This window comes from Callospermophilus lateralis, chromosome 16 (assembly GCF_048772815.1).
Source record: "Callospermophilus lateralis isolate mCalLat2 chromosome 16, mCalLat2.hap1, whole genome shotgun sequence".
Taxonomy (NCBI): Eukaryota; Metazoa; Chordata; class Mammalia; order Rodentia; family Sciuridae; genus Callospermophilus; species Callospermophilus lateralis.
In genome coordinates, this window is record NC_135320.1 from 50710968 (window position 1) to 50783056 (window position 72089).

General features: G+C 34.0%; 1 protein-coding gene across 1 annotated transcript; it reads left to right on the forward strand.

The window, feature by feature from the left end:
* The first annotated feature begins 4925 nt into the window (after positions 1 to 4925).
* Positions 4926 to 44610, forward strand: Tmem67 (transmembrane protein 67). Its single transcript, XM_076835941.1, has 28 exons — positions 4926 to 5145; positions 6601 to 6689; positions 8123 to 8216; positions 10378 to 10477; positions 12160 to 12229; positions 12326 to 12400; positions 18098 to 18160; positions 19559 to 19713; positions 19833 to 19941; positions 20601 to 20687; positions 21023 to 21088; positions 22976 to 23132; positions 23741 to 23864; positions 25399 to 25504; positions 26544 to 26600; positions 27757 to 27855; positions 29786 to 29884; positions 30113 to 30199; positions 31273 to 31372; positions 31465 to 31604; positions 34209 to 34349; positions 37352 to 37432; positions 38310 to 38426; positions 39535 to 39651; positions 39757 to 39861; positions 40434 to 40536; positions 43381 to 43523; positions 44425 to 44610. The coding sequence occupies exons 1-28, from the start codon at positions 4926 to 4928 to the stop codon at positions 44503 to 44505; spliced, it is 2985 nt and encodes a 994-aa protein (XP_076692056.1). The 3' UTR covers positions 44506 to 44610.
* The last annotated feature ends 27479 nt before the right edge of the window (positions 44611 to 72089 follow it).

The following is a 72089-nucleotide window of genomic DNA, read 5'->3' on the forward strand; positions in this document are numbered from 1 at the left end:
GTTATATTGTTAGAACACAGAGCACTGTTTAAGCAGCCTCTAAAACTAAACTGACAGAATTCCAACTTTGATCTTACAAATTCTGAGCTATTTAGGTAAGTTTTTAATCTCTAATTTTTGCCTCCATTTAATCATCTATAGAAAAGAGATAATAACAATATATTTCATAAAGTTATTGAGTAGATTAATTTTGATATTGCAGGTAAGGCACGGCTCAGTGCCTGTCTAATACTAGGTATACTATAAGCATGAGCTATCCTCTTTGAACCCCTCCTTTTACTTTATTTAGTACACTTCTTTCTAAGCTGTCATTAAAGTATATTCAGCTAGTCTCTTCCATTTTTCACAAATAACTCATTTTCATATCTTCACTGGGTAATATTAGGCATGTCTACAATCCTGATAAATGAAGATAGTTTTACTTCCTGCTCAAGTGGTTGTTAAGAAGACTGAAATGATGCATGAAGAAGTTTAGGACAATACACAGAATAGTGAACATATTTGTTTTCTCAATTAAGGAGAGAGAGAATGTCTCTGATCTAGCTCCTTTTCTTCTCTTAAATTTGAATTTTGATATCTGGTATGTAAAAGTCACACTGCAATTAAGAGAGAAGAGTCAAAAGAATGGCAGGGATGACTATCTGACATTATTGAGCAAACATCAGCAGCCAGATTTCTGTTTGTTTTTGATTATGCTATTATGAACTGCCTTAACTACCTGGTCTTCAGTTATTTGCAAAAACAAATCTCCAATTATATACTTTCTCAAATTTATGCTTAACAGTTATACCTAACAATCTTTTCTGTTGTCCTTGTGGGTAGTTTACATAGATAAACCTACAGTACTGATAGTTATCACAAATTTAACTGTGTTTGTCTATTTCAAGTTCTACGCAGAGAACTTCTTACTTGACTACTCTCTAGATCTTTTGTTAGGTATAGTGTCCAAAGGTCATAGACAATTATAATTCCACTGTATGTGGGCTACAATGGCAACATCATCTCATTACATAAAGATAAAGCATGAGAATATGCCAAAATGTGTCTAAATATATACTACACAGGAGTTACTTAAAACACCACAAAGATGACAATTTTTGAAGTTATCCAGATAAAGATAAATTCTACTTTCTTCACTTCCCCACACTTAACTTTTTTGATACTCCATTTCTATTTTTCCAAAATAGAGATAGTACTTTCTCAAGAGATTGTTATGAGTTGGCAACTTAGTGAGACCCTATCTCAAAATTAAAAAAAAAATTAATTAAGGACTGATGTAACTCAGTGGTAAAGTGTCCCTAGATTTGATCCCCAATAATGAAAAACAGGGTTCTTATGAAGAGTTAAGATTAGGACTGGGGTTGTGGCTAAGTGATAGAGCACTCGCCTAGCACACGTGATGCACTGGGTTCAATCCTCAGCACCACATAAAAATGAAATAAAGATATTGTGTATCCACTTACAACTAAAAAAAATTTAAGAAAGAGTTAAGACTAATGTTGTTAGGTGCCTCTCACAGTGCAGAGTGTGGGGCACAAAGAAACCCATCATGAATGGAAACTCTTTTTATTACTTTAATTACACAGCAGGCAAGAACTACATATTATTGCCCTAATCCCCTCCATAGAACATATAACCATATGTACTTTATCAAGGAAGACTAGAATTAAAACTCATCCAAAGGAAACATATGCAGGTTAATTCCAACTCTTCGATCATACCTTTTCTTAGTCTTCCATTAGTATCTATATGTTCACAAATTTCTTAAAATATGTATTCAGATAAGTGATTTCCAGTTTAAATGTCTACTGAAGTAACAGTAATTACTCAAAAACATTTAGAATTTCTCTTTATTTTTTTAAAATAAAATAAAAACTTTTATTGATAGGACACACAACCATAAAATTTGAATACCTAAACAATAAACTACTACATTAAAGAAATTTTAAAAGAGATAATAGTACCCAACCACATTACTAAGAGTGTATTTTCACAGGAAAAGTATTGCAGAATGAATATACTAGAATGGAGGGACTTACTGGAAAGTTCCTTATCAAGATATCTTTTAAAAATATTTTTAACATTCCACCTTAAATAATTACATTAGATCATTGTTTTAGTTAAGCTGACATGTGTGGTACTTAAAATTTTAGTGTGTCTCTTTTGCATAAATCTATTTTCAGAGCAAATATTCTGAGGATTTTGTTTTTTATTAACACTTCTGTAAAAGTTGCAATATCTGGTGCAGAGGCACCTGCCTGCAATCCCAGAGACTAGGGAACCTAAGGCAGGAGGATTTCAAGTTTGAGGCTAGTCTCAGCAATTTAGCAAAGTCCTGTCTCAAAATTTAAAAGTAAAAATGGACAGGAAAATGAAATTATGGCATTTGGTAGTAAATGGATGAAACTGGAGACTATCATTTTAAAGGAAAAGCTGAGATTTTACAAAAGGAATTTTTTCTTTTCTTTTTTTTTTTTTTTTTTTTTTGATGGTGCTAGGGATTGAATCCAGGCTTTGTACATATGAGGTGAGCACTCTACCAACTGAGCTACATCCCCAGCACAAAAGGAATGATTTTATAAGACAACATTGGTCACCAAAATATTCCTTTACCAACTTTATCACTTAGAGTATTTGTCCTCCATTCAACTTCTACTCCCCATATGGTCATGTCTACTTGAAATTCTCATATTAGGCTCACCAAGGCCAACACGATGAGATCCTGTGAAATGTAACAAGCACAGTGAAAGGAGAACCAGTGTTAGGAACTCCTCAGGTACAAAAATGAATAAGATTTGGTCCCAGCTCCTAAGCAACCTACAGTCATAAAAGGGAACTTAACAGTTATATAACCAACCACCAACTCCGTACTTCCACATGTAATGTAGTAAGTATCTTAAAAGAAATACAATGAAAATCAAATAGTGTTCCTTAGATGTGTAAGCTCATTTTAAAAGCAAATTTGGCCAAAATAAAATGCTAATTGCTAACTTATTGAGACTCACTACCCACCAGGTACTGTAATTTACATGCATTATCTTATTTAAATATTTAATCCTTAAAATAACCCAATGAGGTTGTTTATATCGCACTATTTGAAAGAGGAAACTGAGGAAAGCAGGTAGAGACATTTGAGGAACCAAAGATGTTCCTTTGCCAATGAAGAACAGAATTTGGAGGGTGGAGAAGAGGCAGGGAGAATAAGTTCCCACACAGTATTTGTCTGTGTTGTCCAGTATGGCAGCCTGAGCCACAGTGGGGCTACTGAGTACATGGAATGTGGCTGGTCTTAATGGAGATGTGCCAGCATAGGCCTGAAGGATCCATACCCAGGAGAGAAATTGTACAGAAGCCTGGAGGTCCAAAGAGACTGATGGTGCAGATGAAATCTGAAGAGAGGGCCAAACCTTGTAGAGCAGTCCTGTAGCCCCAGCAAGTCCAGAACTTGAGGCAGAAGGATCACATCTTGAAGGCCAGCCTCATCAACTTAATGAGACCCTCTACTTAAGTCCTCCCCTTAATTAGGCACACTTAAAGTCCCCGCAGGCAACTTCAGACTTCCACTTATCCTCGCTCTGCAAGGGCCTTAAAGAGCTTTTTGGGAGGTCTCCTGTAGGGACACTTTCCCAACAGCACCAGCTACCTGGCACCTAGAATTTCTCTTTAAGGAACTTCTTTCAGAACATAAATTTCTTGTGTCATAGATAATAGTGATTGGATAAACGCTGGTCTTTTGAGCAAGGACTAATGGGTAACTAATGGTTACAGTTATGGAACTTCCTTAGATGCATTTTCCACATGCACTAAGACTATATACTATATATACACTCCTTAATAGAGACAACTCATTCTTACAAAAAGTGCACTTTTTCGAAAAAGCAAAAAGTTACCTGATAAATAGGTGCCTTAAAAATATATCAGGTGACTCTACTGGGGAGAAAGAAAGAGAGAGACAAAATACAACAATCTTACAAAATAAAATAAAACAGAAGTTAGATTTAAATGTTAAGAAGTAAGTTTTTCCTAAAGGCCTGTAAACTGGCTATGAAGGCAATTGCAAAATATTTGGGAGCTAACAGTCTCCAAGGATGTTTATTTATTCACTTATTTATTAGATCAGGGATTGAACCCAAGGTTGTGCTTAGCCACTGAGCCACATCCCAAGGCATTCATTCACTCATTCATTCATTTAATTTAAAATTTTAACATAGGATCTCGCCAAGTTGCTGAGTCTGGCTTTGACTTGCAATCCTCCTGCCTCAGCCTCCTTAGCAGCTGGGATTAGAGGCATAGGCCACTGCACCTAGCCAACTAGGAAATATTTAGAAAGAAAGTTGTTTTCCCCCAATTTTGAGCCATAGTAAACCTCCAAAATTGCATATTTTAAATCAGTGGAGGTTGGGGGTTCTTTGTTTCTCAGAGCTAAGGATTGAACTAACAGGATCTCACACATGCTAGGCACTCCACCACTGACCTACACCCCTAGTCCTCAGTGAGAATTTTTGAAAATTACTATAATACACACCATGTCTCCTTTATCGTGAAAATTACATAGACTGGATAAACTCTGACGTACATATCATTTAAGAGTTTCATGAAACAGTACTTACTTTATGTTATACAACAGGATGTATTCTTTGCTTAGGTATTCTGTTTCCCCAACCAGAACATTGACTTTCACGTCTCTCTAAAGTATCGCGTGGCGGAGTCTGAAATGCGCGTTTTAAATAGCCTCCTGACTCTGTGGACAGTCCTCCTCTAATCCGTCTTTTCTTGGACCAGCCACCTACCCGCGGTTTTGGTAACTTAGCAACCAAACCGCGCAGAGTGAGAGTTCCAGAACCTGGGATGTCCAATCAGCTCAGCGGAATCGCCGCAGAGGCTTATGGGGTGTTGGAGACTGCGCCGTCGCTGGCGTCGGTGCCATGGAGACGCGCGGAGGCGCTTGGGTGGTGATGGCGGGCTGGTGCGTCTTCTCGGGAGCTGTGACTGCTTTCCTCCTGTGGGTCCTTCCTCGAGTCTCCCAGGCCCAGGGCTACTTCTTGCCTTTCCGGCAGCCGGAAACGTGCGACCATAACCAATACTTCGATATCTCGGCACTCACCTGTGTCTCGTGCGGGGACAACCAGAAGCGGGATGCCCAAGGTAAGAGGGTTTCGGGAGGACCCAGGCAAAAGTAACACTCCTGCCTTGGTGCTGTCCCCGGTCCCCGAACTTTTTGTCTGTAGGAGGAATGTTTCAGAAAACTGAGCTGCCGACTCTGGAGGAAAAGGTTACATTGGAGGAATGCAGTTTGCACAGTAATGAGATTGGGGATCCCTGAGTCCAGGGAACCGTCGCCAGTAATTCTCGGCTTCAGTTCCCTACCCCTTTGGATCAGACAGGGGCTTTTACAGCAGCACCTAGAAAGCGTGTGCTGAAGGTAGAAAAGAAACCGTAGAAAAGTAGTTGAGGTGAAGAGGTGCCGGTGACCGGAAAGATTAGGAAGTGTCAACTTGGATAGATACCCCTTTTATCTCGCTTCTCAAACCGCAGAAATTTAGAGATCCGTCTTTTTATTTTACACATAAGGAGATTGAAGCCCAGAAGAGATTGTGACATCTTTTGTGTGACCTAAACTTGAGAATTGGGAGAACGCATGTCTATACCCCCAGTATCGAACTATAAATTTCCAAAACATCGTTTTGTCTTCATTTTACCCCCAAATGCATCATTTGGACCTAGTTCCCACTCCAGCTTCTTGAAATATGTTGTCCTCTATTAAAAATAGAATTAAAGTGTTTTCAATTTCAGTTTCATTACCAGCGGTGTTAACTTTCTGCCATCTTCAGATTTGATGTATCCTTATTTAAGTCATCGAACAGGATAGATCAGGCTATTCAGGCAAGGAAATAAGCGTGAGAAAGCATTCGGGCTTTAAAATGTAAGGTATTAGTTTCATAATTATAAATACAGATAATGTATGTGTTGTACCACATAGACTCCTATTGGTGATTATTTCACATAATGACTCCTTAGAGAATGCTAAACTTCTGTATCCAACAAGTTGGATAGTAATAATGACATTTATTGTCTTTCCAGAGGAAACTTATCTGAGTGAAGGTAATTTTCTCAATAAGGTTTTGGCAAATTAAATTTAAATTCAATGAATGTATGTATGTGATTTAGTGACATAGAAATGTAACATTTCTTATAGCAGATAGTTTTAATAGTTCAACAGTTTAATAGTTATGCTTGCAATTAAAATATTAGGAATACAATGCCAGCTATGTGTCAGACTCTTTTACAACTCTTACATATAACTAATTGAATACTCATACTAACCCTAAGAGATTGGTACTGTTATTTTCTCCATTTTATTGAAGAAGGCAAGGCACAGAGAGAGGTTCAGTAACTTGCTGAATGCCATATAGCTAAGTAGGAGAACTGAGATTGGAACCTGGGAGCATGTTTCTAAATTTGATCTCAAACAGTACTAGCTCAAGACTCTTGCTGTTAACCACTGTACAGTACTGATTACTCAAGATCTTAAGAATTATTGAGTTTTCCTATTCCTGGGGTTGTATTTTCTAAGGACAAAATTGGCTCTTTTTGTTTTAGGAACTTCATGTGTGTGTCTGCCAGGATTTCAGATGATCTCTAGTAATGGAGGACCTGACATTCTTTGTAAAAAGTGCCCAGACAATATGGTATGGAGAACTTAAAAAGTAATAAATGTCTTCATTTTTAAAACTCCAATATAATGTTTAATATTCCCCCACAAACTTTAAAATTATTAAGCTATCTTTATTTTTACTAGAGTAAATTTGGGGAGATCAATGAAATTTTATGCAAATTTAGAAAAGACAGAAATGCACTTCTTCACTTTTTAAATTTGTATTTTTATTTTTCCTCTTAGAGTAACTCAGTAATAAAAATAGATGGATAATACATATATCAAGCATTTTGGGATATATATATCCTTTGGTACAGATTGAGTTCAGTGTCTTAGACCTACTGGGTCAACAGTTTTATATGATGATTGATGTTTGTAATGATAACTAAGATGTAAAAAAAATTATATAATACCAATTATATCAAAAATAGTTAACAAGGCCCTGGATTCAATCCCCAGCACCACACACACACAAAAAAATAAATAAATAAATAGCTAAATAATGTCTTGAATTTTTGTTAGCTTGGTATATAGGATAATTCTCAATAAGCAGAAATACGTTTTCCCATTATTTTAGATATTATGAGTCTCTGTGACAGTTCTGATTTTTATAGTACTGTTTTTTCACATGGTCATATTTAAAAAATTAAATCTGATAATGTGATATTAAGTTACCAGTTATTCTAATTAAACTATTTATTACCATTAAATTTACCATTTTGATATTTATTTTTAGTCCTGAGTTACTGATGATAAAAAGCTGATAACAAAAAATTATACCAGAGCAGATTTATTTTTCAGTGACATTAGTTAAGCTATTGTAATTTTTAAATACTCCTATATAAATGCATTGTCAACTATAGGAACATTTATTGATAAATCCACTTTTTCATCCAAACTTTAAAGTAATTTGTGGCATTAAGTTACTTTTAGCATTGTTCTCTATTAATTTAGGGTACATCAGTGTTTATAATTACTGATGTTTATTATATAACCTATCTTATATTAATATAAATTAATTATATTAATATGTATTATATGTTTTTCCTAAACCATACAATAAGCCCAGTTTTTATATAATTATTGATGGGTAAAAGTAAGTATTGTCATAAACCAATTTTAGCAATTTATGTGTCTTATATACCATTAAAAGTCACCCATTGTGAATCATAACTTATATGTTTATGGCATCTCTACCCCTTTTTATATTTTATTTTGAGACAGGGTCTTGCTAAGTTTCTTAGATCCTTGCTAAGTTGCTGAGGCTGGCTTTGAATTAGCCATCTTCCTGCCTTGGCCTTCCAAGCCCCTAGAATTATAGGCATGTGCTACCATGCTCAGCTTTTCAAGGGAATTTTTAATTGGATCATATTCGTATGATTCAATTACATATTGTTGTAACTGAACTTATATGATTAAGAAGAAAGTTAATTTAAAAGGAGTTTTTTGTTTATTTGTTTAATTTAGAAGGGTGTTACTGAAGATGGTTGGGACTGCATTTCTTGCCCTAGTGGCTTAACTGCAGAAGGAAAATGCCACTGTCCCACTGGCCATATTTTAGGTAAGAATTAACTTCTTTATAAAACACTAGTGATAAATTTTTATTTGTGTTTATTTTATAAATGATGTCAGATAACTTAATGATTACTTAATAGTATTTTTAAAATTTATTTTGTGCAAAAAAATTTTAATATATTTTTATTTGTTCTTATTAGTTATACATGACAATAGAATGCATTTTGACACATCATACATAAATGGAGAATAAGTTATTATTCGTCTGGTTGCAAATGATGTAGAGTTACACAGGTCATTTAATCATATATGCACATAGAGTAGTAATGTCTGATTCATTCTACCATCATTCTTACCCCTATGCCCTGCTTTTCCTTCACTCCCCTCTGTCTAGTCCAAAATACCTCTATTCTCCACCCCTCCCCTTATTATGAATTAGCATCTGCATATCAGAGAAAATATTCAGCCTTTCATTCTTTTGGATTGGCTTATTTTGCTTAGGATAATATTCTCCAGTTCTATCATTTACTGCAAATGCCATAATTTCTATTTCTTCTTTAAAGAATATTACAAGGATATTATAAAGAATATCAAAATATTTCATTGTGTATATATACCCAGTTTCTTTATTCATTCATCTGTTGAAGGACATCTAGGTTGTTTTCATAGCTTAGCTATCGTGAATTGAGCTGCTATAAACATTGATGTGGCTGTGTCATTGTAGTATGCTGATTTTAAGTCTTTTGGATATAAACTGAGGAGTGGGATAGCTGGTCAAATGGTGGTTCCATTCCGAGTTTTCTTAAGAATCTCCATACTGCTTTGCACAGTGGTTGCATATAGTCCCACTGGCAATATGAGTGTACCTTTCCTCTACATCCTAACCAACATTTATTGTTGCTTGTATTCTTAATGATTGCCATTCGGACTGGAGTGAGATGGAATCTCAGTGTAGTTTTGATTTGCATTTCTTTAGTTTTTCATGCAAAATTTAATGGTGCCTTAGATATCAGCAGGCATTGAGAAGAAAATATAAGGCCCTGCCTGATTTTTAAAAAGATTCTTACTAATGTAGGATTAGATGAATACTTCCTTAGTATAATTTTCTGAATGCTGCTGAAGGATACAAAAGCAGGCTTTAATAAATGAAAAATACTTTTATCATTTTTGAATGGAAAGATTAAACATTAGAAAGATGTTAGCTTTCCCATCAACCTATGTATTTAAGAAAATACTAATAAATTCTACCCAGATTTATTTGTTTGGAGAATATATAAACTGATTCTAAAGTTTATCAGGACAAATATATAAAAAGCCAAGAAAATTCTGAAGGAAAAAAGAAGCTATCCCATCTGATGTTATGCATATTTTATGGCTGTTGTATGTATGGCTGGCATGTGAGGACAAGGACTGATTGATCAAACTTAAAATGGAACTAAAATAGATCCAATCAGGGCAGGTTGAAGTGGAACATGCTTATAATCCTAGCATCTCAGGAGGCTGAAGCAGGAGAACTGCAAGTCTGGGGCCAGACTTGGCAACATAGCAAGATTCTGTCAAAGAGTTGGGAATGTAGCTCAGTAGTAAAGTGCCTCTGGGTTCTGTCTCTAGTATTGGGGTGGGTGGGGTGAGGGAAAATAGATCTAATTCATATGGAAATTTGACATGTAAAAAAGTGATATTTTGTATCATTGAGGAAAAGACTGATTAATAAATGATACTGAGACAAATTCCAAGTTAAATAATGAGAAGGTACAAGCTAGGTGTGGGGCACATGCCTGTAAATCTCAGTGACTTGAGAGATTGAGGCAGGAGAATCCCAAGTTTGAGGCCAGCCTCAGCAACTAAGTTAAGGCCCTAAGTAACTATGTGAGATCCTGTCTCAAAAATAAAAAATGAAAAGGACCTGGAATATAGCTCAGTGGTAAAGTGTTTCTGGGTTCAATCCTTCATACCAAAAAAACAAAGAGAAGGTATTGAGTGTCAGCCATATTTGTAAGCAAGTTAATCACTAGACAACTGAAATATTTAAAAATCTTACGTAACTAAAATATTTTGATAATAGTGAAGAAATATTATCAAAAGCTCTCCAAGTTATAGAAACTACAATTTTAAATGGGTTTTATTAACTATTTTCTAAGTATTAAAGAAGCTTATCTGTTCATTATGAGTTAGTTATATCTTAATTTTTCTTCTAAATTGTTTAGTGGAAAGAAATGTTAATGGAACATTGTTGCCTCAAGCAAATTGTGAGCTTTGTGATGATACTGAAAACTCTTTTACAAAAGCAAATGCTTTAGAAAACAGGTAAGTAGTATAATAGAGGTCGGCTTTATTAATATCATATTTATGTGTAATTTTCAGTTTTTAGAAAGTGCTGTCATTTCATTTAATTTTCACAATAACTCAAGAAGGATAGAAGTAGACATGAACAATTAAAGGAACTGAGGACTACAGCACAAGACAAAATAGGGTTAAAATCTTTGCTCAATCTATTAGATTTTTTACTCTAGATAACTTAGAAAGTCCTTTGTCTTTAGAATGGGACTATATCACTCACTTAACAGGCTATAATGGCTCAAAAATGAATATGTAAAGTTCTTAGCATAGTACTATATAGTAACTGCTAAGCAAAAGGTGGCTATTTTGTTTGTTATTATATAATTTGGACATAATCTATAATTAAGTACCAAGTATGATATGAAAGCCTTTGTTATAATGTTTTTTAGGAAAACTTTAATAGATATTACAATTATAATAACTCAGGTACCCTGATTTACAGCCCTATTCTCTATTTCTTCTTCCCCCTTTATGCATACGTGTACCACACACACTTCCCTCTAACTTAAACACATTATTGCAATTTCAGCTTTTTTGGGTTTTTCTTTTTTTGTTTTTATGTTTTAGAGGCATTCATATTGACTTCCCTCTAAGCACAGTTTTTCTTTTCATTTCCCAATGTTTATATAGAAAATAGTTAAATGGTTTTTCCTAATGATACTTAACATTGGATCATCTTTTCTCTCAGACTGACCTGAGTTGCAACATCTGAAACTGACTACTGGGCTGATCCTCAAGTTGGCCCCTTAAAAATCTCCCCAGACCTGGAGTTTACCTCATGCCCCAGCCCTATTTCCTGCCTGTTTTTTCTTGCAAGTAATAGTTCATATAAACTCATCAGAGTCCCCAGTAGTCCTTCATCTCATTCTTTTTTTTTTTTTTTTTTAGAGATAGAATTTTTTTTAATATTTATTTTTTAGTTTTCGGCGGACACAACATCTTTGTATGTGGTGCTGAGGATCGAACCTGGGCCGCACGCATACCAGGCGAGTGTGCTACCGCTTGAGCCACATCCCCAACCCACTTTATCTCATTCTTTAATATATATTAATATATAGAGAAAAATATATTTTCCTAAAATAAATAGATGGTGAATAGACTTTATCTAAAAGTATTGATTATGAGTTTGATGAAGGGATAGATATACTCATCTTTTAGGCATATGCCTCCTTTTTGCTTTGTGGCAGATAAACTAAGGAAAGTATATTTGATATAACTACTTGTAAATATTGATTTAGTTTCATTATATGAGTTTTTGGGGACTCTTGTTAGTTGAGTGACTTTGCCATCTTTGCTATTCAGTATATTCATTCTATGCATTCCTATGTATAGGTAAGAAAATAGTCTTCTATTATTGGTTAATTTTATTTGTTTATACTTGCCTTAAAGCACAAAGAGGAGTATAAGACTATTTAAATCAGTGTTAATATTTTTAATTTGTTTATTTAAGTAATTGCTTAGTTGAATGAATCTGTTCTAATCCAGCATTTTAATTCTCTGGGTGTCTCCCATGTATATATGAAATATATATGTTAATAAACTTATTTGTTTTTCTCTTTTAAAAAAGTTTCCAATTAAATGAGGTTTAGTATAATTCATGAACATTTTTAAAAGTGTTTTTTTTTTTTTTTTTTTTGTATGTTGAACAGGTGTATCCGATGTGAACCAACATTCATTAATGCCAGCAGGTCCTGTGCATGTTCAGAACCTAACATTTTAGTAAGAATAATTAAATTAATAAAGTATGTGTTTTTAATTCAATTGCTTATAACTTTCCATAAACTAGGTCTTTTCCCCCCTTATTTATTTATGAAGACAGGAGGATTATGTTTCAGTAACAAAGGGAGTTTTCCTTCACATTTACTTTCAACTGCACGTCTTGGAGAGCTTGTGAGTATGTTTCACTTTTTTTCTTGATTGTGAAGGATCTTTCTTCATTTCTCCTTTGGTAGTTATTCAGACAAAAATTAGAAACATTTAAGTTTTTAAATCACTTTGAAACAAATTATCAATCTAAGAACCCTTAGTCTAACAACTGAGCATCATAGTTTAGCTCATTGCTTTTTCAAGGAAATCACAAAATGTTTAAACTGAAAATATCTGATATAGGTTCTATAAAGGATTCAGTATAATGCAATGAAGAGCATCATGGACTCTAGATTTGAACCCTGGTCATTAATTTTTTATTCTTGATTATTTGGGAAATTTACTTAATATTTCTACACTTCAGTTTTTTGTAAGTTGGACATAATAATAGTAATACCTACATTGCAGTGCCAGTACATAATAGGCATTGGAAAAACAAGGATTGTTTTATGTCCAGCCAGATTCTTTGTTTTATAAATGAGAATACTGAGAACTAGGGTTAGAGATTTTGCATCACATGCTGGTGATAATAAGGTCTGGGGTGTAAAATAAGAGAAGAGGGTGAGTTAGAACAAGAATAGAGGTTATGTTACTGACTGGGAGTTAGTTAGGATAGGAGCTGGTAAACACTGAAGATATCCAGTATGCCAGCAGAGCTTATGGAAGATAGGTTGTGATCTGCATGTTAAATAAGTAGAAGTGATTGGGAGGGACATGAAGATAATAACAAGGGTGGATTCTGGTATCTTGAAAAAGGCAAAATTCCTTTCGTCCAGAATAATATTGTGGGGGTGACAGGCAAGTATCAAATAGTTTCAAAATGGCAAATTAAATGCTAAAATTGAAATATATGTAGGAAATTCTGAGATTATCCTCAAACTGGCTCATCTGCAACAAAATGTGTATCTTCTGGGGAATTCTTTCTCAGTCTGATTATCAAATTTGCAGGCCTTTATTTTATTCTATTTTTTCCTCTTTCAAATAATTCAAGTTGAAATAATTTTGTCAAAAGACCCAATAATGTCTGTTTTGCCTAAGATCCCAAATCCTTTAGAAGTCATGTTCCTTTTATCTTTTCAGTCTCATTCTTTCCCTGACTTTCTTGAACTTGACAGTTTTGAAGCTTATAGGGATTACCATCTGTAGGATGACCCTTCAACCTGGGTCTGCATAGTGTTTCCTTATACTCAGTTCCTGCTTGGCAGAAAGCCACAAAAATGATGCACTTTTCTCAATACATTGCATTATATCAGGAGGTATTCAGGGTCCCACCACTGATGATATTAACCTTGATCACCTGCCATAAAGTTACCATGACTACTATAAAGTTACCATTTTCCACTTACTTTTGTCAGCAGAATTTCTTTTTTTTTAAATTTTTTAATTGGTTGTTCACAAGATTACAAAGCTCATGACATATCATCTTTCATAAATTTGATTCAAGTGGGTTATGAACTCCCATTTTTACCCCCAAATACAAGTTGCAGAATCACCTCGGTTACACATCCACATTTTTACATAATACTATATTAATGACTGTTTTATTCTGCTACCTTTCCTAACTCCTACTATCCCCCCTCCCCTTCCCTCTCACCTTCCCTCTCTACCCCATCTTGTCAGCAGAATTTCTAAGATTATACTTTCTCTTTCTCACTAAGCTTATTAGCTTCCATCTCCATTAATGACACTTGCCTTTATCAGCCACTGCTATAATGGTTACCAAAAGTTAATTTTTGGTTTTCACCATTTCTTCCACATTTACTAATAGAATTCTACTATATATCATTTATATACATGTATACATTTATTGATAATATCAGTATGGGTTTACTGGTCCCTAGTTTTTCAATTGATTATAATCTAAATACATTACTTGTTTTGGTGCTTAGATTACACTAGATTTGGCCAATAGAAGCCTCTTCCATTTGTCTCCTGTGTCTTTGTGACATGTCCCCATTATTTCCTTATTTTCTGGCACATGATTTCCAGACTTACCTTGTACTTTTCCTGCCCCAGCCCTGGAATCAGTCATTTCTTTCTTTTTTTTTTTTTTTTAATTTATTATTTGTTCTCCTGAGTTGTACATGACAGCAGAATGCATTTCAATTCATCACACACAAGTGGAGTGCAACTGGTGGTGCTGGGGATTGAACCCAGGGCCTTGTGCATGTGAGGCCAGCACTCTACTGACTGAGCTATCTCCCCAGCCCCATATCAGTCATTTCTCTATAAATTTGGGAGGGTAATATTTAGTAACAAAGATTATCACCATTAATGTGCCCTCATACCCAGACATGGCCAGAAACACATGTACACATACTTATATGCATACATGCATCTATAACTATTTCTACATCTATCTCTGCATACATATTAAAAGAAATGAGTTCATACTGATATCTTTAAGATTCCTTCTACCCATTCCTTTTGACAGGTTTCAAGTACCTGCTCTAATAATAAGAAATCTGGGGCTCATTATCCTCATTTTTTTTCATTACTGACATTTTTAATATAGTTGTAAAATCCTGGATCTCAAGAAGTCTTAGCTAAAACTTCCTTTTCTTCATAACAATTTCATCTCTCACTTGGAATCCCACTTTTTCTTCAGTTTACTCATGTGTTCAGTGCATCGAGTCTTCTCACCATGTCATTTTCTCTTGCACCAGCACCTCCACGTGCCCCCTTCCTCAGAGGAAAGAAGGGCCATTCCCTTAGGAAAGGAGGGATTATTCTTAAAGTTAATTCTGATCCAGTGAATATATTTCATTTAAACATACCATTCCTGAAAACAAGCTTTCACAAGGACAAGTTTGGAATCCCCACATCTAAGTCATATCATAACTGCTGTTTATGATAAGATGATTCTGTGTAGACAAAAGTGTAAATCATGGAAACAAAATCTAATTAAGATATTATGAGTATCTTGGCCCATTCCTCATTTTGGCAGGGATAAGAATTCAATTATGTCTGTGCATTTGTAGATCAGTCCAATTCTGAGGGACTGGTTTAAAGGAATTAAACATGAAATTAACTTAATTGATAAAACAATGCATGTTTACTAACTTATGTTGAGACTCGAATTGCTAGTTAGACTTAAATACTTGTATTGATTGATTCTACAACACAACACTCTTCCTGATTAGAAAAGTCTATTTTGAATATTAAAGTCAAAAGTTTTCTTGGGGCACAAACTCTGAATGTAGTTACTTTTGTATAATTTTATAACAAGGGCTTTGAATCCTATTCTGGGAATATTCCTCCCAATCAGTAAAGAATTTCCATACATATGGTCAGTGTTTTCTCATTCCCTTTTCACAAAGACAGTAATAGTGAGCTAGCATCTTGTGTAGGTGTGTATCTCAAAAATTTTTATTTTGAAATATTTTTAAATTGCTGAGAAATTGAAAGAATGACTGTGCATACATTTTCACCTAGTTTAACCAATTATTAATATTTTGCCACAATTAATTTATTTCACTTTATGTATGTAAATATTGTTTACATACTGTAATGGTATTTAATACTGTATCTATAGGTTCTGTATCCACAAATTCAAACAATTGCAGATTGATTGTATTAGGAAAAAAATAGCATGTGTACTGAATATGACAACTTTTTTTTGTCATTGGTCCCCAAACAGCAGTATAACGACTATTTACATAACATTTACATTGTGTTAGGTATTATAAGTAATTTAGAGATGATTTAATGTATATAGGAGAATATAGCTTAGGTTAATTGCAAATACCATGTCATTTTGAATAAGAGATTTGAACATTTGTGCATTTGAATATCTGTGGGGGTCCTAGAACCAGTTGCCCCAGAAACAAGAGACTCTTATATGTAGATATACATACATATATACACATTTTTCCCTAAGCCATTTGAAAATAAGATGTAGACATAATGACAGTTTATTCTAAATACTTTAATGTATATCCATCAAGAAAAAAGGCATCTTCTTAGCATCATATCCTGAAAATTTAAGATTAATACAATAGAATTATCTAATATCTGTTCAGATTTTCTCAATTCTTCTAATCATACCCTTTTTTTCTTTCTTCTTTTTTTGAAGGAGAGTACCTAGGTTCCAATTAAGAAACCCACATTGCAACTAATCTTTTTAGTTTTTTAAATCTACAGCAGATGCTTGTCCCATTTTGCATTTGTTTGTGTGTGTGTTTTCCTGGATTTTTCTGATTGTTTTCTAATGAAGCATCATTGTTTACTCAGTGAAGAATCTTTTTTGGGGAAAAGAAAATTCTATAGGTTGTGTATAGTCTCTTGCACTGAAACAAGAAAAAACAGTTCAAGTCATCCAGTTATTGGTAACACTAATTTGGTTGTTTGGTCACAGTTGCATTGGCCACTATCTCTATTATAAAAGCACTGTGATTGATAAACTAGTCTGAGATTTTAATTTGTGATTTTTCTATGTAAATATCCATTTTAGTATCTATTGATGAACTTTCTCATTATTTTTATTTTCTTTTATGCCACTTTATTTTTTGTATCAACAAAACAGGTACATGTATTTTCTGGATTATTGACAGATTTTGTTTCATGTTCTTTGCCCAAGTTTCCTTATGTTGCATGCAATATACATTATTAAATTGGCCATTTCTAATGATTTCACAATTCTGCTATTCTATATTAGTTAGCTAATAATCTTCTACAAGGAAGATTATTCTCTTTGTGCTTTCTTTTTTCTCTTAATCTTTACCATGAACTCATGCAATCTTTGTTCTCTCAGTTTGTAATCTTTTTTTTTTATAATCTATTGGTTATTCTTCTTTTCAAAGCTCAAGTTGTCCCAAATTTGGATTTTCCTTCAAGATAGCTCCTGTGTTCTTGACATGACTCTTTTATTCTGTAGGCACCTCCTTGATTTCTCTGTATTGTTTCAGTCTTACCTTGCATGGTTATAATTTTTAATAGTGAAATAATACTCTAGTTCGTGCACTCAAAGTTATATAATCATATCAACTGGTGCCATGTTCTACATAATTTTCTGTATCTTCTCTGTTCATGACCTGTTTACTCTGAATGGTGCTTCTCTGTGTTTCGTTTTTTAGCAGAATATTCAAAAAAACTTTAAAACAGTGGTTCTTAGTAGTTTATATCCAGAGCTTTCAAAACCCTGGTCTCATCCTGGAGCTTCTCATTGATTTTATTTGGAATGAAACTAGTCATTTTCTATTTTTAGGGTGTTCTCAAATTAATTCTAATACCCTCTGAGTTTGGGAAGCATCACCTTAGAGATTTTAAATGTTAGTTATTCTGTATATCCCAAATCTCTTACTGAGAAATCATGCCCCTAATTTTGTAATACTTGTCAATTTAATACAGTATTTATAATTATTCTAAATCAACAGAAGTTAACCACTCAATTCTCAGGATTTATTATTTTTCTTTTCTTTTATGCCACTTTATTTTTTGTATCAACAAAACAGGCACATGTATTTTCTGCACTATTGACAGATTTCATTTTATGTTCTTTGCCCAAGTTACATTATATTGCATGCAATCTTATTTGTGATAACTGACATTGGTTAGAATTAAATTTTGAATTGCTATTAGAATCTGTCTTTCCACTAACATTAAGAAAGTAAGAGTAGTAATTTCTCACTTAACAATATATATACTAATGTCTTCCTAACAGTATGGGATTGAGCAGTCTTCATTTGAACTTAAAACTAAACTTCAATTTTTTGCTTACAGGGTATGTCTTCAGCTTCAGAATGGTTTGCAAAGTATTTGCAGTCAACAGCAATTGCATGTTGGGTAAGTTTGAATTTTTTTTTAAGTTTTATTTCACTTTGAAGAATCGTGGTTCCATTTCTTACCCTAATAAATGTTTTTTCTCAAAGTACCTATCTCCTTGGTCATATTCTATAAGAAGAATAAACCCTTTCCAATGGATTGAAGGAGAACACCTAAAGAAAACATTATTCTATATATACAAATTGAATATCTCCAAGCTGATTTGGCAACAATTGAGTGTTCATGAAACTGACCATCATTTAGTAGATGTTAATTGATGACCTAGTGTGTGTCAGGCCTTCTTCTCAATCTGCTTAGATATTTCAGAAAAAGAAAAAAATCCCTTCACTAGTTTATAGACTCAGTAAATGTCAGGGCTAAGTGCTACAAAGGCAATAAACCAGGGTAAATAACATGGGAGGGAAGGTGCTTTGTTATATAGGGTGGTTAGCACAACATTTCTGAGGGTGATATTTAGTAAAGACCTGAAAGAAATGAGAGTGATCCCTGCAAATATCTAGCAGAGACCACAACAAAAGCAGAAATCAAAAAGCACGAGTTCACTGACTTGTTCATGTTTAAGAAACTAGAAGAGGACTAACGTGGCTGGGACACAGTGAGCAGGGAATGAGGTGTAGGGAATGGCTCTAACAAGGACCCAGAGTTTATCCTAGGAAGATAGAAGGATTGTTTGCAAAGGAAAACATGACCTAACTTCAGGATTTGAAAGTATTGCTGTAGCATAGAGATTAGATTTTCTTGTGGCAAGGACAGAAGTTTTGTCCTAAGGGAGAATTTAGGACAATATTATAATAATCTGAGTGAGAAAAAGGGAAACAGTGGACAAGGGAGATATGGAAATGGAGAGAGGTGTTTACCTTTGGCTCTTCTTTGAAGACAGAACCAACAGGAATTACTGAGGAGTTGGATATGGGAAGGAAGAGAAATGAATGCACTTCAAAGTTTTTGACTTGAATAACTGAAAATGGAGCACCCTTTTCCTAATAAGAAAAATTGAGGAAAAAAAAGTTTGAGAAGTAAACTAAAAAATGATTTTATTTTATTGTTCATAAACAGATTACTTAAACAAAATGGACTAGATTTATATGATCAGATATAATTTACAAGCATATTATTCTACTTTCAAATGTATTTTACGTAATAGTTTTTTTAAAATATCATGCTATATGTTTTTACTTTCTCTTCAGTTGATTGTCTTTATATTTTGGCCGAAAATTATAATTAAAATATAACTTCTTGTTCTTCTTCCCACATGGAAAGTTTCTACTTAAGCTAGAGGAAAGGCATTTATAAGCAAAAGAATTAATAGAATAGATAAAATGAAGCAAAATTTTTATATGAATTTTTGTTTAGGCTATTAGTGTCATGATAAATTTCTTTGCCATTGTTGTTTTGTAGATGTATGCCAACCTAACGTCTTGCCAAGCTCTTGGAAATATGTGCGTGATGAACATGAATTCTCTTGACACTGTCACATTTGATGCATGTCGACTATTTCAGTCAGTCTTTGAAAAGACTGCTGGACTGAGCACTGTTCATTCTATTTCATTTTGGTATGGACATTTTAATTGATGAAATTTAGTTTTGACCGAATTCAGTGCAGTTATTTTCACAAATATTAATAATCAGAAATGTTTCTTGTTTTTATTAAAACAATTATAATTAATTATAGGAGACAGAATCTTCCATGGCTATTTTATGGAGAACAGGCTGGATTGGCACCTCAAATACTCAGTACTGCTCCTCTTCCAGCAAATTTTAGTTTTACAGGACAAAACCAGGTACAAATTACTACATCATTAGATGATAACTGCATTTTTATCTGCAACTTTAAGTGGTAATAAGAAAGTTAACTGCTCACAATTTTTTAAGATTATTTTTTAAAGTTTAGTTACTAAATCAGTTACTTATAGAAGCTAAACAGTGTAGAGCTTAGCTGTCTTACTTGAGTATATGGATACTTCTAAGATATGTGGTTATAACATTACACATACTTGTGAAATTGTGAAGAGTAGTTTGTGCAAAACATTCTCTGTTCTCATATGTCTCCACAGTTTTGAGAAGTGTTTCCCAAGATTGATTGGGGTCTGTGATATTTCCCAGCACTTCACAGGTCCTAATTCTCACTTCTATTTATCTTCCCAGAAGGAAAGAAGGATACCTTTCCCCTATGTTCATCCCCCATTTAACAGGTTTGAAAGGAGATTATCACTAACCTCACTCTCAATTCTGCAATAATTTTTATGCAAAAAATAAATTCAGTTTTTGCATGTATTTAATTACAGATATACTTAGATTAACCTAGATTCAAAATGAAATTTGAATTTAAGTTTTAACTATCAACAGTGAAAAAGGATTAGTCAATGGTGAAAATTGCTTTATGGGATATTATATTGGCTTCAGAGTATTAAACATTATTTTATTGTTTTTCTTTAAGCAGAATACAAAACTGAAGTTTATTGCTGCTTCCTATGATATAAGAGGAAATTTTCTCAAGTGGCAAACTTTAGAAGGAGGTGTTTTACAGGTGAACATGATTCTAGCTAAAGAATTACAAATATTTTTCATTTTTGCCTAAAGAAAAGACTAAATTATTGCTTGAAGAGTGGCAGCTATATACCAAGCTAATTTGTTTTCTGATGCTTTAAGCTAGAATTTCTTAAAACTGTTTTTAAAATAATGACTATAATTTATGATGAATATACTCCCTTAATTTTTCATTCCCTTATGAATATACTACCTTAATTTTTCATTCCCTTGTATATTAAATAAGTTTTATAGCAAGCTTATGTCCAAGTGGTAGCTAAGAACTATGAAAAACACTTGTGAAAGATATTTATCAGTTATATTCTTTTGCTGTAGCTTTGTCCAGACACTGAGACAAGACTAAATGCTGCTTATTCTTTTGGAACAACCTATCAACAAAGTGTAAGTTTGAACTATATTAGTCTAAGTTTCAGCTTTATCTTTCAAACTGTCACATCAGCAATAATTGGAATAATATGTCAATATTTGAAATAAAAAATGTTTGAATAGTAAGGAGTAGTTTTATTAAGTATTATAACTTTTATCATTTGGACACAGAAAATGTTAATTTAATCAGTATGAAGAGAGTACCTTGGCATCTATAGAATCTTAAACATCCCATAATGTTAAATTTTCATAATCTTGGTCTATATTGATTTTAAGATATAATACTATTTCCAATCATTTTGGAATAAAGTTGAATGCACCTTCATTTTTTGGTGACTCACACAAAGTTACTTCTTCACTCGACTTCCCTATTACACATAAGAAAATATCCTTGCCAGGTGCAGTGGCACATGCCTATAATCCCAGCAACTTGAGAGACTAAGGCAAGAGGATCGTGAGTTCAAAGCCAGCCTCTGTAAAAGCAAAGTGCTAAGCAATTCAGCGAGACCTTGTCTCTAGATAAAATACAAAATAGAGCTGGGGATATGGTTCCATGGTCAAGTGCCCCTGAGTTCACCCCTACCCTCAAAAAAAATATCCTTTTCTCTCTCCTTGGGTTCCCTTTTCTCTCCACATCTTTGTTTCTCCTTCTTGTCCTTATTGTTCATTTTGAAATTATAGTATGGTACAAAGAAATATTGTGAGCTATTAAACATTTGAAAGACATTCAGTGGTCTACAAAAATGCTTCTTATTAAAATATATATGCACCTACATAGAACAAAATCATAATGAAAAATATCATTATGAATATAGGTTGGAAGAAAATATTCATTTTGGGGTGGTTATCTTTGGATGGTTGGATTAGAGATGATTTTTTTCCTTATATTTTCCAAGTTTTCTACAATGAACACAAATTTACTTTTATTCTCAGAAATTATTTATTGTTTTCTTAAAAATGTTATTGTGTACCTACCATGGGCTAGGAGAATCAATATTTGTTAAGCACCTGCTGCTATATGCTCAGTATTTTATCATTCTTACCCCATTTGATCCATAAAATAAGTATTTGATGTTCTTATTCTTCATCTTATTTGATGAACCCCTCTTTCTTTACAGATGAGGAAATGGTGCTTAATACAATGAGATAATTTACTCAAAGTCTTATATCAGGTGAACTGTGGAGTCAGTGTTCTGTTAGGGTTAAAACCATGCTTATTCCACTGACCCTTGCTCCCACTGAAGTAGTTCACAGCCCAGGAGGCAAAGCAAGCTATATAGACAGAGAACTACAGAGAATGTAATGAAGTGTTACACTATAAATATGCATAAGGTACCAGTTCCCAGGGAAATACAGAAAGGCTTTACAGAGGGAGTGGTACATAGGTTTATATAATGAATATGAGCTAGACAGGAGAACACAGTGGGAAAGGAAATTCAGGCAGAATCTATATTAATACATCAAAAAGTATATGGCATGGCATAGTTAGAAACAGCAGTAGATTCATATGGATGGATGACCATAAACTAGTATGAAGATAAACTTAGCTCTATTAGGGGGAGCCAAATCACAGATCACTGTACATAAGGAGGAAGAATTGGGACTTCATTCCATAGGACAGTAGTTTCAAAATCCTTTCACTGATGTACACTTAATATTGAGAATGAAGACATACCTTCTCTGTGTGTTTTGTAGATCAAGAACAGAGCAGTTAATGTTAGATTTTGGGGGGCGCCCTTATAAAAGAATCATATTTGTGAATTCACCTTTTGTAAGTCATATGAAAATGCATTAAACAAGATAACTTAAAAATATTTATTTTGCAAAACTAAAACAAAACATCGTCTTAAGAATAACAAATATGCTTTCTAAATTTTCAATTGTGATGTTTTTATTTTCCAGTGTGAGATTTCTATCTCTAAAATATTAGCTGACTTTCCTACTCCTATATTTTATGATATTTATCTTGAATATACTGATAAAAATCAACACCAAAATATTTGGGCTGTGCCTGTATTAAACCTAAATCTTCAACACAATAAACTGTTTGTGAACCAAGGTAAGACATCCATACATATCATTCTTTCTCTGAGCTGAAATCATTAAATAAGTTACCCAACATGGTAATTTAATAAACCATTGATTTTAAGAAAGGTTATAGATTCTTTTTTTTTTCATAGCTAGATTTTTTTCTTATTTTTTATTAATGGAATTCTATATAGTATGGCAAAATGTAAAACAATAAGATCACTTATATACTTACTAATCCTGTTTTGGGGCATATTTTTTAAAAATTTATTCTATTGCTAAGAATGTACACTGAGAAAAATTAGTAGAACGATAAATTGCTTTTTCCTTAAACTGTCCTTGATCTGCTTTTTTAGACAAATTAATTCTCTTGTTGTTACCTATGCTATAAAATCTGACTTTTTCAGGTAATTTCCATCCATATTAATGAAACATTCAATCAGATGACATCGATTGAGCTGAGAAAAACAGTAATCAGGCATTTCTTATAACAGTAGCTCTTTACAGCCACCTTGTCTAAAACAAAATAATAATTTTGTATCTTAAATTTGTTTAGTAAAAATTTTGAGAATCATTTTGAACAACTTGATTTTTTTTTTTAATGTTATCTTGTTTTTGTTTTTCTTTTTATAATAAAAGACAGTAACCCTAGCAAATGGATTCTGACTCGGCGCATTTTCTTAGTAGATGCAATAAGTGGACGAGAAAATGACTTAGGAAGTCAGCCAAGAGTAATTAGAATTGCTACCCAAATATCACTGAGGTAAACAAATATCTAATGACTAAATTAGACTTGGAGTATATGAGAAAATGAAAGTATTTACCAGTTAATTATCCAGTAAAGACAACTGAACTGGAATAATACATAGGTTTTCTCAGGTAGCTGGGTAGATTAACACAAACCAATAAAGCTGAAGAGCCAAGGAGGGGATTCTGTTAGGGGAGCCTGAGGAGTTTGGTCAAAACTCATAGTCCAGGCCCCACTCTAGACCTGAATTAAAATGTGTTCAAAGAGCCAGGGAAGGTAAATACTGAGCTGAAATGGGTATTTTAGAAAGAGCTGAATGATTGTTAGTTCAGCGACACACATCCTCATTTCCTTAATGGCTATGGTTCTAGGTCAACCCATACTAATTAGCAAAACCAGAATTGTACATGTAGCTCACATTTTTTGTCTTCAGTGTGAAATTCCCGTCTCTAAGATCTTAACTGAAACCCACTTTAATATTTTATGATATGTGCATTGCACATACGGATGCATTTTATGTTAGTACTTTAAAGCACTTTAATATACACTATTTTTTCACTCTTATTTTACTTTGATTCTGTTAGTGATTATATGAGGTGGCAATATGGAAGCTTTGTCATGTATCTTGCCGAAATCCAAATGTACTGGGTTTTTGTTTGTTTGTTTTTTTAAAGAAAGAGTGACAGAGAATTTTTTAATATTTATTTTTTTTAGTTTTCGGCAAACACAACATCTTTGTTTGTTTGTGGTGCTGAGGATCGAACCCAGGCCGCACGCATGCCAGGCGAGCGCGCTAACGCTTGAGCCACATTCCCAGCCCCAAATGTACTGTTTTTAACCTTTCTTTAATCTGCTAGTATAGCATCCCTAGTAAAAATGAAATCAAACCAAGTCAGTTTTGACTTGTTCTTGATGAAACCATGCTGGCACTTTCCTTTTTGTATTCACAAGCTATACAGTGCTAATGCATAATGTATCCTATTTGAGCAAAATGTAGCCTACTTTGTGCCTTAAACAGTACTTGATTTTTTTAAAATATTTTTTAAGTAGTTGATAGACCTTTATTTTATTTATTTATATATGATGCTGAGAATCGAACCTAGTGCCTCACACATGCCAGGCAAGTGCACTACCACTGAGCCACAGAAACAGCAATGTGACACATATTTTTGTTAAGAATTATTTTTTCGATAATCAGAATATTATCTGACTTTCTATAGTCATCATGTAGCACTGCTCTTTTGATAATTACTTAAAGATGGTTTTAAAATGTTTTCAGTGATTTCAGTGATTTCATTTGTAAACTTCATAGGACCTAGATCATAAGAGTTTCTCATTTTTTGTGAGCATATACTCTAACACTAAATTTTCAACCACTTAAGATTAGCTTGTTGTTACTGTTAGTTTATGTTTAATCTTCCTTAGAACTTATTAACAGTTTGATTCTGAGATCATCATGATAACCTATTTTAAATTCAAATATAATAATAAGTGTATGTTTAAGTCCCTATGTATATTCATAACTACAAATGCATTTTCTTTTAAATAGCATCAGCCTTGTGCCAAACACAAAAAATGGAAACATATATCCTCCCTTAATCACTATTGCCTACAGTGATATTGATATCAAAGATCCCAAGAGCCAGTCTGTTAAGGCAAGTACTTTACTAATCAGTGCCCTTATATGTATAAACGTATAACTGATGTAGTTTCCTTAATGATCAAAGACAAACTTTTTTTTTCAAGTTTTTAGATAAGCTTTTCTCTTTATGTAATCAAGTCTTAATTTGTTTTAACTAATAATGGTAGGAGTTGAATTTTTATGGATCCTAAGTATAAAAAAAAAAGAATGGATAAAATTCTTTAGTGGAAGAGTCATTGGCAGTCAGACATCAGACATCACTGTGGGGAATCTGGGGTAGGCTGAGATAGGAAACATCTAATTGCTTCTGTCCTTTTTGGCCACTTTGTTTCTTTCCTTGCCTGATTAAACCAGGAACTCAGAAGTCATAGTGGGCATATACATGCTCACCACTCTATGATCCCCTGAATAGACATACTTTAGTAGGCAAAAAGAGATTAAAACAATCAGCTTTATAACTAGTAATGCTAAAGTGAACTGGATTTTTTTCATGAAAACCTCTCATAAAGGTCAGCCGTGAATTCTACTTGACATTTATGCATCTAACACTGACCTCTTGGCCCCTTCTTTCTTGAAATGCCCCATTCTGTGACTGTGGTAAGACTTAAGTAGTTGACTCTCACCATCTTCTTCTCTTATTCTTTACTAGTTTTGTTTTTCCTCTTGCCTCTTCATATAGTGGCATCCCTATGATTCTTGTTCAGACTATTGAGTAACCTTGATATACAAGTTCATTCACATTTCTTAATTACAGAAACCTACCAGAAAATGAAAATGCTTAGTTTGACTTGAGCTGCTGTTAATAAACCTAACTAAACTCCTAATGAACCCCTCTTTCTTTCCTGTGTCTAAGAAAGAAATATTTAAAGCAGCAGAAATAATTCTCAAAAAGCATATCTATTTATGTGTAAGTAAGGGTCAACTCTAGTAATATGGACAGTTAAAAAATATGGCATTTATAGTGAAATCCAACTACAAATGTATTTTTATAATAAAAGTAGGTTTATGTTATAGAATTTAGTATGACTCATTTGTTTTCTTTTAAATATCAGGTTTCTTTCTCAGTCAAATATGAAATGAATCAAGGAGAAGCATTTGTCCAGACAAACGTGAGTATATTTTAACCTATTAAAATATTTATTACATCTTTGGGGCTGGGGTTATTGCTCGGTGGTAGACCACTTGCCTAGCATGTGTGAGCCCTTATGTTTGATTCTTAGCACTGCATATAAAATAAATAAAATAAAGGTCTATCACAAATATTTATTACATTTTTTAAATCTAAATAATTAATTTCAGATATACAAGAAAGGTGTCAAAATAGACTTACCACAAACTCTTATCTGACTTCCATTAATATTAACATCTTAAATAACCATAATACAGTGATCATAATCAGGAAAAGAATATTAATGTAATCCTGGTAACTAACTGCTTTCATGGATTTCACAGGGTTGTTTTTTTTTTCACCACCCTTCTCTGTTTTAAGACCCAGTTCATATCCCAGATTGCTTATAGCTGTCATGTCTTCTTATTGTCCTCCAGTCTGTGACACTTAGTATTTCTTTGTCTTTCGTGACCATAATACTTTAAAAGAATGCATTTTAATTATTTTGGCCCTCAATTTTTTGTTTGTCTGGTATCTTTGTATGATTAATTGATTTCATTTAGTTTTATCAAAGATGCCATGGAAATGATGTGTTCTTCTCAATTCATGATATCAGAAGGCACATGATGTTAGTATGTGTATGTCTTATTACTGGTGATATTAATTTTGTTCATGTGGCAAAGATTGTTTATGTAGTGTTCTCATCTATATTTTTCCATTTGTAATTAGTAAGTATTTCATGAAGAGATTCTTTAAAACTATTCACATATTCTGCTTCTCCTCATTCTTTTGCCCTCCAATTTTAGCATCCATTGATGATCCTTGCTGACAGAAAGTATTATTAAGATATTTACCTCATAGTGATATTTTTTTCTTTTCCCTTCATTCCTTTTGTATTTACAAATTGGAATTTTATTACAAGGAGAAGTTTTCCCTTTGTTAGTAACTCAATTGTAATCCATTATTATTTATTTTGTAGTTCAAATTCTTCCAGATTTGGCCATTGAACCTCCTTCAGTTTGGTTTCAGTGTCATTTAACCATGTTGGCCCCCAGCCCTGCGCCATTTTGAGTACTTTTCCCTTTCTAGTTATAGTATATTTGAATATTGATGAAAGGAATCATAGAAATTCTAAAATTTTTCTTGTTTTTTTTTAGATTGCTTTGGGTGTGTTGGGTGGACTAGCCGTTTTATCATCTCTCTTGAAGACAGCAGGGTGGAAGAGACGCATTGGAAGTCCCATGATTGATTTACAGGTATAATCGAAGTGTACTTTTTCTCTTTTAACTGTTCTGGATCCTTCTCATAAGACAAACTATGGGATGAGTAAGGAAGTTGCCTTGAACTTTTCTGGAGTATAAATTAGGATAGGTAACATACAAAATAAATCAAAATGAAACTGGAAAAAAAGATTAGGATAAGTATTGCTGGGTCATAGGGCATATTTACCTCGTTTTCCTCCCACAATGCTTTTATATCAGTCTGTATTCCCATCAGCAGTGCCATTCTTGTTTCTGCCCATTCTCACTAATATTTGATACTTTTTCCCAGCTTTCCATTTTTTATCAGTGTGATGGTATATATTAGTATGTCATTATTGATTTTATTTTCACTTTTGATTCTGTATTTCTTTTTTTTTTTTTTTGCTACTGGGGATTGAACTCAGGGGCACCTGACCACTGAGCCACATATCCAGCCTCATTTTGTATTTTATTTAGAGATAGGTCTCACTGAGTTGCTTAACTCCTTGCTTTTGTTGAGGCTCACTTTGAACTTGCAATCCTCCTATCTCAGCCTTCAGAGCTGCTGGGATTACAGGCATGCCACTGATCCTGGCCCTGCATATATATTTTTTTTAATCATTTGGATTTCCCTTTCTGTAAATTGCCTATTTACAATTCTTGCCCATTTTTCTATTAGATTTCTCACTTGAAGTCTTTTGTATTTTCCCAAATATTAACCCCTTTTTGGTTTTTGATGCTGAAATATTTCCTCTGAATATATGAGCTATTTGTTATTCTTATCAATGAGGCCCTTTGCTTAAAAAATTTAATTTTGATATTATTACATCTGAATAGTTTTGATGTCACAGTTTGCATTGGAAAACCTTCCCATCTCAACATCAAAAAGATGACCACCCTCATTTAATTTTGTTAACATAGTTTTACTCCGCATTTAATCTTTTTAAATTTGTTTTTTAATTTAGTAAATATTTTCTGTGTGCCAGGCACTTTTTCAAGCTTTATGTATATAATTCTTTTAAACTTCACAATATAGAGATATTAGTTAGGTATTATTATTATTCTACCCATTTTATACATGATGAAACTGAGATAGAAGTTTTCTACACAATTTTTACAGCATTTTAGCAAAAGCTATTGTTGATTTTGCTGATGAAGATTCTGAGAAAGGCTACATGGCAACTTGTTTAACCAGTATGTCTTAACTCCAAAGCCAATATGCTAAGGAATAAGAGCAGGAAGACATGATTTACAAATAGTTAAGAAAAGCTTCCTACAGAAGTGGATATTAAGCTAGACTATCTGGGCTTAATATCTGAGTTTCTGGCACTGTATCAGGCACTGGGAGACAAGATAGTAATATGTTTATACCCTAGAACTAAGAAAAATATTCTAGAGAGAGAAAGGGAAGAATATTTGATAAAACATCTCATTCCACAAAGTATTTGAGATGGAAGTATAGAGTGGATAGTCATTTAGTACATGATTGGAATTGGCAGAAGAAGATAAATAAAAAATTAACTTTGATCCATGTTGGAAGGGAAATTGTGGGTTAACAATTTAAGTTTCAGTGAGCACTCATGTATGTTTTTAAGAAAGGGAGTAACACATCCAATTTACATTTTAGAAAAGTAACTCTGGTGAAAGTGTACAAGGTACATTGGAATAGAGGTTCCTAACTAAGAGAAAATTTGGAAGCACTACCCTTTCTTAGTGGAACATGGGAGAGTTGAAAGGAGACAGAGCTTCCAGGAATGAATGAAGAGTAAGGATCCAAAAGGTATATGTAGGAGGGGGCTCAGTTGGTCTAAGTAGACATGAATACATGAAACAAGACCTTGGGGCTTGAGAAAAGGCATAAATGATATGTTATTATAAATAGTGTGTCACTTGAAGGGCTAAATAGATAGAGTCTTTAACATTTTTAATTCTTTTTAAATTACAGACAGTTATGAAATTCTTGTTGTACTATGCTGGTGATCTGGCCAATGTTTTTTTTATCATCACAGTGGGAACTGGTCTTTACTGGATTATTTTCTTCAAAGTGAGTGAGTTTCTGAATTTAACCTAAATGACAGTATCTGAATAACTAGTAAGCTCTTATAAAGAAACTATTTTTATCTGGGGGTGTTTCTAATCAAGAGTATTGAGGCAAACGTTAAACTCATCATTCCCTTAGTATGCCATTCAGTAAGTGCATCACTATCTCCTTTCACAGTTTCTTTGGTTTATACCTGGTGTGATTTTTTTGACCAAATAATTTTTATTATAGGCACAGAAGTCTGTCTCTGTTTTGCTACCAATGCCAGTTCAGGAAGAACGTTTTGTTACTTATGTAGGATGTGCTTTTGCTCTAAAGGTGAGTTTCAAAGGACCAATAATAAACTAGTAAAAGTCTTCAAAATTAAAATGCTTTCAAAATCTTTGATGTAAAACTTAAACTTTAGTTTTGAAAGAAAGAATGAATTGTTTTATATAGGAAATTTGCTTTTATTTACAATAGCTCATTCCATAGTTACCTTAAATAAAATATGCTTGGATTATCAAGAGTTATGGATAACTTGATAAAATGATATTTTAGTATCTATCTTTCATCTTTAAAATCTGATGATACATTCACAATGATATAAAATATTTCAGGCATGAATTTTTCCTCTTTGTTAATCCAGGATGAAAGGTAACACTCTGGATAAAGTACTGAAATCTTAGAGGTTGTTTTCTCTAGTTCTTATTTCTTTCTCTTCTCTTCCCATGGAAACCTCTCCCCAACTTCAGTGTTTTCCATCTATGTAGGTGAAGCTCTTAACATGACTCTTTGGTAGATTCCATTCCATTGTATTGTGATGGTTAGGTGTCTACTTTTCCCATTGAAATAGGAGCTTCCTGAGGGGGAAAAAAATCATACTTAAATTTTTATTCTTTGACCAGTATTGCAGCCCCTAAAAAGAATACTTCATTTTAAACATATTGATCATAAATGAAAAAGATGTTTCAATAAGTTTTTTAAAATCAATAATCTCAATACTAGAGATAAAGAGACAGAGCATCCTAACATATTAATTAGGATTAGCAAATTACAGTTAAATTTCTTTTCTTATAAAGAAGTCAGATGATTCACAAAATTTTGGGAAAGTCAATTATAATTATGCAAGACACCTATGGGAAGAAGAGATAGGATGTCTTCCTTTTTTTGTTTGTTGGTTTTAAGGAAAGAATTAATAGATGTATGACAATTCTGTAAATTTGGTAATTCTAGGTTATGTGATGAGCTTCTATTGACTCCCTAATGATATTAGAACTTGATATGAAGTCACTGGCAAAAATTCTATACTCTTGTAATTTCAGTTTGTTTCTTTAAAAAAATCAATATTGATTTCATACACAGGCTTAATGCTGATACTTTTCACATGTTTTATTGTATGTTATTTTCAGGCTGTACAATTTTTGCATAAGATCATATCCCAGATTACCATAGATATATTCTTTATTGATTGGGAGCGACCAAAAGGAAAGGTTCTTAAAGCCGTTGAAGGTAACTGAAATAAACATTTGTACCAAGTTTTTTGCTACTCTTGCAGAGCAAAGAAGATGAATTGCCTTTATTCATTTTATCTTTCCAACCAGGTGAGGGTGGTGTACGGAGTGCCACTGTTCCTGTAAGCATATGGAGGACATATTTTGTAGCAAATGAGTGGAATGAGATTCAGACTGTAAGAAAAATCAATCCACTTTTTCAAGTACTTACTGTGCTCTTCTTTTTGGAGGTATAAACTGTTTGATGTAATTGTATGTAAATTACTGGTATCTCACAAATGTTAATATAATTCCAACTAAGTTTTCATGATAGTGGAGGAGATTTTTATAGGTTGAAATATTATTATAAACACATTAAAAAGCAGTTGTCTTAAAACAAATTTGGAGACCTCTGCTTTCATCTTTTCTTCTTACTGTAAAAGAGACCAAAAGAAAAAATTTGTGGTGAAATACTTATAGGAAAGTTTATCCTCTTACCGATTTTTAAGTGTATATAATTCAGTGGTGTTAAGTATATTCACATTGTTATTCAAAACCCTCACCTCCCTCCATCTCCAGAAGTTTTCATCTTAAAAAACCTGAAACTCTATACCCATTAAACAGCTCAATACCCTTTACCTTGTCCCAGTGCCCCAAACCCATTCTTCTTTCCACCTCCATGAATTGAGAACTCTAGGTATAATTTAAGCCGTTGGTTTGTGTCAGAATCCCTGGGGGAAGTTGTGTAAAATATCTATGCTCCTTACCTTAGAGATTATATTTCATTAATAGCTCTGAGATAAGCACAGTTATCTATATTTTGAAAAACTCCTCTCTACCATACCATATTGTTACCCCTGCATTAGAATCATTATTATAAGGTTGATATTTTTCAACCAATTATTACTGAATATCTATTTCAGACTATGTTCTGTGCTAAATGCTGGGGCTACAACTGAACAAGATATAACACTCTTAGTGTACATTTATGCTTTTTTCATGGATCTGGTTGAGATTTTCAAAAGAAGCATTTAGTGCTGGAATATAAGACTGAAACATGGAAAAAGAACTATCTTTAATAATGACTGGGTTTTCCGGGAATTATCTGCCCTAATGTTGGCTATAAATTAATTCTTATTCTGTTTTCTTTTTTTTCAATCTTTTCTTTTTCTATTTCTTTCCTTTTTTGGTGTGGCAGGGGTTATTGGTGATTAAATCCAGGGGCACTTCACCACTGAGCTACATCCCCAGTCCTTTTTTATTTTTTATTTTGAGACAGGGTCTCTCATTAAATTGCTTAGGGTCTTGCTTAAGCTGGCCTCAAACTTGGGATCCTCCTGCCTCAGCCTCCCAAATTGCTGAGATTACAGGCATATGCCATTGTATACAACCCTTCCTTTTCATTTTTAAAAATAATAGAAGAATGCATGTGTCCCTAGTGCTTTGAAATAATATCTAAATAGTTCAAAAACTGAGTTGAAGTAGTGCTTTTTTTTTTAATTGGCAAGGAAAATGTTATATATATTTATAAGGTATGATATGTATTAAATATGAATACATTATGGAATGGCTAAATCTAGCTAATTAGCATATCTATTACTTCACATAATTAGCTATCTTGTTTGGTAATGTAGTGGTTTTGAGAGTGTTTGGAGGAGTTGCGTGGTCGAGGGATGTGGTGGCTCACACATGCAATCCCAGAGTGTAGGGAGGCTGAGGCTGGTAGATCACAAGTTCAGAGGCAGACTCAGCAACTTAGCAAGGCCCTAAGTCTAGCAAGATGCTATCTCAAAAAATAAATAAATAAATAAATAAAAAGAGCTGGGGTACAGCTCAGTGGAAAAGCACCTCTAGGTTCAATCCCTATATCAAAAAAAACAACGTTGCTGGGTGTGGCGGTACATGCTTGTAATTCCAGTGGCTCAGAAAGCGGAGGCAGGAGGATCACAAGTTCAAATTCAGTCTCAACAATTTATCCAGTCCCTGAGCAGCTTATAGAGACCCTGTCTCCAAATAAAATATTAAAATAAAGTGCTGGGGGCTGTGGCTCAGTGGTTAAGTGCCCCTCTGTTTAATGCCCAGTACCAAATAATAAATGAATAAAACCTCAAAACAAAGACTGGTAAGCTTTAAAAAGTGTTTCATGATAAAGAAATTTTATGTCAATTAATCTTGTAAAACACTGAATTCAACAAAATGATTTAGAAATCTTACACTAAAACTTCTCAAAGCCTTTATCCCACAGGAGTGGGAAGCATAGAGGTAAATGTAATTTACAAATCAAACTTATTTGACCCTAGCCTCTTATCATCAAAGAAGACATGTTTAGAAGACATTTTGGAATATACTATTTTAAAGGAGAAAAAGTAGCTAATATATTGCCTGACAAATGTTAAATCCTCATGAACTGCTTCTTGTTAGTTTAACTCGATAGTTTACTAAAGAAAGTTTATTTTAACAATTTTTTTTTGTTTTGTGAGTAGATAGGTCAAAGTTATATTTGGCCCCTATGTGTATCAAGAAGAAAACCAAAAGAGCTAACAAAATATTGTGGAGTAAATACTTTAAAATTAAAATACTGGATTAACAGGGTTGGAGATGTGGCTCAATGGTGGAGTGCTTACCTAGCATGCTCTGAGACACCGAGTTTAATCCCTAGCATGAACACACACAAAAAAAAAATTTAATATACTGAATAAAAATTACTTTTAACCTAGACTTTCTACTGTTTGCAAACTTGTATATTTAATTCTTTTATGTTGGGGAATAGAAAAAAATATTCCATTTTCAGTCTGGAAGAGTTTCTTTTTTTTATTCATGTCTGTTTAAATTATTATTTTCCCTTTTTATTTCAGGTTGTGGGATTCAAGAACTTAGCATTAATGGACTCATCCTCTAGTCTTTCTAGAAACCCATCTAGCTACATAGCTCCTTATAGCCGCATCCTGAGATATGCAGTGACTACTGCTCTTTGGCTAGTCATTGGAATTATACAGGTAATAAGAGATTATACTTTTAGATAACATTGTTTCTCTGTACCTCTGCTTGCATAGTAATTATCCTCAAATAGTGACCATATACTGATTTCAACAGCAGAAGAAAGGTGATAAGAACAATAATAATAGCTAACTCTGTATTGTATTATAATGCAAGCATTATGTTAATCATTTCTTTGCTTTCCATATATTAACTACTTAATCTTTACATTAACCCTCAGAGATAGGTTCTGTTGGATCCTTATTTTGCAGGTGAGGAAACGTCGAGCATGAGAAAATTAAATAACTCAGAGTTATGTAAAAATCATGCAAATTCATAGTTTGCAGAACTAGGTTGGATACAAGCATCTTGATTTCAGAGTTCATGTTCTTGTTAGTGGGCTCTGAAGGGTCTTTCAGGATCTATAGCTTTCTAGTCATAGGATGGACCCCTTGTCTAGTTTACGTGTACTACAGGACAATTATGCTACCCTAAGTATTCTCTTTTCCTTTGAAACGTAGTTTATTGTTACATTTATTTATGTCATATACTCAAGCTGCAAATATTTCTTTTGAAATAACCAAAAGTAAAAATAATCCTCTCAGCTTCAGAGTCCCATGGCTTTAGTAGAGTTTTTTTTTCCAATGCTTGCTTTCCTTATCCTCTTAAAGTAAAAAGAAAAAGCAGCAACTAAAACACTTAACTCTAATAATCTGTACTTCTCTCTTTTGCTTCCAGCTGCTCCCATGAATAGAAGAGAGTTTTTCTGTTTAATTAAAATGTTCTTTTATAAACAGCAAATGAAGATGAGACCTCTAGAGTGAATAGGTTTAACTTCCTATACTCTGGTTAATAAGTGTATACCTAAAGCAGCCTATATTTAAGGACATTTGGGGATTAAAGTCGCTTTAATAGAGCATATTCCTACAGAATTGGATCCAGGTGGCACTGTATAACCTGAGAATTGACTTTTTAAATTGATATTTATGGCGGGGCACTGTGGCGCAGGCCTATAATCCCAGCAGCTCAGGAGGTTGAGGAGGGAGGATCTCAAGTTCAAAGCCAGCCTCAGCAAAAGTGAGGGGCTAAGCAACTCAGTGAGACCCTGTCTCTAATAAAATACAAAAAGAGCTGGGGATGTGGCTCAGTGGTTGAGTGCCCTGGAGTTCAATTTCTGATACCCAAAAATAAAAAAATACAAATAAATTGACACTTATTATAAATTTTTAAAAATTTTTTAAAATTATAAATTGATGAGATTTGGTCAAACTTAAAGCTATAGGGATTAAGCTAATAAGGGAAAGTTAATAACCAAAAAGGAAAACAAACAAATTAGAATTTGCAATAAGGTGGATTAAGAGTATGGAGTTTAATGTTTATCATCAATATAATAGTAAGGAAATATTTTGTACATGTACCAGTATTTTTGTGAATATATCAGATGTCATTTGATATAGAAAATTTAAAGGAATATTATCTGAAACTTTTCATATTAGGTTGAATGTAACAGAAACAACAAAACAAAATAGGAGTGACTGAAATGAAAGAACTTTGTTTTTCCCATGAAAAGGAAGAGCAAAGATGAGCAGTGCAGGACTAGTATTGTGGCTTACTACTGCCATCAGGATACAGAAAGCTGTTCAGCTCTGTCACCTGGGTCTTCCATCTCTAAGGTCATATGATGGTCCATAATGACTGGGTTGCAAAAAGGAGCTAGGGGAGATTAATTACCTTCCCATTTTTAAGAGCCTTTCAGAAGTGCCATCCAGCTTCTCATTGGCTAGAACCTGGTCATTTGGCTATACCTGGCTACACTGGAGTCTTTTGGCTGGGCATTTGTGTGGGTCCTGCTCAAAGGATTAGTCTGTTATTAAGGAGAAAGAGTAAAGAATTGTTGGGACAGCAACCTGCCACTACCTAACCTCATTCTTTGCTTCTCATTTCACTGTCAGACTGATGTCTCCCCTTGGCAATATTCTAATATTTCAGTGTTTATTCCTCAAATATCCTTGTGAGTTTCTTAATAACTTGTTATGGCCTCATAAATGTGTATAAATATTTCTGAATTGTAATAATCTGTTAGGCTGTTTTATTGTTCAGTCTTTTTATTTCTCTTAACCTAGCTTCTTCAGCTTTTAAGTGGTATTCTTTAATTTTTAAATTTTGAATGTTGCTGTTTTTCATGTTCTTCAGAGGAGCTTAAAAATATGTATGTGGAGTGTTTCAGCTGCTGTAGATTCACTTATTTATTCATTTGCATATTTGAATACATCTTATATAATAGGTACTGTGCTGATTCATGGATATGCTGTAACAAGAACTAGTTATGGGTTATAACACTATAGAGATTTGGCAGGAAATAGTCAACAGAGGTGAGGGGAATGGGGATCAGGAATGGGGGACAGTAATGACAGCTTTAAATAGGATAGTTAGGAAATGTTATCTTTCTCCAAAACCTATATCTAAAAAGGTCTACAATGTAAAATTTTTTAATTTATAAAATTTCCCTTTCTAGTGTTGTTAAATCTAAGAAAACACTGAAAATCAATCCATTTGCATAGTTAACACATTATCTATTGTCAAAATAGAAAACTAAGATATATACATTTTATGTGGTATTCTATCAGAGAAAATTAATTTGAAAAGCACAAATTTCGAATGACTTTTGGAATCTAGGAGATGTACAAAATTACAGAACCAAAAATAAATCTGGCCATTAGAACATGGATCCATCCTAAATTTTTTAAAATTTTTTTTCTCTATTTATTCAATTTGTCTTGTTTAGACACAGAAAAGTTTTTAAAATTTAAAATGGGGTCCCTCAAAGACCCTTAACAAAATCTTTGTTCCTTTGACATACAGTCAGAAACGCCAAATAGGATCTTATCCCACAGGAAGCATTAGAGACCACTGTGTTCCTGGTTGGAACTTCTTTTTTTTTTCTTAAAATACTATGGTATGACTATAAAAGAAGATTGAAATCCTAAAAGCTAATAAGCATGAACTTGGCTTAATGTTTCAGATTGTGTTCTTTGCTGCTTTTTATGAGAGATTTGTGGAGGATAAAATTCGACAATTTGTTGATTTATGCTCTATGAGTAATGTAAGTACTTTTTGACTTTATCTTGCAACTGTCATTTTTCTCTTTTTTAAAGGTTATGAATAATGGGGCTGGGGATGTGGCTCAAGCGGTAGCACGCTCGCCTGGCATGCGTGCGGCCCAGGTTCGATCCTCAGCACCACATACAAATACGTTGTGTCCACCGAAAACTAAAAATAAATAAATATTTAAAAACATAAAAATAAAAAAATAAAGGTTATGAATAAGCCAGGCACACACCTGTAATCCCAGTGACTGAAGGCTGAGGCAGGATGATCACAAGTTCAAATCCAGCCTCAGCAACTTAGTGAGGTCCTAAACAACTCAGCGAGATCCTGTCTCTAATAAGACATAAAAAGGCTGGGAATGGCTCAGTGGTTAAGTGCCCATGGGTTCAATCCCTAGTACCAAAAAAACAAACAACAACAACAACAAAAAAAAAAAGGCTATGAATACATTAAGAGAGGCTTTAAAAGTGATTTGGTTTGATTGGATTTTAGTCTGATTTTCACTGACTTAATTTCAGAGATAGTTGTAATGAGCTACAAATTAATACTCACTGTCTTAGTTTTTTTCTTCTTTATTTGCAATTCCTAATTATGAATTTATTATGCTGCCAAATATTTTATTTATCCTCTTGCCTCTGAAAATTTTTATGTTTCGAAATGGCTTCCTTTCTTAGAAAATATCTTCAAGTCTTCTTTCCATCTACTTTTTAAAAATAACCTCATTATCCTTTATTACTTTGTTGTCCCTTTTATATATTTCCCAAGAATTCAATTTTTATTATTTTGGGAGAAAGGAAGTAATTTTAAGAAAAATTAATTTTTAGTGTTTTGCTGGTGGGTTGCTAATTGCTCATTTTCTTCTCTTTTTATAGATATCAGTGTTTCTGTTATCCCACAAATGTTTTGGATATTACATTCATGGTAGATCAGTTCATGGGCATGCAGATACTAATATGGAAGAAATGAATATGAATCTTAAAAGAGAAGCGGTATGAAAGTATTTTACATTTTTTGTTTGTAAGTTGAGAGATGGATTCTCTTTTCTTAATCTAGGATTTATAATAATAGTTTTTAAAAATCCTCATTGGTCAGTTTTGAAAGTTGCTAGGCTACCAGCTTATTACCATGAACATTAGTCAAGGAAAAGAACCTAATTTTATCTAGCAGTTCATATATGAATTCTGTGTAATTCCACGACTGAATAATACACAATATAAAAGTTCTTCCTTATAAATTAGACAGTAACCATTTTTTAATGACTAGTGAATTAATGAGAGTAAGCAGCAGTCACCAGTGGGTGTCAAAACAATTAAGTGAATATTGATAGGAACTTTATAATGAGGGATCAGGTTGTCATAATCTGGACATACTTAGTTTTTTAGTAATTAAAATAAAGAAAACTGACATTATACACTTCCTAATATTCTATGGGAGGATGTTCATAACAATACCTGTGAAGTATTCTTGCCTGAGAAAATTGAACCTGAATATAATCAAGCCTTACTGTTTTACAGGAAATACAAGGAATATAATTACAATTTAAATACATTTTAAATAGCACCATAGGAAGTAATTAGCCAGATCCAGAGTATAGGTGCCTCATAGGACAAATGACTCAGTGTCTCCAAACAAACCATTAACGTGTAAAGAAAATGGGGGTGACTGTGGTGGTGAAGGTCTGTTATATACTAAGAGAGGTATAAGAACCAAAACAATCAAAAACAGTGTATGGACTTTATTTTGAATTCTTATTCAGGCAAACCAACTATAACAAAAATCTTTGGAAAAAATCTGAGATTTATCTGTTAGTTTATTTTTATTTCTTTTTAGAGATATGTTTTTAGTAGAGCAAAGAAGACAATATAAAGAACTATAGGGAAATATGAACTAGAATAAACTAGAAATCAGTAAACTGGGAAGGAGTGGAAACCTTGAATAATGTTAGAATCTCTTTTCTTCAAATTCTTCAGTAAATTTCACAAGGCTTCTAAATCTTGGAGTATATGATACTGACTAAAAGTAGAATATGTGTTTTCCTTTTGAGATAGGCAGATTTTTATAATTTCCGTCTTAATTTTAATTCTTTTAACTTTTCAGGAAAATTTGTGTAGCCAGAGAGGTTTGGTGCCCAACACAGATAATCAGACTTTTCAGATTGCAGTTTCTGGCCAGATGAGACAACACTATGACAGAATTCATGAGACCTTGACAAGGGTTTGTATAAAGAACTGTTCAGATACATTTTGCCAATAGTTAATGTTACTTCAATACCAATAAATAAAACATGTTGTGTTTATTTGTTTCTCTTTTTTATGTTAGAAAAATGGCCCTGCTAGACTATTGAGTTCATCAGCAAGTACTTTTGAGCAGAGTATAAAAGCATATCATGCGATGAATAAATTTCTTGGCTCTTTCATTGATCATGTATGTATATCAACATTTATATTTAAGCTATAATGCAGTTTTTATAAAGCTAAGAGCAAATGTCAGTTATAATTTGAGTCAACCAAGTGAGTGAATTTTCCTCTTTTGTTTGTCAAATTTAATATGTAGGAATGATATTTTTAAAAAGATATTTGTAGCTACTCAATTACGATTTAGCAATAATGTTAGGTTATATAAAAGAAAAGTATGATTTTATGTGTTTATTAACAAGTGAAGAGTCCCATAAAATAATCTATACTAGAATTTTCTTATCAGGTTACCAAAATATTACTATATTACTGATCACTGAGTTATGCTTATGTTATGCTATAATTGCATTCCAAAAATTCTGTAAATTGATTTTCAGTATATCTAACCATAAATGCTACTTGTAGTAGTATTTAAAATTTAAAACATTCATAAAGAGAATTTTGTTCTAGAATCCAGTATAGTACATTCATTTTGAAGAACAGATTTTCTTTGTGTACTATTCATTTTCCCTATTTCTTATTTTGCATTAATTGGAAATCATTTATTTCACTACTATTTTTTATATGACTGTTTTATGTTAGGTTCATAAGGAAATGGATTACTTCATAAAAGACAAGTTGCTTCTTGAAAGAGTTCTTGGAATGGAATTCATGGAGCCAATGGAAAAAAGCATCTTTTACAATGGTATACTTCAAATACCTTTGCTGAACTTGTTTAATATTTTCAAAGTTTAAGGGGAAAGGACTTGTGGTTATTTTTCCTGTGATTTTTATGATTTTTTTGAGAACAGGGAGACATCATGAACTCAATTTCATGAAACTATGATAATTTTCTGTGTTATGTAGCAGGAAGCAGATAGATAAAAGATCCTACAAGAAAGCAAAAGAGATGAATTTCAGAATCAACAGTACACACTTAAGAGAAAGTAAAACAAATACATAAGATTTACTTTTTATTAGAATGTTCATTCAATAGCAGACTTTTAGAAACATTTAAAGAAAGAGTAACATTTGTGTTTAATCTTCAATATCTGATTCTTTATTTTGTCCAGGTTCTTCAAAAATCACTGATGTTTGTGATGGGAATAGTGATTAAACCTGGTTTTTAATTTTTAGAAAGATGGTATATATCTTACTTATAATGTGACTAATAACCTGTTATTATAGATTTGTAAGAATGAAAATAGTATAACTAGCACCCTGGTCTAGATATCCATGTGTATTTCATGCCACATGTTTTCCAGTCCTGGAATATATAGACCCATTAATGATCTGTGGAAGATGGGCATGTGAATGAGTAAGTAGAGTGTTCTGGGATAAAAGTCTGTGCAGGCACAAGTTACATCAGGGACAGAAAACCAATAAAAAAAAAAATTTAACCAGATAGGGTAAATTCAGAAAAGGCAACATGGAGAAATTTGAACTGGATGCTAAAGTGTAAATAACTGTTTGTCAAACAAGAATGTTATGGTCTCCCTCAACAGAGAGAGACACACAAATACATTCATGCAGAAATGAAAGGAGATTTTTTTTTAAGACAGAGAGAGAATTTTTTAATATTTATTTTTCAGTTTTTGGTGGACACAACATCTTTATTTTCTTTTTATGTGGTGCTGAGGATCAAACCCAGTGCCCCGCGCATGCCAGGCGAGCGCGCTACCACTTGAGCCACATCCCAGCCCAAGGAGATTTATTTTTAAAGTCTATAAAATATGTTCTGTACTTTAGACTTTTAGTAGTCTAGTATGAAGTAGGCCACAGTGTAGAAAAGTCTAAAATTTTTGCCCCACCTTCTATAAGCAAGTTGATCCACATATGTGTGAGAAGAAACTGTTAAAATGACTATTCATGTATTTGTAATTTCATCATTCTTAATTTATATTTTTAAAAAATCATCATATAGAATAATTAATAAAATATCTACTATGATAGCATGCTCAGAATTTTATTCTGATAGGGATGTATGACCAAAATAATTTGAAAGCCTCTGCTAATGAACATGGATATCATTGAGGCCTCCTAATCAGATCTGATTTGTGAATTGGATGAATTACTTTGGCATATGGTACAGGTTGAGATAGAGATGAGCTTAGTCATTAAGAATTTAGCTTTCACAGTCTTCTGATCTTGATTCAAAATCTGAGGCTACCATTCACTAGCTTTGTGAACTTGAGAAACTTGCTTAACCCTTCTGAATTTTAATTCCCTCTCTATAAAATCAGGTCTGACCCCTCTCAAGGTTTTATGGGATTACCATGTAGAAAGAACCTAGAACAATACCTGTTATGGGTAGACACCTAGGAAAGGGATGTTGTTACCATTTCTAATAACACAGTCATCATTTTTGTACATTCTTCTTTCTTTTTCTTCTTCCTTCTTCCTTTCCCCTTTGTTGTTCTTTGTCCTTCTCCTTCTCTCTTCTTCTATGTGTCTTCCATCTTCAGCAGGAGATTATGAAGACATGGGCTAAGGCAGTACAAATAGGAACTGAGAAAAGGAAACATTGCCAGAGGTGTTAAGGGGGAAAAAACTGTATGTAGACGAAAGTTATCCATACTTCCAGCTTATGTGACTAAGTAGATGTTAGTGGTGCCTTTCTCTAAGTCAGGGAAAGTAGATGGGAGGACAGGTTTTGAGTGAAAGCGTTTGAATTTAGTTTTGTCTGTGTTATATCTTGAAGTACTTTGAGACATCAAGGAACAGGTATCCAGTAAGACATTAAATACAAGGGACCAGATCTTAGGAGAAAGTTAAGGGCAATAATAAGCTGAGGAACTGCCGTTGTATGATGTCATTGATGGAGTGATGTGGATCACCAGGGAAAATGTGTAAGACAGATTTTTTACTTATATATACACAAACATAATATGCATAGAGAAGTACATGTTTTGTAAGGCTATAGCTGATAGGTCATTGAATTTTCCCAAACTGAATATACTCCCATAACCTAGCACCCAGATCATGACAGAACATTTCCTCAATGTCCCTCATATGACTGAGGTTCCTCACTGTGTATCCAGAGTAGCATTGGTAGTTCTCTGAACCTCCCAAAAATTGTATGCAGAATTGTATATTTGTACTTTTTTCCTTTTCCTATTGAAAAGGTCTATAGTGTTCATTAAATCTTTTTAAAAGGATGTTCATATTCCAGAAAGGACAAAATCCACTTGTTAGAGATTTTTCTTTTCTTAACTCACTCTACCTTAGAAGATCTTTCTTTAGTTAGATAAAGAAATACAAAAAGGGATATTTATTTACTGGTCTTTGCAAGGTATTGATTATACACTTATACTACTAGCAATTGCCAATCTTTGTTAAAACTGCTTCTTTGGAGTTTTTATGAGTTCTTTGACTAACCTTTTAAATTAGCAAATCTTAATACCTTTTCCTTATTTTTGTGTAAACTACATTATAATGTAATACTTGCTTCTAATATGCTGTTTTTAAATTTCCAAATTGTATCACCATAAATTTATCACGGATTTATTTTTTAAATTTCTCACATACCTTATAAATTGTTTTTTAATAGATGAAAGTTATTCCTTCAGCAGTATGCTATATTATGGAAATGAAGCCACTCTTCTTATTTTTGATCTGTTGTTCTTCTGTGTTGTGGATTTGGCTTGCCAAAATTTCATTTTAGCAGCCTTCCTTACATACCTACAACAAGAGGTAAATTTTAGAATTTTTTCTGGATTTCTTTTAAAAGAAATAAATTGGAAGTAGGTATTTATTTGCATTGCAGAGAGTAAGAAATCTATAAAGAATATAATTCTTACCAATTCTTTAGAATATGATTAACCTTACCAAAAGAAGGGCTACAGCTGACCACATTCTGCACCATATCCTTAGGATCAGTGAACTACTAGGGTCTAGTGGAAGGCGTAAGTTGCTTCTAGAAGGTGTGAAAGAAATCTGGTAGAAAGATACTTAATTGCCGGACTTCTAGATACCAAAGTTAACAATAATTTAAAAGAGAGTCCCATTCATAACAACAAAAAAAGCAAGCAATGGATATCTAGCTCAGGACTCCCCACTGAAATGCTCCTTTACCTTGTTGTGGATAATAAATAACTATGTAGGTAAAATCTCTGAAATAGAGATTTTAAGAAATGGTAAATCTGTGCTTCTGGAAATACTGTTAGCAAAATCACGCAAGTATTTTCCACTGTATGAAGGATGTTTATGAGTGATAAGATGTAATTTATTAGTCCTTGTTAGAGATCTAAAATTCTGAAAAAAATTCTGTTCATACTAAATAGATTATTTTGATATTTCTATGGCTATTAGAGTTAGAAAAAAGTTGACTCTCCAAAATTTAACAGTATATTCCCGTGAACATGAGAGATTTACATTAATTCATAAACATCATCTAAATAGGAACACGGACAGCTTCAGTATTATGAAGGATGATAATAGCATTGAAATAATTTTGTGTATCACCATACAACTCAGAAGTCTAATATATGAAATTAATTGAAAGAATTAGCTAATTCAATTGAGATGTTTTATTTGATGTGCATGTTTAATTTTCTTGATAAATATTTAATTCTCAATTGTTTTAATGTTGCAGATTTTTAGATTTATCCGTAATACAGTAGGACAGAAGAATTTGGCAACCAAAACATTGGTGGATCAAAGATTTCTGATTTAACTTATTGATCATATAACTTAAGGAGTCAATATAATCATGGCAAAGAAGTCATGATATCAGGTTAGTCTGGCATATTTTTTTAAATCTATATTACATATTATTCTGGTTTTAATTATTTTTTATCTATAGATTTATTTTTATAACTTGTCTATGATCAGTATAATGGAAATTATTATTTCCCATTATGTGTGGTATTTAATTCACTAAATAACACTGAAAGGCTAAAAATCTAAATATTGCTTTCAGAAAAACAATTCTTAACAGTAATCAAAATAATTCATATCATTTGTACTAAAAATCATTTTATAAATTGCTTTACCTACATTTTATTACATTGACAAAATTATTTGACTCCAAGTTCAAGACCAATTTTCAGTTTAGTATTTATATGTTTTATTTGCACATATGGTTAAATAAATGTTGAAAGATATTTTCAAGTTTCATTTAGAAATTTCAAATTGTATTATTTTTTATTCATTTTGCCTCATTCTAATTGTTCACCTATGCCTATGTACAATACTCTTTTCATGAATTGTGTTGATATCTCTAATGTGGTTTACATTTATTGTTATAATATCTGGCATATTTCCCAATATAGTTTTTTATACATTTTCAATTAGTTTTTAAGAATACTTCTGCATTTTGTCTTTTTAATTTTGTTAAAGATAATAAATAACAAACTGTAAGTTTATCATATTATGTTGCCAAGGGGAATTATTAAAAGCAAATTTATGCTTCATAAGTCAGTAAGCTTTTAAGAAGAAAAAATAAACTAGGATTCAAAATATAAATAAAATAAGTTCTGAAACATATAGCTGATAATTTTCCATATTTTCCCTCAACATACCCTTTAATAATTCTTCTCATGGTATACCATAAACTTGAAAGGTCCTCATGGTCAAGTATAATAGTCATTAACCCCTAAGCCAACATTTTTTACTGCTAACTATGATGCTATGTAAATATGTAAATGTAATTCTATGTAAGTATTATTTGTTTCTGAATTGAAATATGTAATAAAACATTCTGTGTTACTGTTGGATTAATTTATGTTCTGTGAATTAGCATTCAGGAATATAGCACTATTGGGGCAGGATTCCCAGCCACGGCCAAAGGTGAATCTTTCACTTTTCCCTGAATCTCAAGGATCACTGAGAAAAAGAAGGAGAGCTAGTAAGTTGAGTCTTTGAAACTCAAGTCTAACAGTACAGGAATGTCTTCATAAAAGCTTCAGAGATAAATAAATGTACCAGCATAAATTTCCACTCAGAAGGATGTGAAAGAAATTCAGCCTTCATTCCACATATGAAATGTTATTATTAATATGAATGTTTTTAAATGGTAAATTTCAAAATACCAGATTGGGTGACTTCCTTGCTAATAAATTAAAACAGAAAACATTTTAAAATCATTCTAAATTAGTTTTGTACAATATTTTTATTTTGGTTGGATACCTGACAATTTGTTTAGCTTTTCATGCACTGTTGATTTCTTTGTTCACATTGCCACAGTTTTGCACAATAGCACATTATTTTTCCAGTAGGTAAATTACCTTTGTCTCTTTTTATAGCACCTAGAAACATTTACTACATCTCTTCATTGTTTCATAATGAAACAAACCCTAGAGAGGTTCTTTAAAGGTTATTTTGTATCCTCCTTAAAATACATAGGCTCTCAAAATAAGTGCCTCTGCTATGAGAGATGTATGTGCTTTCAGTCATTGCTGTCCATACAACTTTCTTTTGAGAAGGCCTAGTTAGTCTCATGGAGGAGGAGCATTCACAATGATCGTTAACTCAGTGTTTGCAAGCATGAAGCATATATCTTGGCTATAAGTACTGATTGATATAAGCTGAGGGTTAATAAATATGTCAGTAGGACACTGACCAATATGGCATAAAAGAAAAACTTCAGATTTATTAACAGAAGCCCTGGATTCAAATTAGAGTTTTGCCCCTATCAGGAGCTTTGACACTATGAACAAATTTATTTGGCATTATTGGCATTATTAACTTCATTCTGCATCTCTACAATGGAAATAATACCCTTTGCTTACCACTGGGGTGTTTTAAGGATTAGTATATTAAAATATATCTACAATAAGAGACAGGAGATGTAGCTCAGTAGAAGAGTGCTTACCTTGCATACAGAAGGCACTGCGTTCTGTCCATAGCACTGCAAAAAATAAATGTATCAATGAACTGGGTGCACACCTATAATCCCAGTGGCTTGGGAGTCTGAAGCAGGAGGATTGCAAGTTTAAAGCCAACCTCAGCAACTTAGCAAGGCCCTAAGCAACTTAGCAAGACTCTCTCAAAATAAAAAAAAATAAAAGGGGATTAGAATGTGGCTCAGTGGCAAAGCACCCCTGAGTTCAATCCTCTGTACTAAATAACAAAAACAGAGAATAGACTATGAGCACAATTATGGAATTCTTATAATTATTAGCCTAAAAGATCTGCCTTGAAACATATTTTCTTTCTTCCTAGCAAATTAATTTCATAATATTAAAATTCAGATTACTCATCTCAGTAATAGATCAATGCAGGCAAATGCTGAGCCATCCTCCTTCTTCAGCCACTCCGGTCTCGCTAGGAAGAGGGCCTGGTGATGTGACAGCCATAAAGGTGAAGGAAAGGTGGCAAGGAAGACGCTATCATCACCCCATATTGGAGACATGGTGGGGAAAAAAAGGGGGAAGAGTGGAATATTGTTTCTGGAAGAGAGGTTTTCTTTTATTTATTCATTCCTTCATTCAAACAATGTTTCTTATCTCTTCCCAGCTCCTTGGAAGTGTCTTAAAATTAGCAGAGGAAACAGGAATTTTAACCAGTAATTACAGTGATAAGGGCTGCAATCATGAGAATGTGATAATGAAGAAAGCTCTTAACTGTGCATCTGGGTCATCAGGGCTTTGGCCTGAGAGAAGTGGTATTTAAGATTTAAAGATAAAACAAAAAACCAGTGCATCCAAAGCAAGAAATAGTGTGAGCTCTGAGATCAGGAAACACATGGCAGTTAAGAATACTACAAGGTAGTCTGAATATAGAGTACACATATTGTTTGCATTTTATAATTTTCTATACATTGTGATGTTTTTACTTTTTTTTTTTTAATAGTAGGGGTTAAATCCAGGGGATGTAGCTTATCTCCAGCCCTTTTTTATTTTTATTTTGAGAGGGGCTCTCACCAATTTGCTTAAGGCCTAAGTTGCTGAGGCTAGCCTAGAACTTGTGATCCTCCTGCCTCAGAGTTCTGAGTCACTGGGATTACAGGCATGCCACCACACCAGACATGTTTTGATATCTTTAAAAAACTTTCTGCCTTGGGAGAGACTGCCTCTTCTGGGGCTAGCCAGTTCTTAGAAGTTAGCAAAGGCTTTTGTATTTGCTTTTGATATACAGACGAATCAGTCTTGGCCCACACTCCAGGAAAAATATATTTCTCTGCCTCAATCATCCCAGGGCCAGGAAACAAGCAACCAGGGACTACCCCTGGTTTAGAGCCTGCTGAAATTATTAAAACTAGCCAGTCCTAAACTTTTGACCACCCCACCCTTTGCTTTTTCCCTGCCTTTTCCTTAAATTTCTAATAAAGGCCTAAGCTTCCCTGGTTCCTGCCCCTTGTGTCTCCTGACTGGTACTTTCCCATGTGGCTCTGCACTGGGCGCTGTGTTTCTATTTCTAGAATCTGTGAGTATGATTTGTAAGTATATTGTTTACCTGTGTTCACCCCCATTATAGCCACACCTGACTGATCATTACATGAAAGAACACAAAATAGTACCCCTGGGAGTTTGGGAAGAAAATGAGATTGGAAAGGGAAACAGGAGTCACATCATTATTAAGTTGCATTATCACATGTATGAAGAGTTCAACCAAGCTAAGTATGCTAGCCTATCTTCAGATGAATGCAGTTGGTCCTCTGTATTTGTAGGTTCCACATAGATGGCTTCAACCAAATGCACATTAGAAATACTTGAAAAAAAACTCATCTGTGCTGAACATACACAGACCTTTAGTTGTCATTATTCCCAAAACAATACATTATAACAACTATTTACATAGCGTTTGGAGTACATTGGGTATCATAAGTAATCTAGAGATGATTTAATGTATGTGTGAAGATATGTGTAGGTTATATGAAGTACTATGCCATTTAAATAAAGGATTTGAGCATCCACAGATTTTGGTTTCCTTGAGTGTCCTGGAATTGTCTGACACTTATAGATACCAGTGAGTGAATGGACAGATAGGCAAGAGGGAATCTTCTCTACTCTAACTGCTCTGGAATAATTAATGGTTCATCAGGTAGGAGACTGGTGCTCCCTTTCCCTGTTGTCTGGCTGAATGTTGTAGTTTGCAGGAAAATACATTGCCTAGGTGAGGCACCAGGAGTAGAGGTTAAGAGCACAGATTCTGGAGTCAGATTAACCTGTGTTCCAGACTTGGCTGTACCACTTACTAGTTGGATGATTTGGGCAAGTCATGATTTAATTTTCTCATCTTTAAAAGGAATTAAAAAGTACCTATCATAGAGTTACTTAAAGCATTAAATAAGTTGATGTGTGTGTACTTTTCTTAGAAGAGTGGCTAGTACATAGTAAATACTATAGAAGTATTAGCTTTATAGGTGTAGTAAATCCTATTCATATATAACTTTGAAAGACACCCAGATTCATCCCACTAGAACCACATTAAGACACTGTCTTGTGCACACCTGTAGTCCCAGCTACTCAGGAGGCTGAGGCAGGAGGAGCATGAGATTGAGGCCACCTTGAACATAGCAAAACTTCTAAAAAAAAAAAAAAAACACACATTGCTGTGTGAGTTAGATGTAGTAGTAGACAAACTGCCTACTGCAAGGCAATCCATGGGCTTTAAAATTTAGTTTGTTTTTATTATGGTTATCACAATTTTAAATATCATTTCTTCTGTTATTATTATTACAAAGAAATACAAGGCTATGGTCCAAGAATAAATAAATGACCAGTACAATGAAGTCTAGAAACAGATCCACAGGTATATAGTTACTTATGACAAGAGCAGCATGCAGTGCCGTGAGAAAGAGGTGTTTTTTGAATGGTCAATTGAATATCCCAATGGGGAAAAAAAGGGAACTTTACCTTTATATCATACTTATCCTTTGGTATAGGCTTTTTCAAACAAGATCAAAAAAATAAATCATAAAGGAAAAGATTGATAAATTGGACATTACCATTTATATTAAATGTAAATTTTAACTTTATAATAAACTTATGAGCACTATTACATCAAAACCCGCTTATTTTTCTCTTGTTACTTCTCAATATGAGAAAAAAAATATCTACAAAACGATCTGACAAAGCATTCCTATTCAGAATAAAGAAGTCTTCAAATCACGGGGGAAAGACAGCCAACCCCGTAGAAAAATGAACAAAAAGAAATGTTGTAGCCATCCCTCAAAAGAGGGTTTCCAAATGACCAATAAGCACCTATGAAAAGTGCTCAATCTTAGCCATGAAAATGCAAAATCATAACACTAGAGAGCCACCAAAATAGCTAAAATTTTAAATTTTAAAATACCCAGTGTTGTCAGGGATGTGTGGAACACATGAACTTTATATCATATTTACTATGTAAAGCAAGGTGAGTAGTCTTAATTTATAGCTTACAATTGAAACATTCTGAATCTTAAAAGACAAAAACTTGTCCTTGCAGTTTGTGTTTGATCAAAACCACAGATGACAGCAGGTGGCAGTAGAGCACACTAAGTTTTTCAGGACTGGTCTGGGGTTCTGACCCGTGTTTGCAGAGCTAAGAGAAACTCCATCCTCCTCCAGGGTCCACGACCCCATCACCCCTCCCCACTTCTGTTGTCTCTCCCTTTGCTGCCTAGGAGCATTGTGCAGCTCAAATAGCTAGTGTATTCTATATCTAGTGCTGAGGATTTTAAACCCAGGTTTAGAAGTTGCATACTAAAATTAGAAAAATATGCTTCCATCTCCTAGGAAGTTCATAAAACAGGTCCAGTGGGGCAAAGAGAAAATTATCTAATGATTATGAAATCCTCCCCTAATTTTAATGAAATACAGATTTACATTAAAATCCTTTTGAAAATTAAGCAATTATTCAGAATAAATAATAATCCTTTTACACATATGGTCTCCGCAAATAAGACTCTATGTAACATTTTCCTTATATACAGGATCTATATTATAATGTAATGTAAATACAATGCTGTATGTTAGTATTATGTGTTACATATATAAGTGTTGCAACTTTAAACCTCACCAAAAGGCAATAAAATTTGAATGACTATAAAACCTACCTTAGATTGTTTTAGTCTATTTAGTTATAAGAGTGAATCTTCTCTATTAAGCAAGATTACAAGAGATAAATCTTTCCACATGTAAAAGCATGTACACATGTGTGTGTTCTCATTTTTTATTTAACAGTATTTGTACTTTTTGTTAAGATTATGCTGTTTTTTCTAGTTTATATCTTGTATTGATTCTTTTACTTGATAGAAACAAAAAGAAAAAATAATCCTATAAAATATTTTTGTCTGACTCAGAGAGCATGGACAAGCCTATTATCAAGTCTGGTTTCTACTGGTCAGATATCCCTAATTTGTACCTGTTTCTTTTCCGTTGGGAGACAGTGGAATTTACATGTAATGGTCAAAACTGTTGTGGACTGCTGCTTATCCAAGCAACTTCCTAATAACTATTAAAGATATAAACAACTTTCCTTAGATAGTCCTATTATAAATCTTTTGGGTTTTTTTGTTTGCTTTTACAGATGACATAGCAAACACAAATATGAATTCTAACCAAAGATTTGCACGCTCAATAATTTTGGACACTTTGGCATAACCGCATAACAGAAAAGGATTCTCCTAGGTAGCAGCTGATGGTACCATTTATAAATACTCATTACTGAGAGAAGGGCCAGGGCTCGTTTTTTTTGTTGTTGTTGTTGTTTTTTTTTTTGTTTGTTTGTTTGTTTTTTGGTTTTTTTTGCAGTGCTGGGGATTGTGAACCCAGAACACATGTTAGGCAAGTCTTCTAGCACTGAGTTACATCCTCCTCAGGAAATATTTGAAGGAAAGAATGATTGAATTTGGAATGGATATTTTTGTTGAGTTATTGTCTATCATAAAGAAGAGCCCCAGGGTGGTGCTGACTAATGCCAGCTACAGTGCTAAGTGCTAAGGATAGAGAGTTGAATAAGACGTGGTCTCTATACTTATAGAGCTTATAGTTGAACAGAGAACAAATAAACACAGTAGAATAAGCACTGTGTTAGTTTGCCATGCTTCTGCAACAACTTACCACAATTTTGTGGTTAAATCACCATCACATTATCTTAGAATGCTGGATATCAGCATTCCACTATTGTCATGTATCAAACAGATAAATAAATAAATTTTTTTTAAAAAAAGAATGCTGGATATCAAAAGTCTGAAATGGTTTTTAGTGGATTAAAATCAAGCTATCAGCAGGGCTGCATTTCTTGTAGAAAACTAAGTAAAGACTACTTTTTCTTGTCTTTTCCAGCTTCTAGAGACTGCCTGAATTCCTTGGCTCTTGTCCTTTCCTCCATCTGAAAGTTGGCAGCATAGCATCTTCAAATCTCTGACACTCTTGCCTTCCTCTTTCTTTTATAAGATTTCCGTGATTACAGTGGACTGGCTGGATAATTTGGGATAATTTTCCTATCTCAAGATCCTTAGCTTAATCACATTTGCAGAGTCTCTTTTGCCACATAAGGTAACATATTCACAACTCTAGGATTAGGATATGAGACTTTTGGGGAAGGGGCAGCATTTTTCTGCCTACCAGAAATAATCTATCTACCAGGTACAAGAAGAACATAAAACCAGCATTCCTGTAATAGATTGGATAGTCCAGAAAGGTCTATGAGATACTCTGAGATATAGTGGATGAGCAGAAGCCAGCCAAGACTATAGGATGTGAATGGGTTTGAAGGTTTCCAATTAGAAGAATCAACATGTGCAAAGTCCCTGAAGTAGGAGCATCCTCATCTGCAAAGGCTCTGGATTGACCATGAGACAGAACTAACCAACAACAAGATTTTGTTTTAGCTTGTTCTTTGGGGTTTTGTTTTGGTTTTTTTGTTTGTTTGTTGTCTGTGTTTTTTTAACCTAGCTAAATGTAGTTCAGTGCACTAAGTAGTTCTCCATTTCTGGAACCTCTCTCAAATCCAACATTACACACAGTTTCAAGGGATTGTTATCTGGAAAGGGAAGAGACCACATTCAGAACAAAACCAAAGGCAATGATCTAATCCTCTTTAGGAAAGGTCTGCTCCTTGCTGCGGTCAGCTATTATTCCGATCGTGTTTTCATGTTGGCCGATTTCTTTTGCAGCCACTCGTTGTGAGGATCTGAGGGACAGAACTTACACAGCAGGAAGAAACAGCTGGAGGCAGGCAAGGGCATTTTTTAAAAATACTTGCAAAATGAATCATAGAGCTTTGTTTCCTCTTATGTCACTTACTGAGAGCTTTAAAACTCAAGCCAGCCCTGATTGAAAATCCTTGTAGTGAGTTGTTTGCTTGGCACTTTGATTCCCAACATTTTAATAAATATTTGGGTACCTTTCCATGAACCCTTTTTAGCTACCTTATGTCATCTGAGTAAAGCAGTGCCAGCTGCCAGGAAATTCATTAAGTTGACTTTTTTACCCTCTCAGGCCGGGGATCAAACCCAGGGCTTTGTGCGTGGTAAGTATAACTTTCCACTGAATGGTACCCCCAGCCCTAAATTGTCGTTTTAAATATTTTTGCAGTTACTAAGCCACTTCAGCTCTAACCACAAAATCTCTAATGAGATTTTATATGTATGACATTTTTTTAGTCCTAGACATCAAAACAACTCTAATCCTATTCCTCTTAATTCTGTCTGTTCACCTTAGTTATAATAAAGCCACAGGAAGAATTCTCATTTAATTCGTTTTTTTGTTTTCTTATTTTTTTTCTGTATACGTAGAGCAAAGGCAGAATAGAATTGTAGCTAAGAGTAAAAACTTCGAGTTATGACAGACCCTGCTCTGAATTCTCCACCACCCTATTTCCTTGTGTGTGAACCTCAGCAAACCCTTCTGCCTTGTGCACTTGTTCCTCATCTGTAAAACTGGATAACATCTGCCATAAGAAAGTGGTCGTGAGGATTGAAGAAGATAACAGCACAGTGCCTGGAATAGGTTAGTGCACACTGAATGTAGTATGTCACTGTGACTGAATTATGTTGACAACCACAAAACAAATTAATATGACCTTCTTGAATGTTTTTGTGGTATACCCGAGGTAAGTGTAGATATGGCACCCTAGGGGGAAGTAAATGGGCCTAACAACCCACTCCAGAAAAACAGTAATGGCTTCAATTGACCAACAAGCTTGACGGAACAACACAGGATGAGGTTGTTGGCATAATTGAAAGCTACATTAAGAGAGTATGCAAAGTAAAGGAGGCGATGGTCCGATTTTATGCTGTTTACACTTTGTCCATTGTAGTGTGTCTAGTTGTAACTGTGCCTGATTCTAAAGGGCCTTGATATGTTAGATTTTTTTTTTCAGTTTGGGGATTTTTTTCCTAGATATTGATAAGAAAATATTTCTGAGATGTCCTAACTTAGTTACAGGCCAAAGAATGGAGGGAGGAAAGAGATAAGAGAAGTTCATTTTAACTCACAGCTTCAAGCTGTGATCAGGATAGTGAAGAATTCAGAGATACCCCCATGAGGAACAATAGAAGGAACCAGAGAAAAGATTAATCAGGACCATGATGGCTTCCTCAAATATTTGTTCAGTGTAAAGGGAAGTTAACATCCATATAGCTTGTAAGTACAGAATGAAGATCAGTAAGCAAGAGCTATAAAATAGGGGATTATAGCTCAGGAGAGAAGAACTTTCAGATGATTTAGAGCTGCCCAAATAATAATGGCTCCCTGTGTTTGGGTCTTCCTGCAGATGCCTATGGGAACACATCTGGGGTGCTGAGAAGGATTATCTAAATCTGGGCAAAGGAGGGACCACATGGGTTCTGCTACCCTTTACCAGTTAGCTTTTTGGATATGCCCACCAAGGTTTCCCAAACAAAATCACAACATCAAGGGAGGTTGTCTCTTTGGCCTCCTAGGATGTGAGCCCTGAGAACTGAAGTGCTGAAGAAAGTTCCCTTGCAGACAGAACAAACTCAAGGATCAGAGACTAACTGACTCATAACAGGCTCCTATTTATGTAATTCTCCTATTTGGGAAAATACAATTTGTTCCATGATATGTATGTCCACATTCATAAAGTAACAAGCGTATTATTAAAATTGTCATGGCAGACCCTGTAAATAAGAATTAGGTTAGGAAAGAATCTGAAATGGCTGGAAATAAGTAAAAGCTGTGACTGATTGCTTCTTTCTCCCCAAAGAAAGGTTAGACACATTTATAGACAAAATTGAGTAGTGGGACTAGAATTCAAGGGTTTGGAACTTTATCCTGTCTCAGTTGATAACTAGAACTTGGCTAAATCAGTTATACTTTCTGGGCTTCTGTTGTATCATGTATGGTCCCAATGACCTCTAAGACTTCCTCTGTCTCTAATTCCATGGTCCATGATAGATAATCTTATACATGTAAAATGTTGGATGAAGATAATGTCCACTTGAGCCTATTTGTTCTTCTACAAGTCATTTAACCTTAAACTTAGTTTCATATATACTTTAAAAGATAATAAATAATCATGAATGAGTGTGGTGGCAGTGTAGGATTACACATTAGGTAATGTACATGAAAAAATTTTAATAATCTGGCCATTTGAACATGATTTAAAATATGGAGTATACCACTGCAAAGCCCTTCATTGCCAGCCAAAAATTTCAACATGTAGAAGAATATTGCTATATACCTATGAAATACCTGTTAGCCCTTCTTTTTTACACTGGCTTCATTTGGGATGAAATGTACTCAAATTTTCTTTGTGGCTAGAGGACCATGTTTCCCAGTGGCCATTGAGAAATAAGCAGAAATCTGTTAAATGGAGCTTCTGAAAACACTTTATATCCTCGTTAAAAAAAAAAAAAAAAAAAAAAAAAAAAAAAGCTGGTGTGCACTTTTTGCCCTTCCCTATATTTTTGCCCATAATGTGCTTATGAAGCCTTGAGATGCAGAAGCAGGCAGACACAGAGCCAGGGGGTAAGGAAACAGTGTCCTTGATGACTCTGAAGCAGCTATGCTGGCTCTGGCTGCTTCCACTTCTAATAACTGGGAGCCATAAACTCCTAATTGTAGACAGAAATCTATTACAAGCAGCCTAATGCAATCTTGACTAATGAAATATCCCCAAACGACTGCTTCCCAGTTGTCCCACATTAGGTATACCATAGCATGAACTAATTTAACTTGATAACCACACAGAAGTTCCCTCCTCTTAAGAGAAAATACAATGATCAGCAGCCCAACCCAGTATTCAATGACAATGGAGAATCCCCCCTTGACCTTCTTGCTTTGCATTTTTTTCTTCTAGATATTGATAAGAAAATATTTAGTTACAGGCCAAAGAATAGAGGGAGGAAAGAGATAAGAGAAGTTCATTTTAACTCACAGCTTCAAGCTAAATCAAAAAAGAAAAAAAAAACAAAACTGTCCCACATTCCTTTCCTGTGTGCTGAAGATTAGCCATCAAGGTCACATTGCATTCTGCTTTTGAAACCAACAAACCAAGAAGTTGCAAAAACTTCCCTTTATGGACTGACTTCCTATCCCAGGACTTTGCCCACTTCGCATTATCTGTAGCCAATGTAAGTTCAATGTAAATGATTTATGTTTCTTTTCCCAAAATTTTTATTATAAAATATCCTGGCCCCTTAGGTCCATGGACATTTTCTCACCTGCTCTCTGGCCATGCTGCTGGTTGGCTTAGGGGAGTTAATTGATGAAAGACCAATCCTTTCACCTTTGGGTATCATCTCTAACAGCTCAGCAGTCCCTTTATGTCAGAGACCTGTTAGTATCTGGAACTTTGATTTAACAACATGCCGTTTAGTGTTTTCAGAAAAGAGCTCATCATGGTCACCTCCATGGTAATAAGAATAATAAACATAGTAACTACTATGTTCCTTGAAGGACTTTTGATTAATCAACATCAAATGGCACTGCTTAATTCAGAAACATCCAGAAAGAGGAGACAGTATTAACTTGACTACATTGAATAGCCCTTGTAATAGTTATACTTACTGTTCCATAAGATTATATTTAAGTGCTAAGAAGGTAAACGAAATTATTGTCTAATTCATTTTATCATACATACTATTTCATATTAAGTTTATGTTACGATAGTTATTTTTATAGCAGCTTGCTTTATTGCATATGGAGTCTCTTGTAATATTATGCATATATTAAATTTATGCCTGTTTATAAAAGTTAAGAATAATATTACAGTTTTAGGTGATTGTGTAAGTTCGTCATTTTCTTAGCTTTTATGACATAAAATTGGTTGTATTTATGTGATGCTGAAGTCTTGGTCAGTATGAAACTCTGTTATATTATTTTCCTAGGAGGAATACAGGTTCTATTTTGTAGCAATATACTTCATGATGCAGTTTACAGAAGTGCCTCTACTCCATTTAAGAACAGATAGTAGTCATCTTTTTTTTTTCATCTTTTTTTTTTTTTTTTTGTCTCCTTAAGTTCCTGCTAAACAGTGCAGATTGCTCTCAACCAAGTCTTCCCTCCAAATCATGGGAGTTCCTTTGTCACTTCTCTCTCTCTCTGTGTATCTTCCACTAACCAATCCACTTCACTTCTCAAATACTCAGCTTCCTTTAGTACCTCAATTCCTGATCACTAGGTCTATTACACTGCCTCCCTCTGAGCATGGCCATGTTCTTTAAATACAGCCAGGGGTTTCTGCTTGCCTGGGCTATAGCTGGTTACTCCTCTACAGGTTCCAGGAAAAAAAAAAAATCTGTGATTTATTTTTAAGCTTTCTGCATATTCAGAGGGCCCCAGTGCCTCCCACCCAACATCTCCCTTCTCACTTTCTCTCTTTCTTTCTCTTTCTCTCACTTTCTCTCTCACCTCCTCCCTCCCAGATTCACCCTGTAGTGTCACAAACCAAAACCAGCCTCTGTAGCCCAGGTTTACCGAGGTAGGAATGGCTCTTCCTAAAAGGCTAGCTCTCCCAAGAAGGACTCTTAGAACAGTGGCTAACAGAAATTCAAATTCCCCCATCTTGTTATAAACATACCCAAAAGTCATTTGTTTACATATTCTCATGAATAACCAAAGAAAGCTCTACATTCACACACTCACTTCATAATGTCATTTTTTAAACTTTGATTTTAGAAATGACAGCCTACAAAGAGTACAAAAGGTCTGGACCTTTCTTCAGCTTGTAAAGATCATGGAAGAGTAAATCAGGATGAAATCAGATCCCTAGGACCCAAACCACATCTGGTATGTTTACTTCTGTTACAGTCACAGGGTCAGTGTTTCCATTTTCACATAGTCTAAAGGGAGAGTATATGAGGCATCTAATACTAAAACTCCAACATTTAAATGAAAAAATTTCCCTAACAAGTAAAGGGAGATATCCCATGTGAAAGGACCAGGCAATTCTTTGGGCTCCCTTAAGTGAAAATATTTCAGAAAGGACTCAAGAAAGACAGAGGTCCTTGCAGCTGAAGGCCAAGTTAATGAGCACATATAAGTACAAGGTGTGAATTTAGCTGAACAAGAAGTTAAAATAGAAACAGAACTCAATGAAAATTTTGCCAACAATAGAAGTGACTTCTATACAAGGGAAATTTCCACTCTGTTTTAGAGAACAATTCAGCTGACTGAGGTTTAATTTTGCTAACATAACAGAAATGTTGTTCTGTCAAGAACCATATATTTCAATGAAAGCCATTTACCAATGTCCCAACCTCTGGGAACACCCTGTCCCATAACATCTGGAGAAGATGGTCGCATTCCAGCTCCCAACCCATATGTTCTGAGAAGTTCTGCCTCCTACTATTTCTGAGGATTCCTGATAGGATGTGCATGGCGTGTGTGTATGTATTTGTATGTGTGTGTTAATATGCTCACACATGTGGTCCTTGCCACAACAGCAGAGCAAAGGTTAAGGAGGTTGTTGGCTTATGTTACTCAAGTCACCGCTCACTCTGAGTAATTCTGCTGAGCACTGTTTCTCATCTTAACACTGCAAATATAGTTATTGCTCCTATCCCTTCACACCTATGGGGACCCCCCACTTAAATTCTTCAAACCATTAACCTTAGACAGTTGCATGTTTTAAGCTTTTGCTGTGACTCTGGGATAACAGAAGAGGACAGTAGCATAGCATAGATTGGAAAAGTTGAATACCAGACCTTTCTGTTCTCAAAATCCTTTGGCCAACTCTCTACTATGGGAGATTGACGTTTTGTGTTTTAGTTTAGGCCCTGGCCTGCTGATATGCTTCTAGGAGCTGCTTTCTTCTCTGTCCTGATCCTTCCACCATTTTATCATCTTCTCAGAGTCTTTAGGGTTCCTATACCTTCCTTATTCTGCGAGCAGTGCATTCAAACTCTCTTTACAGAAGAGGCTGAAGGAGAACAGTCTGCTTAGAAGTTAAGGCTAAAGGACTTATCTCAAAGTCTTCTGTCCTTAGAAGCATACTGCTTTTTACTTAGACTGTATGTTACCCATGTTTTGGGTTGGGGTCTAGATTGAAAAGAACTAATGACACTTTCACTGATATAGCCACCCCTCCATTTATCAGGAAACTCCTGCAGAATAATTTAATTTTCTTCAAAACTTCCTCCTTTAAGAATATACCTTACAGAGCTCACCTTGTATCATTAAAAGCCCTCTCTGAGTATGTCCCAAACAAAAGAATAGCTTTGTCTCTTTCACTTTCCAGAATGTGAAAGCAATTTCAAGCATTCCCTCTTAACAGAGTATTCCTTTTCTATAAAGCTTATAATATAAAAATTATTAGTATTCAAAGATAAGATGTTCTCAAGTTTACCGTGGGGGAACAATACCCCCAAAACATTGAATTTAATATACCTTATCATTGGTAGATCACCTCCCTTATTTATGGTTCAGAAACTTGACCTGAAGCAGTTCTATGGCAGGTCAGAGTTTAAGCCCCTCAATAGAAAGTCCCCTCAGGGCATAGCTGGTCTGATAATAGCTTAGTGGAGAGATTATATAATTTAGCTTGTTCACCTTGTTTGTCAAGTGCAACCAGAGTGGCTCAGAATTCTTATAAACATTACATGGGGTGGGGGTACGGATAAATCATATGCAAATGATGTGATTAGACATGGAAAAACATTGGCATATTTATTGAACTATAAAACTTATTTACCAATAAGGAAACGTATGTTGTATTGTCAAAAGATGGAGTTTCCCATAGTGATCTTTAAATTACAATTCAAATTGTTATAGAAAAACTCAAGGGAAGTCTCATGGGCTCTGAAATCCCATCCAGATCTCAGTGTTGTTTTTCCCCAGTTAAAGAGTTGCCTACAACTCATATCATTAAGAACCTGGCAACTTTTAGCCCTTAGGACACTGGTATCTGTCTGTAAGGCATAGTTCTTATGTATTTAAACATTTTCTTATAATTATAAAATAGTATATATTTATTGTAGAATTTTTTTAAAATACAGATAAGTATAGAGCAAAGAAGAAAAAACTACATGTACTATCATCAGAGATAGACATGGATTACATTTTGGTTTAGCATATTTCTCTAAGACATTTTTCTTTTCATTATATTTAATACATACATTTCTGTTTTTTTCTGTAGTGGGATTATATTTTATATTTGTTGCTTGGTAGCCTGCTTTTTTAAACACCACAAAAAAGCATACCCCATATGATTGAATATTCTTCAGAAATTGTCTTTGAAGGTGTTATTATTTTTAAAAAATGGTTTCTAAGCTGGATGCAGTGGAATACACATCTATTACCAGCTGCTTGAGAGGCTGAATCACTTGATTCAGTAGAATTCTTGAGCCCAGGAATGTAAACCAGCCTGGCCAACATAGCCAGACCCCAAGTCTCAGTCACTCAATCAATCCACTCATCAATCAATAGAAATGGTTTCTTCCTGAAAAGTACACACTAGAGATAAACCCATTTATTGAACTTTTGAACCATTCATAGTGACCTTTGAGAGGTTACTTAAGGACAAGCCTAAACCCCACTTAATGTGGTTTCAGGATTGGCCCTTGCTTATTTCTTTACCTTCTCCTCTTCTCATTGTTCCATCTACACTTGAACTCTGAAGTATCACAGACACCAAAACAAATTCCTGGAATGAATCAGCTGGTCATCCAGACAGTTTGTCAGCTCTCTCTGCTTCATTTCCTTCTTAAGGTTTTCAAATTTGTAAGGGCTCTTTCTGGAGAGCTCCCTTGTTTCAGCTGCTTAACGTCTAACTCATCTTTTAGATGCCAGTTTGAACTTCCCTCCCAGGGATGCCTTCCCTGCTCCTCCATGACCAAGTCAGGGGTCACTTTTCTACATTCCCATAATGTTCCCACTCCACTGTTCATAGTATTTATTATCATAACAGCCTTAGCCTGTTTTCTTATCTGCCTTCACAGAGGGACCATCTCTATCTAGCTCAGTCTTAAAATTGCATCCCTAGCACCCATAACAGTATTTGGTACATATTTTATATTTATTTATGTCATTTTTTATTTTATATTCCCAAGAGAATGAAGTTTCTATGAGAAGGGACCTTAACTGTGTTATTTGCTACTGTATCTAATCCCAGTACCTAGAATTCTGTTAATGAATTCTCTTAAAGGGTATCATTCCATATTTTGTTTGTGACTTTGTATCTAAGTATGTATTGTTTTTTATAGAAATGAGATGACCATACATTTTTTTTTTCACAATCTACTTTTTTTCACTCAACTATGTGTGTGTGTTGTATGTGTGAATATCATTTCATGTTAGCAAATATCTTCTGTAAAAAATTTTCTCAGTCCATCTTCCACCATTGAATCTTTTAATTATTTCCTATTCTAAACCCTTACCCATATGCTAACTATTTAGAAGAACTTCATATACATTCTATGAACAGAAGCAAACATCTTCCTATCTAGTGCACTAGCACACTGAGATCAGAAGGTGGCAAAAGAGAGCACCTTCCTCAGTCTCCTTGGAGTCCTAGAACCTGTCCATTCAGATGGGTGCTGGAAGTAGCTCTGCCATGGCCTTGTGTTTTTCCAGTCCTATGCATCTCCCTGCTTTTCTCCTTATCCAGGTTTTTCCTCACATCTTAGATAATGAGATGTTCAATTTTCTCTGTTTCATAATGGAGCTGGGGAAGGCATAAAGGAAAGTGGCCTTTCTGGGCATAACCTTCCTCTCTCTGGGATGTTTCAGCCACAAGACCTGAGCCTCATCAAGGAGTAATAAAGTGTTTCTTCCCTATTATGTGCCCAGGCACACAGTATTTAGAGAGCAGTAGCCCTGAATATCTGTCATCATTTGTGTGAGCAATGGTCTTCATTGAATCCACAAACATTTAATAAGTTTTGTTGTTGTTTTTTTGTCTTTTCTAATTCAAATGCTGAAAAGAATGACCATTTAGCTATAACTTTATATTTGTGCTCATTTGTATCTTTAAGAGAATGTTCTAAGAGTTCAAAGATTATATGCATTTTTTAAAGCTGCATTTTTAAGTCTGATGATAATATAAGTCAAATTGCCTGCTCTAAAGGTTGTACCAAATAACATTCATGCCCATGGTATTCAATTATCGCTCTCAGCAGCAAGAATAATCACTTACTTTGCTAGACAAAAAAAATTGTAGTATCCCCTTGTTGCAATAATGTACATTTTCCTAAAATATGTATTTCTAGGTAATGGGTAGGCAAAAACTGGTATTCCATTAATGCATTAATTTACATTTATGTAAAGCATACGTTTTCAAAATTAATAATTTCAAAGTATTTCATAATACTGAAAAGAAAATAAGTAATAGATTTTTAGGATTTTTGTCTATTAGTTTTAAGATCATTGGAGACAAGGAGATACTAGTATTTTTAATTCTATCTCAGAACCATACACTACAGATGGTTGGAGTTAAAAATAGTGATCATCTAGGCGTCTCTGTTGTTTTACAGATTTAAAAAAAAATTAAGACCCAGTGGTTGAAGGGAACTGTATCCAACAAGAGCATTGTTGAATCAAAAACAAAATGAGATTCATTTATAGTCATGAAAATTTTTGTGTATTTCAATTTAAGCAGTATCTTGTAGAATATACATTGCAAATGGTTGTTTAAAAGGTGACATAGTAAAACATGGATAAGACTTTCTTCAAGGAATACAAAATGATAATTAGTATTAACAGATTGCATTGTAAAAAAGTGAAGTGTTAACCTTGAAAATTGTACAAAGAAGTTAAATAAAGACTAATAAAAACTACTTTATAGGTGAGATGTTGTTACACTCTGGTAAAAAAAAATTTAAACCCTCATATGACCATATTTATATGTACTTCCTGTGGATCTGAATCTGATTATAAAACAGAAGTTTCCAAAGTTTGCATTAACCATCAGATACCTCTACAAGGTGTTAAGAATTTACAGAGTGGGAATGCCCACTGCCACTAGCTTGGGAAAGAACTATGTATTCAATCAATAAGAAAACTCATTAGCGATTTATTCTAAACCTAGTGCTATAGAGGAGCTACAAAGATCAAAGACAGGTCTCTGCCCTGGAGAGTTCAGTCTAATAGTGAAAATAATTAAGAAATAAGAAGAGTATAAAAGAGCTATGATCATCCCATCAGAACCAGTGTTGGTCAGTCCCTGAGAGTTGTTAGTTCCAGGGAAGCTACAAATAGGACAGACTGGGATTAAATGCCAGAGAGATCATCGACAAGATGCCAAAGTCTTGTCCAGGGACAAGAGACTGGCCTGGAGCTGAGGTCAGGTGGTTGTCACCATGCTGGAGTTGGACAGCAGAACTGGCAAGATGAATCAAGGACAACCCTTGAGGACAAATCTGAAAGCAGTGACGGGGGTGGAGGGAAAAGCAGGAAAAGAGAATAAGAAACCTAAGGCAGGAGACCCGGGAGAATTGGCAGAAACATCACTCTGCTGTGGGTGGGACATTTTTAAGGAGCTATTCCTTCAGAGAATTCCACTGCAGACCTTAAGGGATCCACTATCTGACTAAATATCTAACTATACAGGCATGTTTAAAGTCGTGGTGGTAGAGGTCATCACCTGGGAATTTTGAAGCTTTGTAAAGGATGTAACAGAGTTTTGGCTGGCCTGCTTGCAAGATGGAAGATGGAAAGAATATGGTGTGGGATGAGGCTTATAAATTGGTACCAACAACCCACATTCATTGAGCACTTCCTTTGGGACAAATCAAATATAAAGGGTTTCATGTGCCCAATCTTTTTAAGTCCCACAACAGCTTTGGGGCATAAACTCTATTGTTAACTTTCACAGTTAACAAACAACTGAGGTTTAGAGAGCTTATGTAACTAATCCAGCATTTCACATGGCAATTTGAGTTCCAACTGTTCTATTCTGTTCTATGAACTAATAAATAATCTCCAGGGGCATCATTATAAAAAGGCTTTCATACTATAAATTCTGGCCATTCTCTCATAGGCAGTGATGATGCATGTTTGATAGGATGGCTTAATGTCATCAGTGCAAACTTTAGTCTTTGATTTGGGTTCAAATCTCATATCTATGATTTCTAAGATTCTTTGGTCAAGCTAATTTTCTTAGGCCTCAGTTTCTTGTTCTGAATTAAGAATAATAACAATGTCTTCTTACTGTAGTATAAGATTTAAATACAATGATGTACATTAAAGCAATTTGTTAACTACAAAGCTAAAACAAAACGTTAACTATTAGGATTTTTACCATATTTTAGAAAAATCAAGGCAGTCATTGGGCAAAGTGATAATGAAAGCTATTTGGAGACTGTTCATTGTCCAGATGAAGAATGCTGACATGGTAGTAGTAGTGAAGTTGGAGAGAAAGAACATATTTAAGGGACAAATTAGAACATTTTACAATCAGGACCAAATGACTAAGTGAATATAGGGAGGTTAAAAAACGGGGGTCAGGATGATTCAAAGTTTCACATTGAATAATCAGGTGGATGGTGATGTCATTGATTAAGGAGGAAGAGTAGGCAGGATACTATGTTTTATTTCAGGAATATTGTGAGGAGGAGTCTATGAGACATCCAGCAAGTAGAGGTGGAATATGAGTGGGACTGTAAGTGGGGGCTCAGAAAAGTAGCATGCTGTAGATTCATATTTGGACATCCATGGGTGTTTGTGAAACTAAAACTCAAAAGAATAGATGTGATGGCCAAGTAAAATATAAAGCAGTGCTTTGTAACCCTTTAAAGCCAAGGGACCTCCCCCATCCCTACACAAATATAAATGTGTATGCCAAAATTCGATTCGAAGAACAGATCAAAATGAAACTTTGCTAGTAAAATCCAGAATGAGTTGTCTGGAGCCTACCTCTTGAGATGGCCTCTGAATGGGTTTCACTGAGCCCAGTTTGAGAACCACTAACATTGAGCAAGAAGTAAAGAAGAGGGAAGGCTAATTGCCCTACTGAGTCTGAGAGAAAGCAGCTTACACAAAATCAGAATGAAATTTAGTTTGAGAGATTTTTTTTTAAAATTTGTTTTAAAACTAATTCTTTTGGAAGATTTGCCCAGTTAAAGCAATAACTGATACTTTTCCTGGCCTGCTCCCATTGTCTGACACTGTGCTACAAAGTCCATGCGTGCCCACCAGAAGCCACAGAGCTATTCAAATAAAGAGCTGGCTGAGTGCTTATGCTAATATTGATTTTTCAAGTTGATGCACATTGTTTTTCTCCTTATCAGAAGAGGTTTATCATGTACACATCTTCTGGGTCATTAGTGCTGAGATAACCATGTTTGTCACAATTTCCATAAGACTCTGAAGGGGTGTCTAAACTACATAAATGTTGCCCACCCACTCAAATAGTTATTTAATAAAAATTATCCTAAATATTTAACTTGTAAGTTTCTTAAACATTTAATTGGTTAAGCTTATTCTTCTAATTAAGAAAGTCTGCTTATTATTTCCAATACTGTGGAGGTCTTAATCCCAAATCCTCTGAGTGCATTTTGATTTGGTTACTAAATCCGAAGACCTAAGAGAGACAATGAGAACAAGAAAGAGAGGAAACAAGAGGGTGGCCAAAAGAGAAAAGATAGAACAATAGGTGGTACATTAAGAGCTACTGTTAAATAAAAACTAAAAACTAAAAAACCTAATAATATCTCTGTGATGTGACACAATGAATATTTCTCACTTCCTCAAAGTTCAAGGTCATAGATGTATGTGATTGGCATGTGGCTGTTTATTTTGTGACTTGGGCACCTTTTACAAGGTTCTGTGTTCTTGTGTCGAGTCTTTGCTACCTAGCAGGTAGACTGGGATGAGAGAACACCACACAGAAGTTTTCCTGGGAAAGGTTGAAGATGGGCACATCACTTATGTACACATTCCATTGGCTAGAACAAGTAACGGACCACACTAATCTGCAAAGGGGTTGGAAAATACAGTCTTGCTGTGTGCCCAAAAGAAGGTGAAAGTAGATACTGGAAGCAGCTAGTCAGTCTTTGCTACAGATGAAATAAAAAGTGCCTAAGCACAGCACAGTTTTGTAAAAATTGGGAAAAAATAAAACCCTTATGGCATATGTATGTGTGTATACATATATGTATATGTATGTGTGTGTGTGTGTGTGTGTGTGTGTGTGTGTGTGTGTGTATATATATATATATATATATATATATATATATATATATATAATTTTTATCCTGATTTATCTGTAAGCCTTAATACAAAAGCCTGAAAGGTGAATACCTTTATCTTCATTGCTGCCACAGTTATCAGTGAATTAATTCCTAGGCAGGAGTAAATTACTATGTTTTCAGATGTACCAAAGAAAATGTTCTTTCCCATTATAGGTAAGACTCAATTCTTAATATATTATTTTTAAAACATTTCAAATAATTAAATAAAATTTATATGTATTTGATACAGCTCCACATTGTTATATAAACTTTTCCTTACAAACTTCTTATAAAAACTTCTTCACATTCTTAGCCAAAAAAAAGATTTTTTAAAAAAAAAACTAGACATACCCACTGAGTCATAGAATAATTGGAATTTTGACAGGAAGATAACTGTAAAGCAGTTCTTTTAGAAAGAACACCACTCTGCTTTATTTAAACTCCACAAAGTAGGTAAGCGTTTTATGGGTCGTGGATTTTCTAACAGGGTATTATGTAATATGTAGTTCAGCTTTGAATGGTTTTCTCCTTTGTTCTTCTTGTGCACCACACATATGCCATTTAGTGACATCCTGAGGTCTGAGAGGCTATTGGATTAGATCTTCTGAAAAGAAAAGGTTATTCTGCTGCATGTATAGAAAAAAGCTTTGATGATTCACAAAATTAAAGCTTCTCAGTTCCTGGCAGGGGAGATTCTCTAGCCAATGCTTTGAAAGGAAAATGGCTGTATTATAACTTGCTCCCTAATAGAACCAAAGAGCTCAGCTGACATTTTTTTTTGCAGGAAGGACAGAGCAATTGGCTAATGTTGATTAGACAACTCTTAAACAGCACAAAATAGACAAAGACATTTTCAGCCTTAAAAAAAAAATGTGTCAATAAATCTGCATTTTACTGTAAGTTTAAGGATCGTTCCAGTAATTCTTTTCTCACTGTGGATAAATAATGATTGCAGAAACATCAATCATGCCCTTCATAATTTGTCCTGTGCCTCTGAGTTATACCATTGCAGTATGTCTGATAAGTAAAATTGTCTTAGAAACTGTAGTCTAATCATATTTGACATAAATTGAGAATCAGAGTAGGATCATCCATTCCCTTTTTTTGGTTTTCATTCCACCCAGTGTTTTTGCTCTTTCTGACTGAAGAGAGCACTTCCATCAGTTTGTAATTGGCACCAGAACTGATTGCTTAATAATTTGGAAGAGTTTTGAGTTCAATAAAAGAAGTTCTTGCTGGATTTTTCCTTTTTTGTTATACCAAAGAATGTTGTCTCTTTTCTTTTCTTCCTCATTACATTCTAATCTTTCTAGGCCAGATTCTATCCTTCATATATTTTAATCTTTAACCTTTCTGATTATGGTAATTTCAAAGTGAAATGTGTGCCTGCAGTTATGTGTTCAACCTAGCATTATGTGGAATACATGATGTGGACCACCCTGGCACCTGAGGTAATTTCAGTTGCTATGTGAACATAGAATTTATTAATTAGTAAAAAACTAATTAGTTCCTCCAGAATTTATTTATGACTCATGAATAGTGAAAAAAAAAATCACTGTTTCAGTTCTCTTTCAATCCTTCCTTCCTTCCTTCTTTTTTTATTTTTAACTGGGAATTGAACACAGTGGTACTTTAACATTGATCTATGTTCCCAGCCTTTTTTATATTTTATTTTGAGACAGGGTCTCACTCAGTTGCTTAGGTCCTCAATCTTGGGATTCTCCTACCTCAGCCTCCTGAGTTGCATGTTTCTTCATGCCCAACTCTCTTTCAATCCTTTCATCAAAAAGAAAGTCTGTCTCAATGATAGTTACAAATTTATTCCTATTGCTTGTCATTCTGTTGAAGAAAGAACAAATTTCAAGTCAAGAGTCTTCAATAGAGAACATTAACTGGAACTTAATATTTTATTTTTCTTATTTTTTAGTTTTCATCTATGTACAACAAGTGAAATTCATTTATTAGTTACCAAATAAAATAAGATTTTCTTTAAAAATAAACATGCTTAATGCTGAAAAGGGATTCCATTTGAAGGAAAATGTGAAATGGTAAGAGTAAGTAGTTTACAGGATTGAGCAGCAAAGGCATCAAGTCCTGGGATTTTCTTTTAAGTGAAACTTCTTATTACTGATTAAATTTCCTTATTCATTACTATTCTGTTCAGATTTGCTGTATGTGTGTGTGTGTGTGTGTGTGTGTGTGTGTGTGAGAGAGAGAGAGAGAGAGAGAGAGAGAGAGAGAGAGAGAGAGATTGATTCTCTTATTGTATGTGACCATGAATTTATCTGTTTCTTCTAGGCTATCCAATTTTTAGTGTATAATTGTTCAAAGTAGTCTCTTATCATCCTTTGTATCTCCAATATCAGTTGTAATGTCTCTTCTTTCATTTCTGATTTTGAGTTTTCTCCTATTTTTGTAATTAGTCTAACTAAAGGTTTGTTTTATCTTTTCAAAAAAAAACTCTTAGTTTCTTTTAAAGAAATACTTTTTAAAAAAAAAAACTAATACTATTTTTCTCAAACTCTTGCAAAAAAATTGAAAAAGGAATACTTTTAAGTATTTTACAAGGCCAACATTTCCCCAATACCAAAGCCAAACAAGGAAACTACAAGAAATAAAGTTAAAGGCCAATATCACTGATGAATATAGATATAAAAATCTTCAAGAAAGCTCTAGCAAATCCAGTTCTACAGTACATTAAAAGGAGCATTCCAGGAAAAAGTAAACTCTATCCCTGCATTGAAAAAAGTTTCAACAGACACAAATCTATGAATTTGATATGCCATCTTAACAAAATGACATGATCATCTTACTAGATACAGAAAAAGCATTTGACAAAACTTAACATCCTTTCATGATAAAACTTCCAACAAAGTAGGTATAGTAGGAAATTACTTCAACACATTAAAGTCCATTTATGAAAAACTCAGATAACATTATACTTAATGGTTCAAAGTTGAAAACTTTGTCTAATATTGTGAGCAAGACAAGAATATCTACCCTTACCACTTCTATTCAGCATAGCTCTGGAATTCCTAGCCACAGCAATTTAGGCAAGAAAAAGAAATAGAAGGCATCCAAATTGGAAAGGAATTTGAATTATACCTGTTTGCAGACACATGCTCTTATATATAAAAAATTCTAAAGACTCCACCAAAAAACTGTTAGAACTAATAAATGAATTCAGTAGAGTTGCAGGATATAAAATCAAGAAGCAAAAATCAGTATCATTTCTATGTAACAATAAACTATTTGAAATACAAATCAAGAAAACAATCTCATTTTTAATAGTAAAAAAACAGAAAAGCAACAAATTCTCTGAATAAATTCACAAAAGACTCAAAATGAAAACAATAGAATACTGATGAAAGAAACTGAAGAAACAGAGAAAGATATCCTATGTTCATGGATTGGAAGAATTAGTATTGCTAAAATGTCTGTACTACCCAAAGCAATCTATAGATTCAGTGCAATCTCTACCAAATAAATCACATTTTTAATAGAAAGAGAAAAAATCCTAAATTCCTATATAACACAGACAACCCCAAATAACCAAAACTATCTTTTTGGTTTTTGTTTTATATTTTTAGTTGGACAAAATACCTTTATTTATTTATTTTTATTTATTTTTATGTGGTCTGAAGATTAAACCCAGTACCTCACATGTGCCAGGCAAATGCTTTACCCTTAGCCACAGAACCAGCCCAACCAGAACTATCTTGAACAAAAAGAATAAAGCAGAAGGCATTGAACTATCTGACTTCAAAATCTACTCTAAAGCTACTGTAATAAAAATGGCATGGTACTGACCTAAAAACAAACACATTGACTGATGAAACTCAATAGAGATGCCAAAAATAGATCTGTGCTTTCACAAATGATTTTTTAAAAAATTGCCACAAATATACAATGAGAAAAGGATAGTGTCTTCACTAAATGGTGTTGGGACAACTGGATATCCATGTGCTGATGAATGAAATTAGACCCTTATGTCACATCATATATAAAAATCAACTCAAAATGAGTTAAAGATATTTAAGACCTGGAACTGTTAAGACTATGAAAAGAAAATAGGGGAAAATCCACTGTATTTGGATAATGATTTTGGGGGGATATGAATGCAAAAGCACAATAAGAAAAGCAAAAATGGGCAGATTGTCGATTATAGTAAGCTAAAAGGATTATGCACAGTCAAGGAAACAGCAGAGTCAAGAGACAATATATGAAATGGGAGAAAATATTTGCAAACCATACATCTAATAAGTGGTAATATTCCAAATAAAAGAACTCAAAAAAGTCGATAGGCAAAATGGGCAAAGGATCTGAATAGACATTTCTCAAAAGAAGAGCATGCTGATCATCAATCATCAGAAAAATGCAAATTAAAACTACAATGGGTCTCACCTAGAATTCTAACCTCTAGAATGGCTATTATGAAAAAGAGGAAAGATGAAAAGTGTTGGTGAGGATGTGGGGGAAAAAGGGACACGTGCACACTATTGGTGGTAATATAAATACATGTAGCCATTATGGAAAATAATATAGTAGTACTCAAAAAACTAAGAACTACATATGATCCAGCCATTCCATTACTGAGTATATATTCAAAGCAAAAAAAAAAATCAATATGTCAAAGAAATCTGCATCCCCATGTTCAATGCATCATTATTCACACTAGCTAAGATATGGAATCCACTTAAGTGTCCCATCAATGGATGAGTGGATTAAGAAAATGTGGTATGTATACACAATGGAATAGTATTCCGTCTTAAGAAAGAAAGGCATCCTGTCATTTGTGACAACTTAAATGAACCCAGAGGACATATTAAGTGAAATAAGCCAGAAACACAAAGATAAATACCACATGATCCCACTTGCACGCAGACTCTAAAAAAGCCAAATTCATAGAAATAGAATGGTGGTTACTAGGGGCTGGGGAGGAGGACTTGGGTTAGGGACATAATGGTCAAACTGCAAAATTTCAGACAGGAGGAGTAAGTTCAAGAGACATATTGTACAACATGGTGACTATAGGCAATAACAATGTATTGTAATGTACTGTATTCTTTAAAAATGCCGAGAGAGTAGCTTTTTAGTCATCTCAGCAGAAAAAAAATTATATGTGAGGTAATGCATATATTAAGTCATTCCACAATGTACACATATTTTAGAGCAAAATGTTATACATGATAAATACATACTAAAAAAAAAAAAAAAACACAGTCGTTTGTGAATGAGTCAAAATCGAGAAAGAAAAACACTAGTTTGAGAACCAGAACACCTGGGTTTTGTTGTTTGCTGCTAACTAGCTTTTACAGACAAGTTAGTTAACCTCAGTGGGTCTCAACTTCCTTATCTGGAAAAGGAGGAGGTTGTAATATATCAATGCATGTCAACTTTGGCTGCTCATTATATGCATGTCAACTTTGGCTGCTCATTATAATCACCTGGAGAAATTTTAAGACTTCCACTGTTGGGGTCACATCCCAGAACAATTGTATCAAGATCTCTGTGGTTGGAAACCAGGCATCAATAGTTTGCATAGCTTCCAGGTGATTCCAGTGTGCATCTAAAGTTGAAAACCACGCATTCAATGACTTAAAAGACCTTTTATCTCTGTTTGTATTAATCTAGTAGGTCATGTAAAAGATTATATTGACATAATCAAGAAATATAGCTGAACATTCCTTATAACTTGTCAAATGAATCCGCTTCTTGTCATCATTTGTTGATTTAGGTATTCAAATGTACAT

Bases quoted from the DNA above. Each gene is read 5' to 3' on its own strand.
- Tmem67 (XM_076835941.1), top strand. From the start codon at position 4,926: ATGGAGACGCGCGGAGGCGCTTGGGTGGTGATGGCGGGCTGGTGCGTC. The intron at 12,230-12,325 runs GTAAGAATAATT...TTATTTATGAAG, and splicing joins GTTCAGAACCTAACATTTTA to ACAGGAGGATTATGTTTCAG. The intron at 23,133-23,740 runs GTAAGACATCCA...TTATAATAAAAG, and splicing joins TAAACTGTTTGTGAACCAAG to ACAGTAACCCTAGCAAATGG.